The sequence below is a fragment of the Impatiens glandulifera genome, chromosome 7 (assembly GCF_907164915.1).
Source record: "Impatiens glandulifera chromosome 7, dImpGla2.1, whole genome shotgun sequence".
NCBI classification, from domain to species: Eukaryota; Viridiplantae; Streptophyta; class Magnoliopsida; order Ericales; family Balsaminaceae; genus Impatiens; species Impatiens glandulifera.
The window spans coordinates 32,779,872-32,851,960 of NC_061868.1; the positions used below are offsets into that span (position 1 = coordinate 32,779,872).

General features: G+C 33.1%; 2 protein-coding genes, 1 non-coding gene and 1 pseudogene across 3 annotated transcripts; all 4 read left to right on the forward strand.

The window, feature by feature from the left end:
* Positions 1-19,663: 19,663 nt before the first annotated feature.
* Positions 19,664-22,130, forward strand: LOC124909757 (annotated as a pseudogene).
* A 3,398-nt stretch (positions 22,131-25,528) lies between these two features.
* Positions 25,529-26,500, forward strand: LOC124909759 (uncharacterized mitochondrial protein AtMg00810-like). Its single transcript, XM_047450402.1, has 2 exons — positions 25,529-26,279; positions 26,364-26,500. Exons 1-2 carry the CDS (start codon positions 25,529-25,531, stop codon positions 26,498-26,500), a joined length of 888 nt encoding a protein of 295 aa, XP_047306358.1.
* A 19,098-nt stretch (positions 26,501-45,598) lies between these two features.
* TRNAF-AAA lies at positions 45,599-45,671 on the forward strand. Its single transcript has one exon. It is a non-coding gene; the product is annotated as a tRNA-Phe (tRNA).
* Positions 45,672-50,118: 4,447 nt separating this feature from the next.
* LOC124909760 (protein FAR-RED IMPAIRED RESPONSE 1-like) lies at positions 50,119-51,870 on the forward strand. The gene has a single exon (XM_047450403.1). The coding sequence runs from the start codon at positions 50,119-50,121 to the stop codon at positions 51,868-51,870; it is 1,752 nt and encodes a 583-aa protein (XP_047306359.1).
* The last annotated feature ends 20,219 nt before the right edge of the window (positions 51,871-72,089 follow it).

The window sequence follows — 72,089 nt, forward strand, 5'->3', positions numbered from 1 at the left end:
GCATATTTAAATGTTAAAGTGAATTTCAATTGTTTTTGAATAAACTAGTATATCATCAATATAGAAATTATAACTGTGCTATAAGGATTGAAAATATTATTCATAATATTTTGGATTCGGATGGAGCATTTTTTTAATCCGAATGACATCACATTCCATTCCTAATGTCCTATAGGGACATTGAATGTTGTCTTATACCTATCAGATTTTTCAATCTGAATTTGCCAATATCCCGATTTTAAATCGAACATTGAAAATACTAAACTATCATATAGTCTATCTAGTAGATCTTTTTTTATTAGGAATTGGATGCCTAATCCATTTTAATACCTTGTTGAGGGGTTATAGTTGATTACTAACCTTGGTACGCCTCTTTCAATTTTTGAATGTTTTTCACATAGAAAGTTGTACATGACCAAGGGGATTGTGATGGATTTATCAATCCTTTTTGTAATAGAGTATCTATCTTTTTTTTTACATAATTCTAGATATTCTGAATTCATTTGGCAAGGTCTTGCCTTTGTAGGAATATTCTTTTCATTAAAAGATTCCTCATAGGGTAGTGAAACTATATGTTTCTTTCTATCCCAGAATGCATTAGGATGTTCATTACAAATATCTATTGAAATTTGGTCTCTTAGTAGAACCATTTTTTCTTGTAATTTGGGATTTTCTAATTGTTTATCTATTGTTATTAGACTTAATTCTAGTTTTAGAACATATATTTGGTCTTGTTTTGCTTTGATATTATCATATATACTATGTAACATTTTAGTAAGTGGCTCAACAATAAATTCTAGAAAAGTATCATGTTTCTGAAAAGTTCCTGTAATACCTTTATTATTGATCATTTTAATTGGGTAAATATTGTTTAAAAATGGGGTACCAAGTATGACCTGATTCGATATATCTTTAGCAAGTATAAAACTTTGAGGAATGCACTTATTATTAGTACATATGTAGGTTTTTGGAAGCTTATATTAGATTTGGAGTTTATCTCCACTTGCATGCCATAGGGTATGACTCGTTTTATGAAAATACTTAGTGGGTATTAATCATTCTTGAATAACATTTAAATCTGCACCGCTATCAACAAGGGCAGTAAACGACCTTGTATAATGATTATCTATTAGAAGAGATATTTTTATGTGCCATTTTTGGGATTTAACCATTTCTATTATGGATAAGAAATTTTTTATGAAGATGTTTTCTTCAATTTCTATTTTATCTTTTCTATTGTCATGAGATTGATTATTTTCTTGTGGTTTATCCTCAAGCTTAGTTATTCTTGATTCTTGTATAATATTCTTCCTTTTTAATATCTTAATTTCTTCTTTCAGATTATTAATTTATTTGTAAAGAATTTTGAGAGATATATTATCTTCTTTGTTTTGAACTTTGTGTCTAAGTTGGTTCATCACTTCACTCGTAGTATAAGATTTATTATAATTTAAATTCTTATTTTCTGCCTCTTCTTCTCTAGAGGATGAAGTTCCTTCTTCAGTATTGAACTAATCTATGATCTGCATTCTTAATTATGGGTCTCTAACGACTTTTAGTAATTCAAAAGCATGATTAGAGGTTAAAACATTAACTTTCATATCTGAGAATTGAGATATGATTCTATAAAATTATGATTTCTCAATATTTTGTTTTTGATCTAGGTTATTGGTTTCTTTCTTAGGACATTTTAATCCTGATTGACATGGCTCACATTCAGAGTCTTCTAAGCTTAGTTCAGAAATGTTTTCATTATTTAGATCATCTAGGTCAGAATTACTACTTGCTGGATCTGAATCAGATTCTTCAGATTCTGAGTTTTGTAGAGTTTGGATAATTAATCTTTTTGTATCTTCTAGGATTTCAAGATTATTAATTTTTTCTTTTCCCAACAGTATTTTGATGTGTGTCCGAATTTTCCACAGTTGTGGCACTTCCTATTATTTTTGAATTTTTTTGACTTGATTTTAGATTTATCTTCTCTCCTTTCATTTTTGTTAATAAATATTTTTTGGGATGGTTTCTATTTTTATGAAATTTATTATATTTTATCCTTCTATTTTTGCTAGATGTTGGGTTATTTATACCAAATTGTTGGCAAAATTGGCCTAATTGTTGTCTTTCGCTTAGACTTTGTCTTTTAATTTGTTGGTTTAGCCTTATTTCATTAAATAAAGCTAACCCTTATTGGATACAAGTATCTATTAATACACCATATGTATAGGTTTCATATGGTATCATTGAATGACTCTTTTTGAGATTTCTTCTAACTCTTTCAACAAACAGGCTTGAGAGGTCATCAATAAATTTTGATTTTTAATGTACATTATTATAGTTTAGGAGTTCTATAACTCTACTTAGAAAGGTATCTTTATACCATCTAAAATCTGAAAGTCTTTTACACCTTAGATTTTGTAATAATGTTCTAATTGTATCACTATTATCACTGAACCTTCTTGTTAAGTGTTCAATAATATTTATTGCTAATGTATAAACCGCATGTTCAATCAAAGTATTGTTTTCTTGTTTTACAGTGTTAAGAATTGAATCTCTATCATTTTGTGAAAAATAATTGTCCCACCAACTCTTTAATTGAGCAGTAAACCTAGCAACAATCATTGTTTCTATTGTTTTATCAGTATTTTTACTATTTTTACAAACTGTTGAGTACATTAACATTTTATGTACTATATTGTAAATTTGTTTGTTTGAATATCCATCAATATTCCATTCATATATCTTGTTACCTGAATAACTAATATCAATTGTATCTGTGTATCAATTGTATGTAAATTTACTTTCACCCATTCTGTGAGTTAGAGGAGGTAACACATTTATGCTTTGCTGACGATTTGTTCATTCTAGCGCACGCAGACGTTGATTCCATTAAAACTATTAGGGCTGCACTAACATTCTTTTCTGAGGTAACAGGTTTAACTATTAATGAAAGCAAAAGTGTGGCATTTTATGGAGGCGTGAAGGACGAAACAAAGTAGGACATCTTCAACATCATGGGCATCAAGGAAGGCAGCTTTCCCATAAGGTACTTAGGAATTCCGTTAACTGCGAAGAAGATCGAGATCTCACACTGCAAGCCACTGATTGAAAAGGTAAAAAACACGATATCTGGCTGGGCAACAAAAAACTTTCTTATGCAAGGAGGATCGAACTTATCAAAACCGTGGTTATGGGCATAGTTGGCTATTGGGCGCAGCAAATGGTCATTCCGAAGAAGGTAATGAAGGAACTCGACACGCTGATGAGAAACTTTATCTGGGGTAGTAGTGGAAGAGGAGGAAAGAAAGTCAAATGGACCGCTCTCTGCAAACCGAAGGACGAGGGAGGCATCGACTTGAAGAACTGTATCGATTGGAACAAGGCTCTAACCTTCAAGCATCTGTGGGCTTTGGAGCGCAATCAGGAGTCACTATGGATCAAATGGGTGCATACGAGTTTTATGAAACACGAAACCAGCATCTGGACCTGCAAAATTCACGAAGGTATGAGCTGGTCTCTAAAAAAGATTCTTAAACTAAGAAGCGATATTGCAGATCTTTATGACATCCGACTAGGGGACGGGAAAGGCACTCTATTCTGGCATGACCCTTGGTTTGAAACCAGCCTATCATCGATACAGAGGAGTTTAAAAATACTCGTATCAGAAGGGACTGTGCAAAAGCGAAAATTAGAGACATCAAAGACGGGAATTGGAACTTGCTCTTGAGAAGAATTTTAGAAGGAAAGAGGATACTTGATCATATAAGTAACATACAACTACACGACAGACCGGATATTCATGAATGGAAAGCTGAGGACAATGGGAAGCTGGTATTGAAGAAAATATGGGAGGTAATTCGGGAAAAAGCGCAGAAAGTATAATGGGCTCCTCTTGTATGGTCAACGAAGATTATCCCTCGACACCAGTTCATTCTATGGCTCGCCTTCTAGGAAAGACTCAGCACTCGTGATCGTATCAGTAAGTATATGAGCATCCTGGATGCGAGCTGTCTTCTATGCATAGGAAATGAAGAAACCATAAATCACATATTCGGGAGCTGCTGTATTGCTTCGGAGCTTTGGGACAGATTCTATAAAAGCCTGGAGCTGACCAGTTTCCCGAGCGAATGGAATGAAATCAAAGAAGCAACACTACTCAAAGCCAAGGGAAATAGATTTGCAACAAGCGTGTTCAAGTGTGGCTTTGGAGCAGTGGTGTATAACATTTGGCAAGAACGGAATGCAAGGGTATATGACAGAACCCGCAAGAGCATTGACGAGTTATGGAAAGATATTGTATCGGATTGCAGCGCCCTCGCGGGAACGTGGAGAAGAATTCCAAGCACGGAGCAGAACTGGAATATCTGCAGGAACTGGAATTTACCGTTTTTTAAACTCACTAGAATTGAAAACATTGTAAACAAATAATTCATTTACGTTTTTAGCTTTTTAGCTTTTATTCAGAATGTTACGACTTCAAAATCATTCTAGGCCTGTCTGGAATGATCTCTTAAACTCGTGGTTTTTTTTTCCCGTTTTTGGGAATTTTTAATGAAATGACGCTAAATCGTTTTTCCCAAAAAAAAAATTACTTTGTATGGGTTTATTAGCCCATTTATTAATTTTATTAATCCGGTCTTTGTTTTCATTCCATTGTAATTCTTTGTCTAATATTTTGATACTTAGTTTGCTAAATTTTTCTTCAATTTTTTTTTTCAAATTCTTGCATTGGCCTTAGTTTGAAATCAAATATTATTGGAGGAGGTTGGAAGCTTGGGGAAGCTTCTTTTTCTTTAGGAGTTATTTTTAACGCACCTAGTTTAATTTCATTTTATTGATTTTATTAATTTTTCAATCTTGTTTTCGATGGATTGTAATTGTTCTCCTAGAATATTTAGGAACAAATTTGTGTAATTTTGTTGTTCAAACATATTATTAATATGCTTACAGGTTATTGGAAGTGTATCATTTTCAATTAATGTTCTGTATGGTGTATTCATTATTTTTCCTCCTTTTTCAACATGAAAAGGTTGTTGAGGCGGATATGTTCCTAAATATGTTTTCCCTATTTCTAACATAAAATTTCTTTCAATAACAACTATGTAATTTTTGACATAAGTGCCTATGAACCATGAGGTGAAAAGAATTAAAGCGTTTTTTTCTTTACATAATTCATAAAATTCTTTCTCAAATTGTTATTTTTTCTGAAATGCGAAAACTTTCAAAAAACCATTTTATGAATTGGGTATAACCCGATTTTATTAATTCATTAGAAATTATTTTTCTGACCGGAGAACCAGTACTGAAATCTATTATGGGTGTACTATTCATTTAAATAGAAAAGGCCATTTCCGACATTATCGGTTCTATTCCGTTTAGGATTTGTGTGTTGTTTTCTCTGACAATATTTTGTCTATTAATATATAAATTTTCTGTTATTGGAGTTGAATATTCTGAAAACATTGTTTCTCTTATTTGAGAGGTTGATGCCCTAGAAGGATATTAAACTTCTAGGATATATATATATATAATGATATATATATATAATGATATATATATATATATTTAATGATATATATATATATCATTAAATATAATAATATAAATAATAATCGTTTAATCATAATGTTAAAAAAATAATATAAAAATAAGAGTGTCCATTTTAGAAACAAAATAAAAACATAAATCAAAATATTTACCAACACGACATAAAAAATAGTGTTAACAAGCTCGAAAATCTTCAAAAAGATGAATCAGTTCATCAATAGCCTTCATTGGTTTTTCGATGAGACCTTCTATCATCATAATAATTGTGGTGTGGAATAAACAAATTTATCAACCGCAATCACAAAACGACTTGCAATTCATTTTGAATCAAATTGTTTATCAAACGATAACTGGGATAGAGGTTGATAGGATCAGTGAAATCAATAAAGACGGGGTCTAACTATTGATGACAGCTTCTGGAAGACGGTTTGATAGAAATATTTTTAGGGATTAATATCACTTTCCATTCTTCACAAACCCTTGCAAACTCTTGAAGCGATTCAAGTGCGGAAACGTTTTCTCAGGTTTGAAGCTAAGAACTAGTTCAAAAAGAGAAGACATAATGTAAATCACACATCAGTTTGTTTATGGATGTTCGGAGCAAACTCTCTTACGTCACCCCTTCTTCCAACCACCGGAAGGATTCACTATACTTCTTTGAATCAAATACAGTTTACTAACTAGCTAAATGTTGAAAAGAATATACTCTGTTCAACTTACAATTTGTTTAAGAATATCACTTAGCTAAGAAATGTTTTGATTCTATCTCTCTCTTGAAAATGATGTACAAGATCAGTAAGCAAGCGAGCAAGCAATTCGTAAGATAGTGTGTTAAACCAGCAGCTTGTCCGTTGTCCTTGAGGATCTTAAATAGAAGATAGGTAATAACGGTCAAATCTTCTGCATTGAAACGTGGCGAGCACCCATTGGAAAGCCGCCCATAGTACAAGAGTACATCAGGCTTTGTGCACAAAGATCGTGGCCATACCAATCTGGTAGAGCGCCAAACATTCTTCTAGGATTGTTCTGCAAGGAACATGTAATGGAAAGAATATTTACTTATATGAAATTCATTTATTGGATGCAAATAGCTGTCGTACTGAGCTGCATAGATCGGTGGAGCAGGAGTAGCGTACAACTAGTTGATTGTGGGTATACGGATGCTAGCTTCAAGCGGCTGGTGAAGCGAGGCATTAGACGTGCTTCATTAGACTGCCAAGTCTAAGGAAGTTTGACGTCTACGTCTAATAGCAGGATCCATTAGACTACCAAGTCTAATAGTGTTAGACGGCATATCTAACTTCGGGTCACTTCAGACTAGTCTGAAGGAGTTAAACATCATCATCTAATTACGTATTTGTTAGACTGCATGTCTAACTACGTATTTGTGAGACTGCACGTCTAACTACGTATCTGTGAGACTACACGTCTAACTACGTATCTGTTAGACTGCACGTCTAGCTACGTATCTGTTAGACTGCACGTATAACTACGTATCTGTTAGACTGCACGTCTAACTACGTATCTGTTAGACTGCACGTCTAACTACGTATATGTTAGACTGCACGTCTAACTACGTATCTATTAGACTGCACGTCTAACTACGTATCTGTTAGACTGCACGTCTAACTACGTATCTATTAGATTGCACGTCTAACTACCAACACGTCTAATAGACCTGTTTTAAACCAAGTCTAATATAACATATTTTTAATGCACCTGCATAAAAACAATTAGACGTCTTAGCTTTATTCTCTTTTAAGTTTTACACAAGTTCATCATCAAAATATCGTTAGTCAAGATAATTTTACCCAATAATTTCCCCCTTTTTGATGATGTTAAAACTTAAATAAAAGATTAGAAATGTATATTCTGATTTGATAATTATCAACACAATATGTAGCAAAAGACTATTCATATTTCAAGATAATCATAACATTATCAATAACATCATAAGATTCTTTCAAAAATATTCTAAAACATCAAAAGATTTTTAACATTCCCCTTAAAACTAAGGCCAATCTTTTCCTTAACCCCTTTTTAACATTATTAGGGGACGAAATCCTAATATGCCCTTTCAGCCAGATATGCTGCCCGGTTTCGTCTCTTCAACCTAAGCATAACAACCCGTAGAACATAGTCGAGAACCTTTTGGTTGTTTAATACTTTAGAAGGATTAAGTGAAAGCCGTGGCCGGTTTCAGAAAGGAGACATCAGAGGAACGTGCTGAGAGGGGCTTCATATCCATATATTTTCTTTCGAGAAGAAATCATCTTTACCAGATTATAGAAAAGAATTTTCGACCAATTGATGGCTACACCCCTTGTGATGGCCACCATTATTTCAAAGACTTTGTTATAGTAGATGTAGGAGGAATCCTTAGCAAGAATGGATTTTGAGATGATATCGTTGAGTAGGGAAAACTTAACTTTCAGACAGGAACTCTTTCCATGAGAGGCGACCGGAAAGAGATTCCCTTCAAATGATTGATCCGAGAAAACGAGTTTCATCTTGGACAAGATTTCATCGGAGGAAAGAGGGAACTCATAGATCCCTTCAGTTGGAAGCCTGAAGAACATGGAGAATGTTTCCTCCAAGAAACATACATATTTTACAAGAATAGTCGCACGAATATACTTGTTATGATAAAATCCGGTAGTTTCAAAGAATTCACGAACCGCCTATTCATGAAAGATGTAGTGGGAACACAGTAACTTCTTTAGCCCATAAGTTTATAGAGATTCGAACATTGAAATCATTTCTAGAATCACCAAGGTGGAGACAAATTTAAAATATATTTGAAGAGATTTTACAGAGAGAAAATATTTCAACACGATGAAAGAAAAAACCTTAGAGATTCAAAAGCTACAAGAAGGATTTCTTAGAAAGAGAGTTGAGGATTCAAGAAGGAGATATTCAATCCTTTGAGTATGACCGTTTCTTAAATACAGAAGAGCTAACATGTGACCATTAACTTGATGATTATATGAATCGTCAAAAACTTAAGAAACCTATTCCAAGTGATGCAACTATCATTTAAGATTAATCATGAAAGAGTGCTATTAATGTTAGACGTGTAGTGAAAAGTCATCAGAAATTTTAGTCACTCTTTAAACATTGAAAGACACCTGTCTTCAATCTATTTGAGAGGTGACTATTTTAATTTTGGCGGGAAAAGTACATGGACAGATACAGTGGCAGTAGACAGTTGTCCCAATAGCCAGAAGATGAGCAGTCTAATTACATAAGTAGTTAGACGTCTAATTTACATTCAACATTCTTACCCTCTAAGTTGGATATGCGTCTATTAGACATCAACGTCTAATCATGCTTGTCTTTTAGATGGTCAAAAGTCTATTAGACTTTAATCGTCTAATTACGCATAAACAACACGTGCTAGACGTGTGTTTCGTTAGACGTGAGCTTCCAATTGCTCTTGTCTTATAAATGTATAAACGTCTATTAGACATTGACATCTAACCGCACAGGTTATTAACCAAGACATGTTTCCAAATGAAGATAAAAAATGCTTGAGCAAACTCACGTCTAAGTAGTTGCGCTTCTTAGACTACTGATCTATTGGACGTATTGAGACCTCTGTCTACTTGTCTGTCCAGTAACATTTGAACAACATGTTCCCCCTCAGTTTATGCATATAAGACAATTAGTCAAGATCAACAAGTCTTAAAATATTTCTAAAGTGAGAAAACTTAGTCTTGGGTAGAGGCCTCATAAAGATGTCTACTATTTGTTGATCTGTTGGGATGTATTCAAGGTGAATCTACTTCTAACTGACTCAGATGAAATAATGTCTGATTTCGATGTGCTTTGTCCGAGAATGAAGAGCTGGATTGTAGGTGATGGCTATAACATTTGTGTTGTCGCATAAAATTGGAGATTCTTCTGCCTCAATCCCATAGCCCCTTAGCTGTTGTTGAACCTACAAGAGCTGAGAGCAGCAACTTCCTGCAGCAAGGTACTCTGTCAGTTGTAGACGTAGCAACGGATGTCTACTTCTTGTTGAACCATGAGATTAGACGATCTCCAAGGAATTGACAAGTTCCACTAGTGCTTTTCCTATCTAATTTGCACCCTGCATAGTCTACATCTAAGAAACTAGTTAAATTGAAACTGGAATCCTTCGAATAACACAGTCCCACATTTTGAGTTCCCTTCAGATAATTAAGAATACGTTTAGAAGCAATAAAGTGAGAGAGTTTCGGATTAGCCTGGAATCTTCCACAGACACCAACAGCAATTTGAATATTTGGCCTACTGACAGTGAGATAAAACATGGATTCGATAAGACCTCTATAGGCAGTGATGTCTACACTCTGTCCACCATCATCTTTGTCAAGCTTGCTGGAGGAGCTCATTGGAGAAGCTGCAGCAGAGCAGTTCTTCATCCCGAACTTTTTCAACAGCTCTTTGGTGTATTTAGCTTGATTGATGAATGTTCCTTTTTCCAGCTGACGAACTTGAAGGCGGATGAAGAAAGTTAATTCTCCTATCATGTTCATTTAAAACCTGTCCTGCATCAGTTTGGAAAATTTCTCACACAATTTGGGGTTAGTTGATCCAAATATAATGTCATCAACATATACTTGAACAAGTAGAATGTGAGAATCTTTAGTAAATCTAAACAGTGTTTTATCAATAGTTCCAATAACGAAATCATGATCAAACATAAATTTAGTCAAAGTATCATATCAAGCTCTTTGAGATTGTTTCAAACCATATAACGCTTTGTCAAGTTTAAAAATATGATTTGGTAAAGTATGATCTAGAAAACAAGGGTTTACTAAACATAAACATCTTCATTTAGTTTACCATTTAAAAATGCACTTTTCCCATCCATTTGAAAAACTTTAAAATTCTTAAATGATGCATAAGCTAGGAAGATTCTAATTGCCTCAAGTCTAGCTACATGTGCAAATGACTCATCAAAGTTAATGCGTTCTTCATGTCTGTATCCTTAGGCAACCAACCTGTCTTTGTTCCTTATAACTAAGCCATCTTCACTAAGCTTGTTTTTAAATATCCATCTAGTTCCAATGACCGATTGATCAGTCGGTCTTAGAGTTAGATGTCACACTTTATTTCTCACAAATTGGTTTAACTCCTCCTACATAACATTGATTCAATCTGGATCAAGCACTGATTCACCAATTTTCTTGGGTTCAAATTGAGAAATAAAGGTAGAGTTGGCTATTTCATCCATTAATCGACATCTTGTCCTACGAGAAGAGTTAGGATTACCGATTATCAATTCTGGTGGATGATTCTTGTTCCTTATGAAATTGGGTCCTAAAGGATTAGTTGTCTAACTAGATGGCTCTGCAACGTCAGAACTTTCAACATCTTGTTGAACATGAGTTTGAACGTCTAGTTGATTCTCAACCGGATCAGACAATAGAATCCGTTTAGCCAGAGCTTTATCCTTACACACAGATTCAAGACTTGTTGTTTCCAATCTACTAGAAAGGTTTATGGGATCAATGAGATTACTTTCAACAGACTCATCACAAACAACATGTAGGGATTCCTCAATAGTTTGTGTTCTGTTGTTATATACTCTGTAAGCCTTGCTTACTGAGGAATAACTCAACATGATTCCAACATCTACTTTAGCATAAAAAGCAGTCAAATAATCCTTCCCATTATTATGGATAAAACATTTATACCCAAATACTTTAAAGTACGACACTGTAGGAATTCTCCTATAAAATAGTTCATAGGGTGTTTTGTCAAAACTTTTATTGATTATCGACCAATTTTGTGTGTAGCATGCTTTGTTTATGGCTTCTGCCTAGAACCTCTAAGGAACACCTAATTCGGCAAGCATAGATCTCGCTGCTTCTTTAAGTGTCCTTACTCTTCTCTCAGCAATACTATTCTACTGTGGAGTTCTAGCACTAGACCACTCGTGCCTAATACCAGACTCCTCGAGATAAGAGGATAGGCGTCTGTGGGTGAACTCAGTTCCCTGATCACTTCTAATACAAGTAATGCTCAAAGATTTTTGGTTTTGAATTCTTCTAAAGATTTTAATCAAATTTTCTACAATTTTATCCTTAGATTTCAAAAATACTACCCATGTAAATCGTGAGAAATCATCAATAACTACTAGGGTAAATCTCATCCCTCCCAAGCTCTTTACAGGAATTGGACCAAATAGATCAATGTGTAACAGTTCTAAGCAACAATTGGATTGAGATTTCCCTTTACTCTTGAACGATGATCTGCCATGTTTTCCTAACTGGAAAGCAACACAAACCTTGTCCTTAGAAAGCTGTAATTTAGGTAAACTAAACACTAAATTATGTGAGAAAATGTTGTTGATGGTTTTAAAATTTAGATGGTTTAACCTTTTATGCCATAGCCATTTCTGGTCATTCTTGACAATAATGCACGTAGGATCAGATGTCTTATTTTTCCAGTTCATTTTATAAGAGTTTTCTACCCTTCTTCCGGTCAATAGAGTATTACCCTGCCCATCCTTAACCAGGCATGCATGAGTTTGAAAATCAACAGATAAACCATTGTCACATAATTGACTAATACTAATCAGGTTGTAACACAGATTGTCAACAAGTAACACATCATTAATGGTTAAATAACATGGATAATCATACCCTTACCCATGGTCTTACGTTTTTTATTGTCGCCAAAAGTGATTTTAGGACCTGAGCAATCTGCTATATCAGTAAGAAGCTGTATGTTTCCTGTCATGTGTCTGGAACAGCCGCTATCCAGATACCAAATAGAATCCTCCAGGCAATCATTCACATGTACCTACACAAAACAGCATTTACAATTGTTTGGTACCCACATTCACTTGGGTCCTCGATCAATTAGTCCCTTAGGAATCCATATTTGAGTTATTTTAATGGATTCCCATTTTGTTTTGTGATTAATGTGTATGTTTTTGACTTAGCAGACGTCTTTCAGCTAGCCACTAATCCTTTAGCTTTAGAGGATGATTTTCTTTTATAAATCCTTGACTTCTTGTCAAGTTTTAGATTTCCTAACTTTCTAGCTGCATTTAACTTAATTTTCATTCAGCTAACAGTTGGCGGAACATAAGTTATTTCATCTTTTAAAGCTAATTCCTCATGGATTGGATCAGTTTCAGTGTCAGTTAGACTCCCTTTCACAAAACCTATTGGCTTAAGTTTGTTAGTTATTGAGCTTAACTTCTTACATGACTGGTTTGGGTCATTGCTATCAAATCATAACCCGGATCTAAATCCAGCGGGTTTCAACAGACTAATCTAATATTTGAAAGTTTCTCCAGACCTTGTCCAAGTACTAACCATATAGTTTAACCTTTTGTTTTCAGAAGAAATAGTTTGAATCTGTTCTTTGAGCATCTATTCTCAAATGAGTGCTCAACCATTTTATTTCATAAAAGTTTGGTTCAGATAATTGAGATAAAGAGAAGATATTGGTCTCATATTTTGCTTTCAATTATTTAAAAGAATCTAATAACTTCTTGTACTCAATGTCCATGTCATTAAGTGCAACAGTTAACACATCGTTGGTAAATTCTTGTTGGGGAAGAACATTTACATTGGGTTGATCATCTTCCATCAAGCATGTGACAACTTCTGTATCATTTTCATCGGGTGAGTCCTCTGAGTCTCTATCGGTCCATTTCGACTTGTTTTCAGCACACATAAAAACTTCCTGATCTTTCTAGTTCTTATTAGTTTGAACGTTATGACCATAGATCTGAATCAGCTTCTCCCAAATATCTTTAGTAGAGGAGCATGATTTGATTTTGCAGAATATATTCATGTTGATCGATTAATATAGGAAATCTTTGGCAATGTTGTCCAAGTTGTTTCTCATCTTATCTTCCATTGTCCAATCACATCTTGGCTTTGCAATCTTTATAGGAGCATCAGTAATGACACTCCACATATCAAAATCAAGAGCAGCCAAGTGAGCTTGCATTCTCATCATCCAATAGTCATTGTTTTCTTTCGAAAGCAGAGAGATCTCATTGATGATAAACATGATTCAGGTTCTTGATGCTTGAGAATAAAAAACTGGGCTCTGATACCAGTGGATAGGATCGGTGTAATCAATAGAGACGGGGTCTAACTATTGATGAAAGCTTCTGGAAGACGGTTTGATAGAAATCTTTTTAGGGATTAATATCACTTTCTATTCTTCACAAACCCTTGCAAACTCTTGAAGCGATTCAAGTGTAGAAACGTTTGCTCAGGTTTGAACTAAGAACTAGTTCGAAAATAGAAGACAATATGTAAATAACACATCAGTTTGTTTATGGATGTTCGGAGCGAACTCTCCTATGTCACCCCTTCTTTTAACCACCGAAAGGATTCACTATACTTCTTTGAATCAAATACAGTTTACTGGCTAGCTAACTGTTGAACAGAACAAACTCTGTTCAACTTATAATATGTTTAAGAATATCACTCAGCTAGGTAATGTTTTGATTCTCTCTCTCTCTCTTGAAGATGATGTACAAGATTAGTAAGCAAGCAAGCAATTCGTAAGATAATGTGTTAGACCAGCAGCTCGTCCGTTGTCCTTGAGAATCTTTAAAGAGAAGACAGATACCAACGGTCGAATCTTATGCATTGAAACGTGGCGAGAACCCATTGGAAAGTCGCCCATAGTACAAAAGTACAACAGACTCTGTGCACAAAGATCGTGGCCATACCAATCTAGTAGAGCGCCAAACATTCTTCTAGGATTGTCTTGCAAGGAACAAGTAGTGGAAAGAATTTACTTACATGGAATTCATTCATTGGATGCAACTGACTGTCATATTGAGCTGCACGGATCGATGGAGCAGGAGTAGCATACAACTAGTTGATTGTGGGTACACGGATGCTAGCTTCAAGCGGCTGCTGAAACGAGGCATTAGACTTGCTTCATTAGACTGCCAAGTCTAAGGAAGTTTGACGTCTACGTCTAATAGCGGGATCCATTAGACTATCAATTCTAATGGAGTTAGACGGCACGTCTAACTTCGTGTCACTTCAGACTAGTCTGAAGGAGTTAGACGCCAACGTCTAACTACGTATCTGTTAGACTACACATCTAACTACATATTTGTTAGATTGCACGTCTAACTACATATTTGTTAGACTGCACGTCTAACTACGTATTTGTTAGACTGCACATCTAACTACGTATCTGTTAGAATGCACGTCTAACTACGTATCTGTTAGACTGTCTTCTAACTACATATCTGTTAGACTGCACGTCTAACTACGTATCTGTTAGGTGAGGAGTGGAAACACATTGCATAATTCAATCATTGAAAATGATTGGAAAACCTACAGCAAGGAGGAATTTGTGGATTGATTCTCATCTAATCGAGTCAAAAGCTTTTCTAATGTCAATTTTGAAAGTCATACGTGGCGATATATTTTTCTTACCATATTCATTCAATAAGCTCTGCATGAGTAGGATGTTATAGGAAATAGAGTGTTTAGGAATATATGTTGATTGTCATAATCCTACAAGCTTATCAATAACTATTTTCAAACGTTGTGAAATAGTTTTGGAAATAATTTTGTAAATAACATTATAGCATAAAATAGGACGAAAGTCTTAAATTTTTTCCGGAATTGAATTCTTAGGAATTAAATTCAACACTATGACGTTCCATTGCTTCAACATTTCCTTGTTCTGAAAGAATTCCAAAACCTATTCTCTTACATATTTACCCACTATTTCCCAATTTTCTTTGAAGAAGTTCGCGTTAAAACTATGTGGCCTTGGGCTTTTATCCCCTTTAATCGAAAACATTGCTTTTTTGATTTCTTCCATACTGACTCTTGTAATCAATTAGTTACCACTTTCCTCTTTGATTTTCCTTTGCACAATCTGTTAAAGTAATCTTCGATTGTCCTCTGTTATCGTGCTCATTTCTGTTCCAATCAACCCTTTGTAGAAATTTATTGCTTCCTCATGAACTGCCTTTTGTCCCTGTAAAACATCTCCATTTGAGTTTGTGAGCCTTAGGACCTGATTTATGAAAATCCTTGATGAGCATTTTTTATAGAAGAAAGAAGTATTCTTGTCTCCTAATGAAAGCCAATTTTCTCTAGATTTTTTCTTAGCAAAGCTTTCCTCTTTAGAATAGAAGTCTCTAAATCGCGTAAGAGCCTCTTTTTCCTCTTCCCTTTTATAAGGTAGATTCGGAGTTCTTAGTACCTTGCTTTGTTTTTTCTCCAGTTTCGTTTTGGCTTCCTCTACTCTTTTATAAATTCCACTATAACTTTAAAGTGGGTTATTAATGATTTTCCAGCCTATGGTAATATGACTGGATGGAATACTTATGGATCTTTTGCATGTCCTTGTTTTAACAAAGATACTTGTTCGAAATATTTCTTAGATAGCAAAAAAATTTGTTATATGGGTCATCGACGTTTTTTAGATCAATGTCACTATTATCGATTTGACTTAAAATCTTTTGACGGTGAAGAAGAATTAAGGCCCTCCCCTTCTATGCTGTGTTTATCAATAGTCTTAAATCAATTGTAAAATATTAAGTTTGATTATGTAAAACTTAATAAGAAAGTTATGGGCGTTATTCAAAAGACAAGGGAAAATAAAAGCATTTTCTTTGAACTTTCATATTAGAAGCACAAGCTATTACGTCACAATCTTGATGTTATGCATAACGAAAATAAAGTTTTTGACAATATTGTAAATACTTTATTAAAAGTTGACAAGATGACAAAAGATAATGCAAATGCCCACCTTGATTTGCAGAAGATGGATATCAGAAAAGATTTGTTGCTCAAAAAACAAGGTCAAAATATATATTATGTCCCTCCATTATGCTTTACTATGTCTTTGGATGCGATGAACAAGTGTTTAGAAGTATTAGAGAATATCAAACTTCCAAACGATTATGCATCAAATATTTTACGTTGTATTCGTAGTCAACGCAAGATTTATGAACTTAAAATCTATAATTATAATGTTTTAATGTAAGAGTTCCTCCCTATTTCATTACGAAATACTTTTCCATTGAAAGTGTCTTCAATATTTATAGAGTTGTGCAACTACTTTAAAGCTATATGTGCAAAATTTCTATAAAGTTCAGAGGTAAAATCACTTCAAGACAAGGCACCAATTATACTATGTAAATCATCATCTCAAGGTATCAATTAACATGGATGGTGATCAAATTTCTTAAAAAAAATTGTGACAAAACATCGGGTTTTTGGTTTCAAGGTTTTTTTGAGGTGAAATGAGTTATCTAATAACTTTCTTATACCTCATACACTTGATTGATAACAAAAAAGAATATTAGTTGTTCGTTTAGACCAATTTAATAACTCAAACTTTCAATTAATTTGAAAATTTTGATTTTGAGCAAACATGATCGGGATTAATCAAACATGATTCATATAGTTTCCCAGCATCATTAGAATCATGTTGGGATGCTTATAGTAAACTCAAATTTTGAATTTTTTTACAAAATTCAAATTTTGGTTTTTCTATTTAAGGTTGATTGATTGTTTTAACATAAACATAAAGCTTGGAATGATCTTATGATCGATTTCCAATCATAAAATTCAATAACCATACAACATACAAACTTATGCAATTTGAAATATAAAAATTTCAAATTCAAACAGGAATATGAATTTGAGGATGATTGGAATCTTACCAAGCATTCAAGAACACTCGTAAGACCTTAAAGAAGCTTAATGTGATGCTCGGATCCAAACTTTAAGGTCTTACGTGGATTTTTGAAAAAATCTTAATGGAGGAATTTCTTAAATTGTGATTTAAGGCTCGAGACTTGATCTCTAGGATTTAGAATTTTTTGGGGAGGCTATTTATAGCCTCCCAAAGTTGGTTAAACTATCCAAGTGAATTGAATTAGTAAAAAGTACTCAAAGGTGTTTTGGCTATTCTTGAATCAACTAGTTAGAATGGGCAGTGATTGTGCCTATGATTATATGGGAAATGATCACCATGGTAAGGTGATCATTCCACAGTTCGAATTAGCTAAAAACCATTAACTATGGAGAAAGTTTCATCTTTGAAAATTCAAAGATGGATCTTTTCTTATCTCTTCGGCGATCACGTTGGAGAAGAAGATCGGGGTGTGAAACGACGTTGTTTCGAGAGAGAACGCAGACGTGGAGCGGCCCGTTAGCGTTTTTTCCGCGTTTAGGTTGTTCCGTTGCGTTCTGGCTGAAGGATTTAACGCTCGGTTAGCTAGTTCCCTACTTCGCGGGTGCACGGTCTTTTGGCTGTAGCGGGCTACGCGGACGCGTCTAGAGCATTAGATGAAAATCCAATGCTAGTCCAATGGACACGGTCGCGGTTGTAGCTTTATCTTCGGATTTCGGCTATACCCGATTGCGATTTTATATTTTCATTAAAACTTTAAGGGTTTGTTTGAAATTGATTTTTCTTTCACCCTTTTGGCTTAAATTTTAATCTTTTTAAATACATAAAATATTAAAATAAATATGACAAATATTTTTTCTATTTTTTGTTTAATTTTGTTTGTTTTCATATATTTTATGGTTAAATAAATAATTTTTGAGATGAAATTACTATTACCTTTTATCTTAAATTATTTATTTTTGATTCCTTAATTTTTTAAAATTATTTAATGATATAATGAGTATAACATTTATCCCTAATAATTCTATTTGTTTGTTTTGGTCTTTACCCTTAATTAATTATATTTAATTATCACAATAATTAATTTTAATTAATTATTTAATTGAGTTTTTGATAATAAGGTTAATTATTTTGATTTTATTTATTTGAAAATAAATTAAAATAATTATTTTAATATTATAAATTGGGTAGTGTTTACGGTATAATTTTACTATTTTAAATTAACTTAACTATTTTAGTTTTAAATACATCTTAAACTAGCTAAAATTTTAAAATTTATGTTCTTCAAGTTTTAAGATTTTATGAGTAATATACGATTTTACATAGAAAAAAATGAATTTATTGTATACATATTTACAATAAATTATTATATTCTTTTAAAATTAATTTTTTATTTAATTATATATAAATAATAATAATATTATAACTTATATATTTTTTAAAATAATTTTTTTTAATTTAAAATAAACTCTCAATTTTATAAATTTATATATATTAAGAATCATGCATCTTAACCCTTTGTTATTTTCCCATTACACTAGCAAATTATTGATACTATAATCATTAATATTGAGAGTTGACCCAAATTAAAATTATAATAATAATCTTGAAATATATTATTTTTTTTAGGAACTGTAATTAAATTATAACTATCATTTTTTCTATATAACCCAACTGACCATAAGATTGAACTAAAACCTTAATTACAATGTAATGTCAACATTTTTTTATAATGGTATAATTAATCTTTCAGTCATAATTTTTTTTTTTAAATTACAACTGTATTAATAATAAATGAACTTGAAAATTTTAGTTTATTAAGTAAAATTTTTGCTAACATTTCTTTCCGTTAGATTCTCTATTACGAGATTCTCTATCGGTGAAGATTAAAAAATAATATTTTATTTTTATTTTTTAATTTTATTTATTACCATTTCCCGTAAGAGAGCACATGGTAACAAAGGATCTAAGTTGCATTTATTTTTGTTGATTGGTCAATTTAAAGTATAATAAAACTAGCTTCATAAAGAAAACAATGGAATTGAAATTGAACCCAATTTTCAATTCTAACTAAAACATACTTGATTTCATGCTAATCCTAACAAAGCTTGATAAGAAAAGGGCACTAAATCTAAATCTAAAATTAATAATTGTATCTTTGTTTTCTTCTATGACAGCATAAGATAAGATGATAAATGGAAGCCTTAATTTGACTATATTTCAGCAGTTGAATTTAAAATAGCACCAATCAAGAAAGTCTGCTAAAAAGATTCCATCTTGAAGTGTTTACAGCACTTTTAGCCAATATAGAAAACTAGCTCGGACCCCTCGTGCCAATTGGCCAACTTGATGATTTTAAAATTTGATATAAAAAACTCATGGAAGATAAATTATTCTCATCAAATTGTCATTATTATAATTGCCTCTCTTTCCTTCCTTCTTCTCTTCCACTCAAAACTTAATTACAAGAAGTCTACATCGGCAGACTGTGCATAGGAAATGCTTTAATATGACATTACACAATTGGCACCATTCACCATTCAAAACATGAAATCACTCTTGTTTCTCTTTCTCTTCATCTTCCCATTCGCATCTTCAAAGAATCAAACATTTTTCAACAAGGGTTCATCTCTCTCAGTCGAAGATGAATCCGTTTTTCTCACCTCCCCTGACAACACATTCACCTGTGGTTTCTATTCCATGGGGGATAATGCTTTCTGGTTCTCCATCTGGTTCACGGATTCTAAAGAGAAAACGGTTGTTTGGACAGCAAACAGAGATAAACCTGTTAACGGGATGGGATCCAAAGTCACCCTCAGGTCCGTTGGAGCCCTAGCTTTACTCGACATCGATGGCTCAATCGTATGGGAAACAAACACAAGCTCCACTAATGCGGAAAGAGTTGAACTTTTAAACTCAGGTAATCTCGTTCTTAAAAACCCAGATGGTAAAATCCTCTGGCAAAGCTTTGATTTCCCAACTGATACTCTCTTACCTTCACAATCAATCAGAAAGGGCAAACCCTTGGTTTCTTCGTTAGCAAAAGGAAGTTTTGCTTCTGGGTTTTATAAATTTTACTTTGATAATGACAATACATTGAAACTAATGTACGAAGGACCGGAGGTTGCGAGTATATATTGGCCAAATATAGAAGTGACTCCAGCTCAGAATGGGAGATCAAACTTCAATAATACCAGAATTGCTGTTCTTGATAATATGGGTAGGTTTTCATCGAGTGATGCTTTCCGTTTCAATAGTTCCGACATGGGTTTTGGAGTTATAAGAAGACTGACCATGGATTACGATGGGAATTTGAGACTCTACAGTTTAGATAAGTTAACAGGATTGTGGGAAGCGGTTTGGCACGCTGTTCAACAGCCGTGCAATGTGAACGGTTTATGCGGTCGTTATGCCATTTGCGTTTATGCCCCTCAGCCGATTTGCGCCTGCCCGCTTGGTTATGAGATAGCTGATCGAACCAATTGGAACCATGGCTGCCGGCCTAAGTTTAACCTGACTTGCTCTAGCTCAGGATCGCAAAACTATAAGTTCGTACAGATCTCTGGTGCAGATTATTATGGATTTGATTCCTCTTCTTGGACGCAACAAACATTGGAAAGCTGCCGGAATAAGTGCCGGAATGATTGCTCATGTAAAGGGTTTAGTTACAGGATTGATGGAGGTGGGCCATGTTACATCAAGTATGATCTTTTCAATGGAAGAAGAACTCCGAACTTCCCTGGCAGCATATACATAAAACTACCTGCAGATTACAATGACGTTCGAGAAACCGAATCAACGATTCTCAATTCTTCGATTGCTGTTTGTGGACCGTCCGATCAGCCTCTTGCTACTGTGGATTTTGTTTCCTTATACGCGAACGATCGTGTGAAGGAACCGAGATGAGGATATTTATACGGTTTTGCTTCGGCCGTGGGAATTATGGAGATTCTGTTTTTCGGGGCATGGTGGATTATTTTCAAGAGAATGGAATTGCCCGCGACTGTTCGGAGCGGATATCAATTGATGTCGAGGCAATTCAGGAGGTTCGGTTATTCGGAGCTGAAGAAATCGACAAAGAACTTCAGGGAGGAGCTCGGGAGAGGCGGATCGGGTATCGTCTATAAGGGCGAATTGGAAGACGGGAGGACCGTGGCTGTTAAGAGATTGGGCGGCGCGTTTCAAGGGGAGGAGGTATTTTGGGCGGAAGTAACCACAATAGGAAAGATTTATCATATGAACTTGTTAAGGATGTGGGGATTTTGCGCTGAAGCCAACCATAGGCTAGTGGTTTACGAATTCGTCGAAAATGGTTCTTTGGAGAAGCGCTTGTTCTTCGGGGATCCGCTCGGATGGAAAGAGAGATTTCAAATAGCAATAGGGATGGCAAAAGGGTTGGCTTATCTTCATCATGAATGTCTAGAATGGGTTATCCATTGCGATGTTAAGCCCGAAAACATCCTTCTCGACTTCAATTTAGAGCCAAAGATTGCGGATTTTGGGCTAGCCAAGTTGTCGCAAAGAGGCAAAGAGGTGGACCGGGGTCTGAGTTTACACGAATTCGTGGGACGAAAGAATATATGGCACCGGAGTGGGCATCGAACCTTCCTATTACGGCTAAGGTTGATGTTTATAGTTATGGAGTTGTGATATTGGAATTGGTGAGGGGAGTTAGATTATCTGGATGGGTTGTTGATGGTGTGGAGGAACAAGAGTCGGAGCTTACGAGATTCCTTAGGACAGCGAGAACGAAACTTGCATTGGAAGAGGATGAGTTATGGGTGGAGGAGGTGGTGGATACGAAGTTGAAAGGGGTGTTTAGCCGAAGGCAAGCGATGAAACTTATAGAAACGGGACTTTCTTGTGTGGAAGAGGATAGGACTAAGAGGCCGACGATGGCGAGTGTGCTCCAAGTTCTTGTGGAATGTGAAGATGAAACTTGTTAGAAATTAAAGTAATAATAATAATAATTAAGGAGTTTTTGGTTGTTAAAGAGCCTCTTGGATTGTCCAAGACTCTTGATCTTATCTAGTAAATGAGACTCTTCATGTCTCTTAGTTTAATGTCTTAGTTATGCTTTACTTTATTTAAAGATTGTAATCGTGTTCTTATTCTATCAATTTCAATAAATAGATTTTCATTCAAGGTTATTTTCATTCTCTAAATTTTCTATTCATTTTTTAATATATTTCTTCACGGTTCGATCATCGAAGTCCTGATTGTGACTTCGTTATATGGTATCAGAGCTTTGGTAATATTGTTGAAGAAGGTATCATTGTTATTCGATATGGAAAGTGGTGGCCGTGTAGCTGAACTCGGTTTGGAGTTGTTAAACCAGTCAAACTACTGGATATGGAAAATCTGTATGGGATCGTACCTGGTTGGAGAAGATTTGTAGGACATCGTCGTAGACGATGATGATGCAGCTTCTGAGGATGTTGCTGAAAATGCGGAAGCATAGAAGAAGCGGAAGAGACTCAACGCGAAGGCAACATTTGTGTTGAAGAGGTCAATCTCCCACAATCTGTTTGAGCACATCATCGGTTGTGAATCTGCTCGTGAGATCTGGGAAACGCTTGATCGTCTTTTCAATAAGAAGAACGAGGCTCGTCTCCAGATGCTTGAAAACGAGTTGGCAACTGCAAAACAAATCGGATCTGTCTCGGAGTTCTTTCTTAAGGTAAAGAATATATGCTCAGAAATTTCTTTATTGAACCCAGATGAGAAAATCTCAGAGGCTTGAACAAAGAGACATATTGTTCGAGGACTTCGACCCGAATATACACCATTCATCACCTCGATTCAAGGTTGGTCTCAACAACCTTCACTCGAGGAGTTTGAAAATCTCTTGTCATCTCAAGAGTCGTTGGCCGCACAAATGGCTGGAACGAGTATAAAGGAGGAGTCGAACAATGCGTTGTTCGTGAAGAAATCGAGTTGGAAAAAGGGAAAGTCGAAGAAGGAGGAAATATGTCAGGATTCTTCAAATATCCCTAAAAATCCCCTTAAGTGTTTCAGGTGCGGCAAGACTGGACACTTCAAGAGAGATTGTCGAATAAATTTGAATGGAAATTTTGCTGGTTCAAATCTCGGAGAAAAGTCTGATCAACGTGTTGAGGAGGACTGGGATAAGGCTTTTCATGTCGATGTAACGACTTCGAAGGAAAAGATAACATAGGCTTCTCATGGTAAACAGGAGATCGGTCAAAGGTGGATCGTCGATTCAGAGTGCGGACATCATGTTACTGGAGATGATTCGGTGTTCTCGTCGAGTCGAGTTCATAATGGGGGCGGTGGCATTGTCACGTCAGATAACTCGGTTCACGAAGTTAAAAAGGAAGGATTGATTGTCATTGAAAGCGACAAAGGAGATTCTATTACTCTGAAGAATGTCTACCACGTCCCAGGAATTCAGAAGAATCTCTTCTCGGTTGCAAATGCTGTAGACGCTGGAAATCTAGTGTTGTTCGGTCCACATGATGTGAAGTTCTTAAGGAACGTGAAATAAATCAAGGCGGATGTGGTTCATACTAGAACTCGGGTAAATGATCTCTTTGTCCTTTCAGCTTCAAATTCATACATAGAAAAAGTGAACGACAAAAGTACCTCTTTTTTATGGCATGCAAGACTTGGGCATGTCAATATGACTAAGCTCAGTGTTATGTCTCGAAAGAAACTTGTCGAAGGTCTACCTGAAGATCTGAGAATTGAGGAGGGCAGTGTGTGAATGATGTCAATATGGGAAGACTCATCGACTTCCATTCGACAATCCTGTATCGAGAAGTAAGGGTCCTTTGGATCGAGTTCATAGTGACTTGATGGGACCAAATCGAACTGCCTCATACTCGTGAAGTAAATATATGTTGCTGTTTGTGGATGATTTCTCCAGGTTCACTTGGGTGTACTTTGTGAAAGAGAAGTCTGAAATGTTCTCTAAATTTCTCGAGTTCAAGGAGACGGTAGAAGGAGAACAAGAAAGGAAAATTCGAGTATTGTGGACAGATAATGGTGGGGAATTTTGTTCAAAAGAATTTGAATTGTTTTGTAGGCAAAATGACATAAAAAGAGAACTCTCCTGTCCTGAGACCCCACAACAGAATGGGATAGCCGAAAGGAAGATTCGACACCTTACAGAGACTTGTAAGTCTTGGTTGTATATGAAGAATATACCAAGGCAGTTATGGGCAGAAGACATGAGTTGTGTTGCTCATGTCATCAATCGAGTTCCGCTTAGCCCTAATGAGTTTAAATCTCCATTCGAGATGCTTTTTGGTTTAAGCTAAATGTTAAACATTTTCGAGTTTTTGGATCTACTTATTATGTCCATATTCCAGACTCGAGAAGGAGCAAATTGGATGCAAAGGCAGTCAAATGCGTGTTTGTCGGCTATGACTAGAGAAGGAAAGGGTGGCGGTGTATGGATCCATCAACCCACAAATGCACTGTGTCGAGAGATGTTGTTTTCGACGAAATTTCTTTGTACTATATGAAAGATGTTGAAGAAACTGTTCAGACCGATCTTCCCATTCCCACGTCTACGGGAAGCTCCTGTAGTAGTAATAATAGTGACAGGGGGAGCTCTAATTTAGTTCAAGATACTTCAGTTGATGAAGGAGCCAAAAGTGAAAGGTTACCGGGAAGTCCAAATCAGGAAGAATCAAGTCAACAACATAATGGGGAATCTCGGCCAAAAAGGAGCATTGTAAGGCCCTGTCGATTCAGGGATGATAATTTTGTAACAACCTTTTCTTGTTTCTTGGCAAACGCAATAGACGACGAGGAACCCACTTCTTATAATGAAGCAAAAAATGTCAAGGAATGAGTGGCAACAATGGAGGAGGAAATGCATGCTCTCAAGAAGAATGAGACATGGGACGTTGTTTCGAAACCTCCTAATACTCAAGCAATCACATGTAAGTGGGTGTATCGAATCAAGCGAAAGGCTGATGGAAGCATAGATCGATACAAAGCTAGATTGGTCGCTCGAGGATTCTCACAGAAGTATGGAGAAGATTACGAGGAGACATTCAACCTAGTTGCGAAGATGACGTCAATTCGCACTGTGTTGGCCTTAACAACAAGTTCTCGATGGAAGTTGTGGCAATTGGATGTCAAGAATGCATTTCTCTACGGAGAACTTGATCCTTCAATATATATGGAACAACCATCTGGATTTGAGAAGACTGATGATCCCTAGTTGGTCTGTAGACTTAAGAAGACACTATATGGATTAAAGCAAACCCCGCGTGCTTGGTATGGAAAGATTGCAGAATATCTTCAATTTTGTGGGTATAAGGCTTCAGAATCTGACTCAAGTCTATTTATAAAGAAGAATCGTGAACAGATGGTGGTGGTGCTTCTTTATGTGGATGACATAATCTTGACGGGCAGTAACTATGATGAGGTTGCTCGTCTACAAGATGAGCTCTCGCTTCGTTTTGAGATGAAGAAGCTTGGTGAACTTGGAACTTTCCTTGGTCTGCAAATCAAAAATTTCTATAAAGGGTTGTTTGTATCGCAGATTAACTACGAAAAAAAGTTGGTAGAAAAATTTGGTATGACTGATGGAAAAAAGAGATATACTCCTCTCGACGTAAATCCTAAACTTAGTCGAGACGAAGGAACATGTCTACCAGATCCTCGTCCTTATCGTGCTCTTGTGGGAAGTTTGATTTATCTGACTATAACAAGTTCTGACATTGCTTATGCAGTTGGAGTGGTGAGTCGATACATGCAGGAGCCAAGGAAACCACACCTCGAAAAAGTGAAGAAAATTCTGAAGTATATTAATACCTCACTAGATATTGGTCTACTCTACGAAAAAGATGCAAAATTCGTCTTGCAAGGATATGCAGATGTTGACTTTTCTAGAGATCGAGACGATCGAAGGTCCACATCTGAGTTTGTTTTTCTTTGTGGAAACACTAGTATATCTTGGAGTAGCAGAAAACAAGGATCGGTATCCTTATCTACAAATGAAGCAGAATACAAAGCATCAGCTCACGTAGCACATGAGTGCATATGGCTTCGTAGACTCTGGGAGGATTTTCATGTCAAGTTTGATCAGCCAGTTCCTATACATGGAGATAATTTGAGTGCTATTAAATTGACTTCAAATCATGTGTTTCATGCGAGGACAAAACACATTGAGTTGGAGCATCACTTTATTCGTGAAAAAGTATTAGAGGGAATCATTGAGATGGTTGCAGTAAGGAGTGAAGACAATGTTGCTAGTATTTTCACAAAAGCACTTCCTAAATGTCCTTTTGAAAATCTACTATCTATGTTGGGACTAGTTCATCGGGCATCACTTTAAGGGGGAGTGTTAGAAATTAAAGTAATAATAATAATAATTAAGGAGTTTTTGGTTGTTAAAGAGCCTCTTGGATTGTTCAAGACTCTTGATCTTATCTAGTAAATGAGACTCTTCATGTCTCTTAGTTTAATGTCTTAGTTATGCTTTACTTTATTTAAGGATTGTAATGTTCTTATTCTATCAATTTCAATAGACAGATTTTCATCCAAGGTTATTTTCATTCTCTAAATTTTCTATTCACTTTCTAATATATTTTTTACGGTTCGATCATCGAAGTCCTGATTTTGACTTCGTTACAAAACTAAGCCTAGAATCTTCAAAAATGTAATCCAAGACTAGGTTTGGAAAAGGAATTGGAATTAGATTTTTTTTTTTTGAAAGGTTTGTTCTAAAAAAAAAAAAAAAAAAAAAAAAAAAAGAACAAGAATCATCATTTGAGAGAATAATATAATTGAGGTAAAGAAAATTTATGAGAAGTTGCTGTCTATATGTCGGGAATGAAGAGATAAAAGCCAGGAAAAGGAACAGTTGTTTATGATTAAAAGTTTGGGAACAAAATCACATTCTTTTTCCAATGTATAAAAACATAAGGTATCTTATTCATTATATTGATTTTGAACTAAAAAAACAATATAAATTTATTAAATATATATAATTAAAATATATTTTACAATATTATTTTTATTCAATCAATATTAGAATAAGATATTTAAAAATATATTCTTCAAACCCTTTTATTTATTCAAACAAATTAAAAATTATAATCCAATGTTTCCATTTTTTAAATCACCATTAATATCTAAATATTTTACAATTTTTAAAATAATATATATATATATATATTTTATTAAAAAGTTTAAAAAGAACATATTATATTAATATTGTATTTTAAATTATTTATTTTATAAATTTAAATAAATTCACGAATTATTTAAAAGTTTATATTATAAATATATATATATATAAAGATATTGTATATTTTAAATAATTATTATTGTAATTAAGGATATTTGTTTACTAGTGACAACATTTTGTTCTTAATAAGTATATATGATAAATATGATACAATTTATAATTTTTTTAATATAAATAAAATATATTTTGATGGTGGATAAATTTAATTAAGAATCTGAAAAAATCAATATTTAATTCAATAGAATAGGGAAATAATTTTTGAATATTTTTAGTTGCTCAAAGTGATTAATAATTAAGTATTTCACCCAACAGAATGCAGAAATAATTTTTGGATATATTTTGGTTATGTTTGTGTAAAAAGAGTGTAGTTGGATAAGATATGAATATCTTTTTAGAAATAATTTTTAATTTAAATATATATGGAGAAATATTTTATGGATTCTTTTAGAATTGAAAAATATTTAATCTTAATTTGATTCTATTGACTATATTAAATTTTATGAAACTTTATCAGAAATAAATCACGTAAAATTAAAATAATTAAACGTAAAATAAATTATAATTATAATTCAAGATATTTAATTATTAAAATATATATAAAAATTGTGAAACATTTCAAAAAGTTTTAAAAGGATGTTAATAAAATTAAAATATTTTATAATTTTAATTATTAAATTACTTATTTTATTAATTAAAATACTAAAATATATTTACTTTATTTAAATAATTATTTTTAATAATTAAACCAATTAAAATTAAAAAAAAAATTAAGATTTAAAAAAGATTAAGATTGAGTACTTCTTAATTAATTAATTTATTTCTTACTCAATTTTCAAATAATTTTTCCAAAATACCCATATTTTTATTCACTCTCAAATTACTCACATCTCTAAATCATTAATTAACTTTTTAATTACATCTCTTCCCCATAAAATCCATTAATTACATTATTTTATAAATATATATAATTAAAATTAATGATATATATTTTATTTTTACTTAATTTTATAAATATAATATATATAATTAAAATTAAATATTATAAATTAATAATTTATTTAAATAGTTTAAACTAAACAAAAATATATTATATTATATAAATATTAAAATAACACATATATAACATAAATTTTAAATTATATATTTTATTTGTACTTAATTTTATAAATATAATATTATAATTAAAATTAAATAAATAATAAATTAAATAATTAAAATAAATATTATAAACTAAAATAAAATATATAACATAAATCTTAAATAAAATAAATTAAACTACACCTTAAATTAAATTTCATAAATCTTAAAATATTTATAAAAATATAAATTTAAAAAACTTTAAAATAAAATAAATTACATAAACTTTAAAATATTTATAATATTTTACGATTTTTACAGAAAATGTTGCTAGGTTAATATTTATGTAATATATGTTATTTTAATATTTATATAATATAATATATTTTATTTTAATATATAATATTAAAATTTTATGTAATATATTTTATTTTTACTTAATTTTATAAATATAATTAAAATTAAATAATTTATTTAAATATTATAAACTAAACAAAAATATATTGTATTATATAAATATTAAAATAATACATATATTACATAGATTTTATATTAATATATATATTTTGTATTTAATTTTATAAATATAATATATATAATTAAAACTAAAAAATAATAAATTAAATAATTAAAATAAATATTATAAACTAAAATAAAATGTATAACATAAACCTTAAATAAAATAATTTAAACTAAACCTTAAATTAAATTACATAAATATTAAAATATTTAAAAAAATAAAAATTTAAAAAACTTTAAAATAAAATAAATTATATAAACTTTAAAATATTTATAATATTAACGTTTTTACAGAAAATATTGTTAGGTTAATATTTATGTAATATATATATTATTTTAATATTTATATAATATTATATATTTTATTTTAATATATAATATTAAAATTTTATGTAATTTATTTTAGTTTAGTTTATAATATTTATTTAAATTATTTAGTTTAGAATGTTTAATTTTAATTATATATATTATATTTATAAAATTAAGTAAAAATAAAATATATGTGTTATTTTAATATATAATATTAAAAGTTTATATAATGTATTTTATTTTAGTGTATAATATTTATTTAAATTATTTAATTTATAATGTTTAATTTTAATTATATATATTATATATATTATATTTATAAAATTAAGTAAAAATAAAATATATGTGTTATTTTAATATTGATTTAATATATATTATTTATAAAATAAAGTAATTAGTGAAATTAGTGTGAAAGACGTGTAATTAAAAAGTTAATTAATGATTTAAAAAAAGGAATTAAGTCGTTTGAGAATATAAATAAAAAATAAGTATTTTGTTGTCAAATTTGTTCCTTCTTAAATGACACTAGGTCAACCTATCTCCTTTAATTACTAACCTACTTTTATTTATTTTATATTTTTACAAAATCCATACAAAAACAAAAACATAAGGATACAAAATCTTTTAAATAATGTGAATAATTATAGTAGTGACTCTTACATATTTAAATAATTTATAAAGTAAAAAATTAATAAGAACGGTGCAAAGGTCAAGACAGAAGTGACTAGTTGGAGAAAGGATTCTTTGTTCCTATTTTTGTATGTTCCCTCTCTATGTCTCTCACATATCACATAAGGAGTGGTAATATTTTAATATAATAAAAGATTTTTTCTTTTATTATAATATTACCCTCCCCATGTGAGAGCCCATCGGACTAGTTGGCTCCAACTATAGACTAACTTAGTTTTTGGGTTCAATACTTATCTAGTGGGATTTTGAAGTTTTCAAACAAAGCAATAAGTCAGATTCTTCATTATTACAATCTATTGTATACCAAGAAATGTGTGAGTATGTTGAGGTTTCATGGAGTCCCCTTTAGATTCGTCTAAACTTAGAGATAGTTTGGATTAAAATTTTATAAAAATTTAGAGAGAGAAAAAAATAAAGATTGGTGAAAGTTTGAGTAGATAATAATTATTTTTGATAAAAAAATTTAGAAGAGTATTGATATTTATAAATAAAATAAAATATAATAATTTAAAATAAAAAATATTTTAGTATTTTGATTAATGATGTGAGTAATGTAATTGATAAAAGGGATGAAATGATATTTTATTTTGTATGAAATTTTTTAAAAAGCTTACCCTTATCAAATAATGACACTTATGTCTTATTTGAATGTAAAGAAAATTGAGAAAAATAATAAATGATCCCCAATGTAGACTCATGTTCTTATATAAAATTATTTATTTTTGTTGAGTAAAAAATTAAACAATATTTCATGACATAAATTTTATCTTTAATTTTAATTTAAAATATTTTAAATAAAAATATTATTATTTGAGGAAACTAATTATAAATATATATAATAATAATAATAATAATAATAATGCTTAATAAAAAGTTTGAAAGTGTATAACATGCTACAATCATCCAATTTATTTTTCTTTACAATTATAATTTTTCTCTATCCTAATTAATTTTATTTCTCTCTCCTGTAATATTATATATATATATATATATCTTATTTTTATTCCATAATTTTTTATTTATTTATATTTTCTCATTAATAATATATAAATATATTTTCTCACCCATTAAATATACACATTAATGAGATAAAAAATTATATATTTTTTTATTTTTTATTTATATATAAGTGTAGACACTTTTATTTTAACATTATGATTATAATTAAAATCTTGGATTTTTTTAAATGAAACAAAAATAGCACAAATTAATGCGGTTAAAATGAGAATTTACATAAAATTATTAATCAATTCTAAACTAGTAGAATTTAGAGTTATTTGAAATAGTAAGAATTTAATTTGAAAAATATACTAGTTATATATTATTATTATTTATAAATAATTAAATATTTTATACTTAGTTAATTAAAAAAATTATATATTTAAATAAAAAATAATAATATAAAAAATTATATTTACAAAATTAATTATATTAATTTATTTGAATAAATAACAATTTTATTTTTTTAATTTTTAAATATAAATTTGTTTTTTAAATATAAAATCGTATAAAATAGTAAAATTGAATTATTTAAAAACTCGTAAAATCTTAAAATCTTATTAACGTAAATTTAATAAATTTAAAATTGTAAGAACTATTTATTTAAAAATTTACTTAAAATCAGTCTAACCTTCCTTAAAATTTACAAATAAATAAATAAATAAAATAAAATTAAATAAAATTAAATAAAATTAAATAAAATTAAATGGAATAAGATGAAGTTTATATATTTAATGCATGTCTTTGTTTTGCAGATTAATGAAGAAAAAGTACTATCAAGCAAAAAAAAAATGCATAATTAAACACTAAGAGCCAAACTCTAGGAAGGAAACATGGCCCTAGGTAAAATTAGGCAACTACTTATTACTCAAACTCCCTCCAACTCAAAGTGACTCTTATCTCAGAAGGGGATCAGACCTAGGAACGGTTAAATCGTCCTGATCTGATGAGAAGAGGTAGATGAGGGATATTCAAGGTGAAAAAGGTTAAGGGTTGAGGAAGGACTGTTAGGATCTAGGTCGCCGCTGGTGGACCGGGGGTTGGACCGGTTAGCGGTTCTCACTCGTAGGGTGGTGGTTAATCCGGTTAGAGATTAACACCGGGGTTTCAATACTACACAACCTGTCACAAACCTTTGAACTAGGTTCAAGCGCGGAAGAGGTTTGCTTTCAAGTTGAAGCGGTACACGTGTATGATAGGCGGAGTCGGTTTCGGATGATGGAGATTTGAAGGATGGTGGATCGGTTTCGGTTATCTGGATATTCGGTATGGTCAGTATGGAGTTGGTTTGGAGCGGTATGGTTAAGTTAGTCGGTTATGTAATGAAGCCAACGGAAAGTAAATAACACAACAGATTTTATGGATGTTCGGAGATAAAACTCCTACGTCACCCCTTCCTCTCGAAACCGCGAGAAGGATATTCACTAAGGAATACAAGTACAATTCGATCGAGACTTATTTCCTGCTCGATAACACTTTTACAATTCACACCGAAATTGTAGCACACACTTAGAATTTAGCACTTAGGCTTTCTTAGAATACCACACTGTTATCACTTGTAGTAAATGCTCTCAACGCTTCACTTGTCTCACTTAATGTCCCACATTTACTCTTCTGCAACTGCCTCCTTTTATAGGTGAAATATGCCAACGGTCATATTTCAAAGCCTTGAATCTGATTGGCTGATCAGAGGTGCAGTGATTCAGTGTCTCAGACCTGCCGGTCGTCTCAGACCTGGTATCCTGTTTCAGACCTGCCGGTCTGTAAGGCAAACCTGCTGGGTTTGTCTTTTACTCAATGTAGGCACTGTCTGCTTGGACAGTTGTCTGTACTTTGAAGATTTCCTTTCTGGCTTATCCCGAAGTAGAAGGATCCGGTAGTACTGTTTTCTGCAGCCTACAGTCTTTCCTCAGACTTGCATGGATATGGAAGTATTCAGTCTGTTCCTTTGGTATCATTCTCAACAGATACCCAAAGTGTCTTCTTGTACTGGTCGGCCTCTTGACTTGGCCGAATGTCTTTGGTAGTGAAGTAACCGGACTTCTTCCGGTTATTCTTGTCTTGTAGATGATCGGCTGTTTGATGGATCTGGTTTTAAGCTTTGACCGATCCTTCCTTTGTTTGGTCATGCTCCGAATACTCTTGATCGGTATGGTAACTTGACCGGTTCGGTTTCTTCAGTTGGTTTTCTTTTGTTCATCCGGTCCGGTTCCTTGTTCCTGCATGGGAAGTTTGTTTAAGTTAGGTTTATTCGAACCGGTATGAATTTATCTAACAAGGACCAACGGGAAATTCAATTTCTACGCCCCGTTGTCAAGAACTGAAGGGCCAAAAAAATTTTGTTTTTGAAAAAAACGCGGGTCATCCGCTCCTCAGACCACAACAACTTCCCCAGGCAGTCGCAAGAATATTAGGAACTAGGTCAAAGCCTTCGGAAGATTTTTGAGCCAATCCTCGGTTCACTACAAGAAAATATAGCATTTGTGACTCTGAAGAATATATGATTAGCGACTATTTTCCATTTGTAAAATAAACGTTGGTATTTTGGTCGTAAATTTACTGACGAATATAAAATCCGACAAAAATATTTGTGGCCTTTTTTCCGTAACCGAAATTTATGACAATATTTTCGACGTATTATTTCATTGAATTGTTTTAGGAATATCCGTCGAAAAATTGAATATATATGTCTCTTGATATTTTTACCCCCATAATTTCTGACAATATTTTCGACATATAATTTCATTGGAACTTTTCCATTGACGGATAATATCCGTCAGAAAATAATATATTTTTTTTAAATTTTATTTAATAATTAAATTTTTATTTTTTTAATTATTTCTCATAATATATTACATTAACAAAGCATGCATCTCACCAAACAATTGGTTTTAGACAATAGCATATTGACTAAGTAAGTGAAAAAAAATCCTTGTTTCTATTTTTTTTTCATCCAAAATATAATATCTTAGGATTAAATAAACTAATGCCTAAAGATGGGGAATGTCCCTAACATGAAAATCTTTTATACATCATAGATGGTTAGTTTTTCATATATGAAAACACAAGATTAATTATTTAGTAGTTAACATCATTCATGTATACTTGAGATCACATCTTACCATGTTGCAGTAATGATCAGTTAGTCCTAATACAGAAGTAGTCCCCTCTAGAAGTGATAAGTAAGCCTGTAAAATGGTACTCAAAATTTCCATGAACATTAAAAATTAATGTAGTTTATCAGTACATAAGACATTTAGTTACCAAGAACTCCTTCAAGTTCATATGTTTATTGACAATATTATAAAAAGAATGAATCAGATCTTTGACAGCTTGGAGACACCAAAAACTATTATTTTCTCTCATATTAACCTTGGATTGTGAAATGTTATGTCCTTACGAGTACCTAAAAACCCTCCACAAACTAGAAACAAGATGGTTATACTTCAAACTTGTGATCATACAACAGATTGTAATAACATCTAACAAATTCCCTTCACATTACAGAATGTGAAGTCTCAAAATAAAACAAAAGAAAGCAAAATGATATAACACTTATTTCACATCTGACAAGCAATCATAATAGTGTGCTGATATATGGGGATAAGAAGGTTGAGAGGGAAGAATACCTGACAAGCGAGATGATCTTGCATAATCAAGGAGAAAATCAATGTTACCAGCTGAGCTCAGATCTATCATTCATTACAAATGCATGAGTCTGGCAATTTCAACTCCGATATCAAACAACTGATCGAAAATGAGCTGGTATCAATTATTAGCGAGGCAAAGAAGCGATCAATTACCATTTGTTAGCGAGGCAAAGAAGCGATCAATGGCCAGGAAGAATTTTCTATCCCGACGAGGAAGAAGAAATACTTGATCACTCGATTTTATATCTGATTGGTTAGGTTAATGAAGTTTGTAACGAAACTTTAGACAGTCACTTTCGTCACAAATTTCGTTCAAATATGTTAAAAAATCAGCTAATAATAACAATTTCTGACCAAATTAAAATTTGTCGCCAAATATATCGAAATTACTGTAGGAATTGTGTCATGCGTTTCTTGTCTGTAAAACCGATGTAAAAGAAGGTAGTTAAATTTCTTTAATTGTTTTCTATGTTTTTTTTCGTTTTTTTATTACTTTTTCTGATGTTTATTAATTTTGTCTCAAATTACGTAGGTAAATCCGTCGGAAAATTCTGACTGCCTTCAAACGTCGGTAAATATTCATCACAAACCCCCTATTTTGTGTAGTGGTTGGCGTTCGACTTGAGGGGAAAAGAGGCTTCAACAGTTCTCAAGGTAGGGACATGAAAGATGGCTTACAAAAACGAAAAAAAGACAAAAGAAAAAAATAAGATAATGATCATGGTAGGTGTCACAAAGGCAATTATGCAGCGGAATTTTTACTAAGTTTTTCGCCCTTGTGCGGCCTGTTTTGCGCACCAAAACAGTCAGCCAAACTCCGAGGTTCACTTCTCTCAAAGAAATAAACAAATAACTCAACAAATCTGCCCAAACCCACAATAATAAATCAAACATTCAGCAAAGATAAACACACACCAGATTACGGGCTAATGCCCAACTTTGTATTATATTCACTCACAAATATCAATTACAAAGAGGCTATAAATTATCAAGGCTGCACACAAAATGACTCTCACTTGTGGGGGAAATTTTTCTATCCGAAAATCTAACTAGATCCTAACACCCAACAAAACGTCTTGTGCAGCTCATGACATATTTATAGCCCTAAGAATAACAATAAGAAACTTGGAGACGGAGAAAGCTCTTGGCTAGGTCTTGGCTGAAAAAGTCATCCAAGACTTGGCCTTCCGAAATTATAGGGACTTTGACCGGGCCTTCCCGAAATACTCGGTCTCGGCCAGGACTTTGACCGGGCCTTCCCGAAATACTCGGTCTCGGCCAAGACTTCTTCCATCTTTGACTTAACGCTGCGCCTTTCTTCGGTCGCCCAGAGGATCGGGACATTATCGGTCCAAAACTGGCCCAAGGCCCAATCTCTGGTCGAGGCCTGACCCATGCACAATGATCTGGCCCATACTGAAACGCTTCAGTCCTCGGTCATCGGTCCTCCTCGGTCGGATGCTTCCGCAAGGCTGACCTTTACTCGGTCTGATGCTTCCTTCTCCACACTTTTCCCACCTTCTGCGCGCACACTCAATGCGCCGGCTGTTGTTACTCTTTCGGCCCTAGGTCGCACGCACACGACCCCACTTCGGCCTCCACTCGGTCCTGGCCTTCCGCAATCCGGCTCCCGACCTACATTTTGCCAACACCTCTCTCGGTCCTGGCATTCCACACTCGTGCCACGACAAACGCATGCTAACATCAATCTCTCGGTCCTGGTACTCAACCCTTCGGTCCGGCAAACGCATGCTAACATCATTCTCTCGGTCCTGGTGCTCAACCCTTCGGTCCGACAACGCATGCTAACATCATTCTCTCGGTCCTGGTACTCAACCCTTCGGTCCGACATCAACTTTGATTACTTAGCATTCTGGGGCCAGTGCCGAACGCCCTCGACACTCTTCTCGGCCCCTCTCGGACCTGGCCAACACACAGCTAAGACAACTCGGCTGAAACCCTGTACCTAAGTCGCCCGCACACGACTTCTTCTCGGTCTTGGCGCTTCACACAAGCGCCAGAACATCGGCTTTAATTCCATAGCCTTCCTCATCTTCGGTACCCTGCCGCACACCCGCGACTCTTTTTGGGTACCTCTCGGTCCTGGCCATCCGCAATCAAGCCCGGACCGAGGCCAGCATGTTACGCTTGTAACAGTAGGGATACTGAGTTTTTCAACCTTCGACTGTTGAGTTGAACCCCTTTTGTTTTAGGACATATTCAAGCCTCCCTCAGAGATATGTAAGCCTTATAAGACCCTTCATTTGATTTAGTTCGTGTTGTAAAACTTTGAAATTATGAAAAGTTGATTGAATGAAGATGACATTTCTTATGTCTTCTTAACTGTCTTTGACCTTGATTTCTATGTGTAATATAATTTGTTTTTTACATTAAAAGAGAACTAGCATCCCACATTGTTTCCCGCTTAAACTCAAAACACTTCTAAATGGAATCGAACCCGTGATCTTTTAATATTTTAAGTCGACTCTTACCACTGTGATACCTTGGTGGGGTTCTATGTGTAATATAGTTGTATGTATATTGTTTTATAATCATGAATTTGATTTAGACGACTAAAGTGAACCAGGAAGGAAGGTTTATGATAAAATACATTAATCGTACGCCAATATAGTTCATAGATTAACTTTGTAGATAACTAGAGGATTGGTGCCCTTCCTCAGGTAGGCGACTACATCATATTAATCTCTCACGATCATAGTCCCATGTGTATATCTAATTAGTCCGAGTGCACGTGTCTAATTAGTTCAATTTACATGACATAATTCGTGAGATAGCTAGAAGTTTGTGTTAGCTTTGTAGATTGACGTCTGAACCATTTTACCGGTCTTGTGATTGCGTAGTTTAGAAAACTAGGCGCCTAATCACACAATGGTGGTTTGCGTTGCGTCATTTGCTCAATGAGCGACTTACTGCTTAATCTTTGCAACAACTTAATGCATAGGTGGGGCGCTTTTTTGCAAAGACAACTTTTGATGCTTGTTTGGTGTACAAATCTCACAAAGGCCTAAAAATAGGAAAACCGAAGGGGATAATCTTAAGGAGATTGTCTTAGATCATTTTGTTTTAGAATTTTTTAATTTTTGGGTCGTGACCACTTTGTTTGTTTTTAGAAAACATCTTTCATCATGATTTATAGTTTCTCTTTTTATTTGAAGAAAACTTCGATGCTTCATTTTTGTAAAAAATGCTCTTAGGGCTTGACTTTAGGGTTTTTTGTTTTTGTTTTTAAGACTTCAACCTTTTATTTATTTTGCAGAGTGTCTCTAGTGAATGTCTTGAGGGTTTCCTTTTTCATTTTAAAAAATTTCCTTAGTGCATGACTTGGGTTTTTGTTTTTTTGAAAACTTGATACTTCATTTATTTTTTATGAAATGCCTCTAGTGCATGACTTGAAGGGCTTCATTTTTGGAAAATTTCCCTAGTGCACATGAATTGTTTTTTTTTTTTTAAACTTTGATACTTCATTTATTTTTTGGGAAATGCCTCTGGGCATGACTTTTTTTTTTTTGAAAATTCTCCTAGAACTAGTCTAAATATTTTAAAATTTTTTTTAATTTATTTTTTTGGAAAATGTCACTAAGACTTTTATAGAATTTTTTTACGTTATCGTTTTTTTGAAAAATGACCATAGCACTTCGCTAGGATTTTTTATTTTTTATTGCGAGTTAAGGCGTGCACTGATCTCTCTCGTTTTAGAACGAATCTCGATCAAAACATGTTCAAAGTCTTATTTGAATGGTTGCTTTTGAACTGTCTCAAAAGGAGGTCAATTTAAATTTACTTTTTGTTAGACGCAAAGGTCGTCGATAAAGCACTCGAATCTGTGTTCTCGCGATTATTTTAAAACCTTTGTTTTGTGAAAGAGAATATTTTTACCCAAGCATTATTCCTGACGTCTCAATCAAGTTTTCATCTTTGCGCCACATGCTTTGAAATTTTGTCCCACTACTTTTATTAAATATTTTTTATTAGAGAGATTTTCGTCATTCTCGACTTGAGAGAGCTCTTATGGTACTCGGGGTACTATCTGATAGAATCTGTACACACATGTTACTTTTAATCAAATCAAGAGGAGAGTCTCAATAACATCGTGTGGTGATTTCAATGTCTCATCCACTTTGAGTATTATTATATTTTTTTTGTGTGTGTTTTGGCGACCCAATATATCTTATAGAACCCATAGATATATGCTCTTGACTTTAGCAATCAGGATGAGAGTCTAGGTGAGCACTATGTGATGATTTCAAAATCTCAACCATGGGAACATCTTTATTTTCTCTTTGTTTAGTAGCATTGGTATATATCTGACATAATCGACACACTCACGCATTCTTGCCTCTGGGCAATAAACACAAGAGTCTAGATGAACACGTAGTGGTGATTTCAAAATCTCAACCTTGATGACTACTTTAACTCATTTATTAACATTTTTTCTGAAGCTTTGAGTATCGAGTCAACTCCCATTTTTTGAAACATTTTTTCTTTTATTTTTAGAAAGCGAAACAATTTTCTTTATTCACGCGGTTTGAGCTTAGGGTTTTATTTCTTCCACGAGCTTCTTTTTTTAGAATTAGTCGCGAGTACAAGAAACAATGTAATCATATATCCCTTACTCGAATCGTATAGGAAATTATTGAGTTCCTTTTGAAACGATCGTCGAAGGTACACTCTCATATCGACTTGTACTTGTTTTCTAATATCCCTTTTTTTCTTGTCTTTTTTTTAGAGAGGGATCTTAGCGACCTTTCCTCACATTATTTTTTGAAAACGAATGGTTACAACCAGACCTCGAGGCAAGGCTGCCTACGTATTCTCTTAAGAAAGAAATCAAGTCGAAACATATGGAAAAGCTTCGATTTTATTTTAGAAATTCCCCTAGTGTGAACAAAGTTTTTATTCTCTTTTTTTTTGTTAGTTTTTTTATTTTTGGAATGCCCTAATGTGAACTAGGTTTCTTTATTTATTTATTTTTATTGGTTTAGAATGAATTACTTACGGTAAACGACTTACATTTCATGATAATTTTTATATATACTTTTTTTTAAAGATGACTTACAACGCGTTATCGATGCTATATGTCTTATATCACCTTTTCCCCTTTTTTCTTCTCTTTTTCGATAGTTTAGAATGTCTTATCAGTTATAGGCGTCTTATATCACATCTCTTTTTTATTTTTATTTTTTTATGATAATAATGATTATCGGGGATAAACATCTTATATCAAATTGTTTATTTATTTATTTTTAGTTTTTAAGGACTATATATTTTATCCGTGTTTCCGAAGAATGCCCCTAATTTTGACATAGGGATTTGTTTTTTTTTTTTTTAAATTAGGAATATCGTCTTATTTGTTTTTTTATAAAGAAAAATGACGATTATGACCGGGCCTAGTGAATAGGTTGCCTACGTATCACTTGGCAAAGAATCAGGTCATTGATATATTTCGTGTGCATTTGAATTTTTTTTCATTCTGCTTGTGTTTTCATTTTTTAATTTTTTCTCTTGAAGATCTCATAGTCTATAAACTAAGATTTTTATTTTATTGGAAGATTCCTTAGTATGAGAACTATTGTTTCATGATCTTTTATTTTTTTTTTGTTATTTTTACATTAATTTTATTTGTAAGTGCTTAGCATAAACAAACTAGGATTTTATTTTTGTTGACGTTATTATCATTATTTGATTTTAGTTTTACGTTTTTTTATGCAAATATTTTCAATGCAAATGATGTTAATGCATGCATATGCAAATGCAATCCTACGAAAGATCAATTATTTTCAAATTCTTCATTCAATGGAATTTTTAGACCTCCAAGTGTACCATCAATCAAGTATAGGAAGGAATCTTGTCCTTAGGTTATCCATGTGATCATTCATTATCTTTTGTGATTTACCTTGAATGTTTGACTCACTAGCTCAAGTAGACATTGAAATTGTTTTTCCATGAGCATCGTTCTTGAGTATGAGCTTAATCGCGTTCTTGGCCTAGATCCATTGGTTATGTTCAAGAGATCATGTCCTAATTTCATCTAACGGCGTTCCGTTGGCAATCATCGGCTTGCCTAACGGGGTTACTTAGTCCGGTTAGTTGATCCAATGCGGGCAGACGCGTGGCTCTGCTACATTCGGCTGCGTGGAAGCGTTTGGGCTTTTGAATGAGATCTGGGCACTCACCTAATGGTCCAAAATCTTTCTGCAAAGATTAAAAATAATTTCAGCTACACAAGATTATCAGATTTTATTTTTATTTAAAAGGTTATTAAAAATCGATTTATAATCCCTTTTAAATCAATTTCTTCACCAAAAAATTCATAAAAAAACATTTCTGAAATCATAATAACAATTATGATCATATTTTATTATTTGATATTTTTGGAGTATTTTTTAATTATTTTAATTAATGAATTAAACATAAATTATGAATAAATCACTATTAAATATTTTTAACCTCTTCTTTGGTCTAATTTGGGTAAAATAAATACAATAATTTTTCTCAAATTAATTTTGGAATTTTGAAAAATTTCTTTAATTATGGTTTAATTATCACAATAATTAACCTTTAATTATGTTTTAATTCCTTTTTAAGTTATTTTGAATATAAAAATTCAAAATATTATTTTAATATTATTAAAAATAATATTATTATTTTAAAATTGGGTAAGTCAAATTTTCATGGTTACACGACTCAAAGAGGTTGATGTATTGAAATCAACATTCATTGCTCAATTAGACTCTAGTCTTGATTGCTACGGAAATGGAAAAAATGTACTATTTCTACTAGATATACCTAGAGTCAACAAAAGGAAAAAAAAGAAAAAATGGCAAATGAAAACCCAAAGTAGAAAGTTAATAATCCCCTCTAAAGAAAATTTCAAGATAAGTGGACTTTCAAAGAAATTTGGTTCAAGGTCAAGCAATAAAAAATAGTTGCACCCCTTTCAAAACATCAAAGTTTTAACCATCTTCTTATAGAGTTATGATTCCGGATAATCGTTTATACACGAGATTAAATTTATAACCAATATCTCAAAATTGGGGGAAAATAAATATGATTCATTAATAAAGTAAAATCAGAAAGAACATTAGAAGATGTTAAGAGCTCAGTCCCGTACACGTTTTAAATCTAAAAGCGTCATGATTCGTTAGAAGGATCAATGTTCATACCAATCTCATAAAAAAATATAAGGATAAGAAATTGGAAAAATATCATTTTTATCCAAAAACATGAGTCACTTGCTTATAAATAAAGCTTGAAACCACCGACTAACGAATTTCAACTAGTTATAAAGGACACTTTGAAAAAGAAAGAAAAGAGAAAATGATTATGTTGAAATATTCCCTTGAAAGGCCAGTGAATCCAAGACCGATACTACAAAAGCTAAATAAGCAAATCGTGTAAACCAAAACCATATATTTCGATAGGTACAAGACATCGATTTTACACGATTCCGTCTAAAACCCTATGTGTCAATAGGTACAAGACATTGTTTTTACACGATTCCGTCTAAAATTCTATCTGTCGATAGATATGAGACATCGTTTTTACATGATTTCTTCTAAAACTCCATTTGTAAATAGGAACAAGACATCATTTTTCACGAATTCAACAAAAACCTATTTGTTGATAGCCATCAAACTTTGTCTGTTGACAAGTACCACGATCATTCATACATGATCCATTAAAATCCTATATATCGATAGGTATCAAACCTTGTATGTTAAAATAACGAGATCATTCATACATGATCCATCCAAACCCTATATGTCGATAGGTATCATACCTTATGTGTCGATAACTACCGCGATCAATCGTACATGATCCATTAAAAACCGAGGCGGAAGGATTTCTGAGCAGAATGGAGAGAACATAAATTAGGGTTATGAGGGAAATGAAGGGTCTCTTCCCCTTTTATCCAAATGGCGAGGTCCCTTAACTCCTTCTATTATTGCAAAAAGGTCTTTTGCGTTTTAATTTATTTTATTTTAATTAGGCCGACAATCTGGGCCTTTTATGGTATTGGGCCATACTGCTAATGGGTCTGGTCTGTTGGGATTTTAATATAGGGTCAGCCATTAGGCTTAAACCTTATTTGGTTTGGGGCAAATAGTTTATGCCTTATTTGATTTTTATTATTATTATTTTTTATTTTCAAAATATTTTAGAATTATTATTATTTTATTTATTATTTATATATATTTTTATTTAAATTGGAGTATACAAAATTTAGGTGTCTAAAGATGTAAAAACCTAAAAAATTATCATGTTATTAAGAAATCATAAATAATATATATACATTAAAATAAAATATATTGCGTACCTTTCAAATAGATACATCCATCCATAAGAAGCTAGAGATTCGGCAGGAGGGATAATGGATGAGGCGGAGTCGGTGGCGTTCATTCTTCATCATGAACATTAATATTGTTCAATAGAAACCATTATTTCACAAGTGTCAATCTAACCACAAATGTTTATTTATCAAGTGTTTGATTTCACCTATAAAATCTCTACCTTATACAAATGAAATACACAGGCCAATGATCACATATAATCCTAGACATACAGAAACTATGATCCGTGCAGTTTAATAACAACACTTTCTTTAAAAAATAGTTGATACTGAAAATCAGAATCACATCCATAAGATATTTGAAGACTTCTCCATTAGGATAAAACGAAAAGAGTAATAAGACAATCTAAATCTAAAGTTGAATTGTTAATGAAAACATGATTTATTCTAATATAAAAAACTCTCAAATTGAGAGAAAGAAACTCATTGATTATATTTGAAGATTTATCAAAAACTCAGATCTTAAACTATGATTCTTTGGTTTAGGAGTTATTGAATATCACAAATATGAAAGAAAAGTACCAAAACTCACCAGCAACAACTTCTATTGATAATCTATATCATTTCCCCCTCTCGTCCTCTTCTTTTCTTCTTCACTAATCAAAATGCCACAAAATAGAACACAAAGGGATAAATTAGCATAAGAGGGGTAGAATGGGAAAATTGTGTAAAAATGTCGGATTAACCAACAATAACAAATTTTTGGCATAGTGACGAAAATTATGATGAAAACAAACTTCGAAACTACAACAAATATTTTCTACGGTTTTTTTGAATAACTAAAAATATTTTGACGTTAAAATTTTTTTGTCGTAAATTTCATCCAAATTATAGTATGTAATCTACGGATTTTACTACACTAATTTACTTTTTAGTTTAGCAATGTTAATTGATCATAGATAAATATCTTTGTTTATTACAACAAAATTTTCTTCCTTCATTAATATTTGCGACAGTTTATGATTTTAGTGTATTATACTGTCGTAATATCCGTAGCATATTTTTGACGTTAATTATAAGTCGGTAAATATTTGTCGGTAATTGAACATTTTTTTTGTCATATTAAATTAAAAAATAATAATAATTGGTGACAAAATGAAACTATGTATTTGGTTTGATTTCTTTCAAATAATTTTGTATTTAATCTTCTTTAAATTCTTTTCAATTTTTGTGTTTTGTTTTTGCTGAGACATATTTTTAAGTTACTCAATAGTTAACCTGCCTATTCATCTCACATTCCCTTTTAACTATTTAAAATAATATTAAATTAATTTAATTATTACATGTATCAAAGTCTAATCTTATTTAAAAAATTAGAACGGTCTTACAACAAACTACTTTAACTTTAAATTATTCTGATATATAATTATAAATTAAAATTTAATGTCAAAATTCATAAATAATGATTAACTAAATTTGCTATAATAATGTAGTGTTATATAATGTGTTTTTGATCATGAGTTTGAGTATAGTTAAGGATGTATGTTGGGTCGTTAAAATTTTTGGAATGGAGGTAGCATGTTTCAGAAGACAGTCAAAACCTGATTCATGGAGGTTTAATATTTAGTTCAATTTATAAAGGATTTCCACAATAATAACAATGTTCTTATCTAGTATTGTTTGAATTTATATAATTTTACATTCTTTATTCTTCACAATTTTAATAATACCTAAATTATATTTTAAATATATATTTTTTTAAAATTGAAATTGTAAACTTTAATTTTTAACGAACACTCTTGTCACGGGAAACTAACCTCAAAACTTTCCGTTTTTATTTTTAACCTTTTTTTAAAAATTTGGACACTTTTACCCTTACTAACCTTTTTTTTCTTCTCTTCCTCTTCCTTTTCCTCCCATTTCCTTTCTGCCCGTTTTTCCTCCTCTCCTCTCCCCTTTCCCGCGACGGACGTCTCTTCCCCCGATCAACAGCCGGACATCCATCTTTCTTCTCCCCCACGATCAACAGCCGTTTCCAGCCCCGTCTGACTCCCCCACGATCGCCAGTCGGACGGTTCCAACCCCAGTCGACTCCCCCACGATCGCCGGACGCCTACCCTCGAGCCCTCCTAGCCGTTGATCGCCAAACGCTTCCAGGCCGACTACCGACGATCGTCAAGCATTACTGAGGTTAGTAATTCTTAGTTAGTTTTACTCCCCGATGATTTTTCCGTTTTTTGCATGTTGAATATGAAGTTTTAGGGTTTCAGTTTAGGATTTAGGCTTTAGTTAGGGTTTAGGGTTGAAATGCTTAGTTAGTTCTATTGTTTTGGCCATTTGAAATGCTTTTATCCGAGAAATGTAGTTTAATCTAAATGGGGCGTGGGGTTGGTGTGGAACGTGGAGGTGAGGCATGGGGGTTGTGCGTGGGGCGTGGGCTTGGGCGTGTGGTTGGCGTGAGGGTTGTGCATGGGGGTGGGTGAGTGCGTGGGCGTGGGTGTGGGCGTGGGCTTGGGCGTGGGGTTGGGCGTGGAGCGTGGGCTTGGGCGTGGGTGGGGCGTGGATTCAATTGCAATTCAATTGCGTATCACGCAATATGTAAAACTAATTTAATAAATTCATTAATAAGCGTGGATAGCTCAGTTGGTAGAGCGTTAGACTAAAGATTTGAAGGTCAGGTGTTCAATCCACTTTCATTGCAAAAGTATTTTTTTTTTCTATTGGAAATTTTAAACAAACCATGTGACATCTCTGATAAAACAGAGTGATGATATATATAAGCATTGAAATGATTTTGATATGTATGAATTATTCTTTCAAAAGGACAAGTGTGCAATTTGATTTAAATTGGATTTTGTCATTTATTCGTGAATTGATATATTTTGAAGCTGTAACATATATGGGTATGTAAGACTGATGTTATGTTGTTTTCTATGCTTATTTCATATGTGTACCTAATGCTACTTTGTTTCCTCTGTATTATTTGTTATTTCGTATGCTTAAGGTACGACTTTTGTGGTATTAATTTTCCACTTATATTTTTTGTTGGTTAGGATCCTAGCAAACTATCGGCACATCGAGATAGGAAATTTTCAGGAACTTAGGAAAAATTTGATGAGGCACTACAAACGTCTACTACTGTTTATGTTGGGAACATGTCATTTTACACCACCGAAGAGCAAGTTTATGAGTTGTTCTCCCGAGCTGTTCTCCTTGCGGCTTTTACTTTGTCCTGTAAGAATTGTTGACATTATATATGTTGGTATTAGATATGAACCCTTTAACCATCTTCTTTATTTATTCCCCATTTTCTTGACTAGATATTTTACATATTTGAATAGCATGTTTGGTATGATCCAAAATTGAAAGCACTCACATACATCAACATTCATAAATATGTTATGCGTATGATGGCTAACAAGAACCCTTAATTACTCATATATTCTGTGATTTGTTAAATGGTATTGAAAGTTGGCATTTGTTGATCAATGTGACCTGCATTAGTCATAGATGAGTAGGAGAATAATATATGAGATGATATCAAAACATAAATTGACAAAATTCAATTTAAATCAAATTGCACACACAACCCTTTTGAAAGAATAATTCATACATATCAAAATCATTTCAATGCTTATATATATCATCACTCTATTTAAAATTTCCAATAGAAAAAAAGACTTTTGCGATGAAGGTGGATCAAACACCTGACCTTCAAATCTTCAGTCTGACGCTCTACCAACTGAGCTATCCACACTTATTAATAAGTTTATTAAATTAGTTTTACATATTGTATGGTACACAATTGAGTTGTAATTGAATCCACGCCCCATGCCCCATCCACGCCCAAGCCCACACTCCACGCCCAAGCCCAAGCCCACGCCCCGCGCCCCACTCCCACGCCCCATCCACGCCCAAGCCCAAACCCACACACTACCCCACGCCCCACACATAATCCCAACGCCTCACCCCCACAATCTATGCCCCATTCACAAACCATTCAGATTAAACTATACCTGATAATCCTCCTTAATGTCTTCCTATGTCCTTATGACCCTAATACCAAGCTGCTGATAAACTAGTAATTTCTGAAATGAAGCAATCCCAAACTAGTAATTTCTGAAATGAAGCAATCCCAAGCCAGTTTCTGCATTCAGGTTTGTTCAGCATTCAGGCCTGTGAAAAAGGAAATAGAATGTAAACTAGTTTCCAACAATAGAAAGAGGAAGGAAATAGAATTTGAAAGAACCTGTAGGCAGAAGATGCATCGTGGCTCAGCGTAAGTAAATAGAAGGAGAAGAAAAAAGGTCGTAACGACGAATACTGGACGGATACTGGGAGAGCTATTTTCTTTGGGCTCGAGGGAGCAATGACGGCTGGGGCTGGAGCATCGTTTGCCAGGGAAGAGAGGGGGAGAAATCGTGAAGGAAGAAACTGTCGCCGGGGAAGAGAGGGGGAGAAAACGGGAAGGAAGAAATGGGGGAAAATGAAAAGGAAAAGGAAGAGGAAGAAGAAAAAGAAAAAGAAAAAAAAAGGGTAAAAGTGTTCAAAATGTAAAAAAAAAGGTTAAAAATAAAAATGAAAATTTCTGAAGTTAGTTGTGGGAATGACCCTCATTTGATCAAATTTCCCTTTGTCACTTAAACTCACTAATTCTGAAATTTTTTAAAATATTATAATAAGAAACTATAACTTGTAAAATTTATCAAATATAAATTAATCATTTTAATTTCTGAACTATCTTAGTATATTTTGAAATATTATATTATTTATGATTTAACCATTTAATTAGCTAACATGTCATATAATAATAATAATGTTTAACTTCAAATCATCGATCTTTGCACACAACAAACGATTTATTTTACAAGTCTAGTTTTTAATTCGTGGGTTGATTTGGACATGAACCGATTAAATTTAAAAATAATATATATAAATCTTGAACTTATGAACAATTCAACCAAATAATATAATGTATAACTAATAATTATGTACTAAATATTTTAATTACAAATAATTAAAAATTATTTATTGTTTGTATAACCTTATCTTTCTTCCATTTTGTTTAATTTTCCAGTTTTTTATTTTAATAAAATGTATACTTATTTAACAATAATATATATATATATATATATATAATCTTTACACTATATAAATAGACCAAAGTCAAAATATTAATGTTTTGACCTGGTGAATTCATCAACGGTGGTTACACGAATACTATTCATAACAAAGTCTTAACATTCAACTATATTATAGCTTATAAATAGAATTTGAAGAGGGACAATGAATTTTTACGTCATATAGAAATGTCTGTCAATTAATTATAATACTTAACTTTAATTTAATGTTTCACAATGTCCAAAACGCCAAAACCGTGGCTAAACATGACTTATCAGGAACACAAAATTAAAGTACCATTTTATAAAAGGGCCTGACACTTCATATCCAACCTTGATATCCATTCAAAATTCTATGATAGGCTATAATTATTTATTAATTAATTTTTTAGGTAGGGTAGTTTGATATAAAGTCTTTTTTCATTTCTTCAATGTATGCAGATATCATTTGTTCTATTGATTAGTTCTCTGGCCTCATTCTGAACTTTTTTGAGATATAATCAAAAGGGGACAGAGCTTCAGCTACTTGTCGTTTTTCTTCATAAAGACTTATTTGTTGGTGTAGGAGGTCCATTGTCTCCTTTCTGAATCGCACGTTCGTTTCCTGATCTATTCTCATCATATTATCCTAAAATTTATAATGGGATGATCTAAACAGACAGGGAATTCCTGTTTTGGTATAACCAAACTCGGGTATCTATTTCCAAATCTAGGGAATAGAAAATTATGTTAAAAAAGAAACATGAAGCTATTCTTTCAATATATAAATTTGCTTCTTGTTTATTCAGAAGATGGGGGGAGATATCGCTCCTTTTATCAAAGAGGACATTGATTTCTTCTGGTAAAACCTTTGGGCTAGGACCAAAACAGTAAAACCAGTTTATGAACTAGTGGGGAATATCTCCTCTATAAACATTCGCGCATACCAATTGATGAACCAGGAATGTTTATATTTATTATTCTCGTAATTTAGTGCCTTAGTGAAGGCATCACAGTAATCCCAATAATTGAATTTAATTGTCGTTGTTTTATTAAACGATAAATTCTCTTTCTTTCATTGGGGATATTCCCTAGTCTTCTAAGGATATTGTCTTTTTTTTATTATCATCTTACTGAAATTATAAATTTCTTTATTTGTGCCGGATAAGTGTGATATTTCACACGATCCGCTATGAATAAGAATTTGTTCGTAAAATATCATGGACTTATAAGTCCTTGATGGTGTGGATGTATTATCTAAGAGTAATGATAGGGGGAGCGAAAAATATGTAGCGAATGGGGCAGCGAACTACGTGGAGTGCTTAGACATGCTGACTCATTATTTATTTATTTCTTTTTTATATTTATTAATAGCATTCTCTCTCTTCTTATTAATTACATTTTCTCCCCCTCTCTCTTAAATAAGACGCATTCAATAAAAATATTAATTTTTTATTATTAAAAAATACTTAATAATTTATCTCTTTAATATTTATTATTATAAATATTCTTTTTTTTAAATTATTGTAAATGTCACTATAAACAAGCATTTTAATTATTTTTCTCTCTCAATAATTTGTTTTCTTTTATTTATTGAAAAATATAAATTTTATTTTCAATAATAAAAATGACTCAAATTAAAATAAATAATAATTAATTGTGTTAATTAAAATTTATATATAAGAGAATAAAAAAATATATATTTTAATGATTCAACAGATTGATTCTCTTTTTTAAACTCTTAAGTGTTATTTCTCTCTCTTTTCTCTCCTTAAAAATCTCTTTCTTTTCATGTCGGTTCATCTTCGGGATTTATTAGAAACTCAATCAACTATTGAAGCTCAATCAACTACATAAAGGTCAATCAACTACAAAAGCTCAATCAACAACATTCAACTTGCACACCATGTTAGTTATTAATGTTATTGTTCGAGATGATAAATTAATGTTATTGTTCGAGATGATAAAACTTTTGAGATCACTTCTGTACACCTTCAACACAATCATAATTTGAGCCCTGGAAAATCAAGACATTTTAGATGTAATAAAATGCTCGATTCAACTACAAAGAGAAAATTGGAGTTAAATGATCAAGCTGGAATAACTTTAAGTAAAAGTTTTCAATCCTTTGTAGTTGAGGCTGGAGGTTATGATAATCTACCATTTGATGAAAGAAGTTGTAGAAATTATATTTCAGAAGCTAGAAGATTGAGGTTAGGGGATGGAGATGCTGAAGCATTAAGTAATTATTTTTGTCGAATGCAAAGTAGGAACTCAAACTTCTTCTATGTGCTTGATTTAGATGGTGAATCTCGAATTAAAAATGTTTTTTGGGCGGATGCTAGATCAAGAGCTACATATGATTATTTTTCTGATGTCATTACATTTGATACAACTTATTTAACCAATAGTTATGACATGCCATTTGCTCCATTTGTTGGGGTGAATCACCATGGTCAATCTATTTTACTTGGATGTGGATTATTATCTAGTGAAAATACAGAATCATTCATATGGTTATTCAAATCTTGGTTGACGTGTATGCTTGGACGTGCTCCAAAAGCTATAATTACGGACCAATGTCGCGCAATGGAAATTGCAATTGCAATTGAAGAGGTATTTCCGAATTCTCAACATCGTTTATGTCTTTGGCATATAATGAAAAAATTTCCAGCTAAATTAGGTAGTCATTCTCAGTATAAAATGATAAAGAAACAATTGAAGACCATTGTGTATAACTCCCTTACAGTTGATGAATGTGATGAGAATTGGCAGAAAATGATTAAGGAGTTTAACTTGGACAATAATATTTGGTTGACATCTCTGCATGAAGAACGTAATAAATGGATGCCTGTATATGTCAAAGATAAATTTTGGGCAGGTATGTCCACATCTCAGAGAAGTGAAAGTATGAATGCATTTTTTGATGATTATGTGCATTCTAAGACATCATTAAAGCAATTTATTGAGCAGTATGATAATGCTTTGAAGAGTAAGATTGAAAATGAAAAAAAATTGGATTTCATTTCTTTCAATTCAATCATGCCCGTAATAACTGGTTATCCTATTGAGAGACAATTTCAAAGTGTGTACACTAACACAATATTGAAATTGTTTCAAGATGAATTAAGAGGATTAATGTTTTGCAATGTCTCACTAGTAAAAGAAGAAGAAACAACTTTGATATTTGAAGTAGTAGAGACTATGTTGGGGATAAAAGGAGAACCCCTACGAAAAGTTTGTTTTGTGGTACATTACACTGGATTAGACTGTCAAGTTAAGTGTTTGTGCCGACTATTTGAGTTTCGAGGAAATTTATGTAGACACGTGATCTCCGTATTGATAATGAATGGGGTGTTTGAGGTTCCTATGAACTATATTATGGAGAGATGGTGCAAAAATATAAAGCGTGGGTATCAAAGTATTACTAACCTATATGATGATCATAGTTGTGATGATATCAGTTATCGACGCAAAATTCTCACTCCATTGATATATGAGATTCAACACCTTGGGGAGAAAAATGACAAAGGTTGTTCTATTTTGGTGGATATTTTGAAAGATGCAAAAGACAAACTAATTGCAATTGATTTTGAGCATTCAAGTGCTCAAAATGATTGTGATTTGATACCAATTACTAACGATGGTAAAAAGCTTAAAGGAGTGACAATATCTAGTGTAAAAACAATACACTCTCCACTAAAAGTACGAGCGCGAGGTCGTCCACCCACAAAGAGAAAACAATCTGTTATTGAACAAATTGTGAAGAAATCGATTACAAAGGCTCGAAAAAAGGTTTGATTTATTATGTTTTAGACAATTATTTTTAGTATTAAATTATATTAATTTTATTTTAAATTATATATTGTTTCTCATTTGTCTTGTAGAAATGAAGTTTTCGATGTCAATATGTTGACGATAGAAGACTCGTGAAAACTACTATTGCGTGATGATTAAAGACAATTTATCGATTATATTATGTTGTTTGATTTTCTAAAAGGAGATGTTATGATATATTTTGGACCATGTTTTTTTGGTAAGTTTATTTTATTGATATTATTTAATTAGATTTGGTAATTTATTAATATAAAATAGTAAATTAACTCAAGTAAATATTTTTAATTAAATATAACACAATTAATTATTATTTATTTTAATTTGAGTCATTTTTATTATTGAAAATAAAATTTATATTTTTCAATAAATAAAAGAAAACAAATTATTGAGAGAGAAAAATAATTAAAATGCGTGTTTATAGTGACATTTACAATAATTTAAAAAAAAGAATATTTATAATAATAAATATTAAAGAGATAAATTATTAAGTGTTTTTTAATAATAAAAAATTAATATTTTTATTGAATGCGTCTTATTTAAGAGAGAGGGAGAGAAAATGTAATTAATAAGAAGAGAGAATATTATTAATAAATATAAAAGAGAAATAAATAAATAATGAGTCAGCATGTCTAATCAGCACTCCACGTAGTTCGCTGCCTCATTCGCTACATATTTTTCGCTCCCCCTATCATTACTCATTATCTAAATACCTTTGCATTATTGTCCATGGCTCAATTTTCCATCTGAGGTCTTTTTCTTCTAGGAGAAATATAATTTCTTTATATTCATTTCTCATAAATCCAATATTACTAGATTCTGTTTCATCATCTCCCAGTATTCTTCTAGCGTATGTGGGATTGTCTTTTTGGCTCTCAGGATTTTGAGAGAGATCCATTGCTATCAACTTTTGTTTTCCATATTGAGATATAATCTCTGGTGCTCTGCCTTAGCCTCTACCTCTAAGAAAGGCGGGTCCCCTTCCTCTATTAGAGAAATGTTCAAAACCTTTGGCGCTGATTCCTGTAAATTTAAAAATTCATGGGTTAAGTAATCAGGAAGATTACTATCTATCCTTTTTTTATATGCTATTTCAAAATTAAATGGGGTTAAATGAGCTTGCCATTTGGCGAACATTTGTTTTGATACATCATGTTTAAAATCTTTTTGGAACATAAATTTAGTTGCATTGCAGTCTGTTAGTATAATAATTTTTTGATTATATAGATCGTCTTTAAATTAAAACACATTTTACTATGGCGAGTATTTCTTTGGCGACTGTCGCATAATTTTTTGGGATTCATTCCATTTTCCTGAATGGAATATGACAAGATAGACTTGTTTTGTTTTTAGATCTATTTGAGTCAATATTCCTTCGAATCCTATATCAGATTCGTCAGTCTCAATTACCTTTTCCCAATTTGGATTACTTATCATTAAACAAGAAAGTACTTTTACTTTGTTTTAATTCTTTTAATGTCATCTGTATGGTGACTTGACCATGGTTTTGGGTTCTTCTTCAGCTTATCATATAAGAATGGTGTATCTTCGGTTAGATTTTTATAGTATGGAGCCACATAATTGAGGCTGCCTAAGAATTTTTGTAAATGTGTTTTTATCAGTAATTATAGTTGGGAATTTTTCTGCAAATTCTATGTTACTATCAATAGGAATAATGTTTTCCTTTTCAATGATATGACCTAAAAATCTTATTCTTATTTTGAAAAGATTCATTTTTGGGTTAGATTACTAATCTATTCTGAGTTATTATTGTTTTAAACATATTTAAATGTTTAAAGTGAGTTTCAATTGTTTTTGAATAAACTAGTATATCATCAATATAAAAATTATAAATGTGCTATAAGGATTAAAAATATTATTCATAATATTTTGGAATTCGGATGGAGCATTTTTTAATCCGAATGGCATCACATTCCATTCGTAATGTCCTATAGAGACATTGAATGTTGTCTTATACCTATAAGATTTTTCAATCTGAATTTGCCAATATCCTGATTTTAAATCGAACTTTGAAAATACTAAACTATCATATAGTCTATCTAATAGATCTTTTTTTATTAGGAATTGGATGCCTAATCCATTTTAATACCTTGTTGAGTGGTTTATAGTTGATTACTAACCTTGGTACGCCTCTTTCAATTTTTGAATGTTTTTCACATAGAAAGTTGTACATGACCAAGGGGATTGTGATGGATTTATCAATCCTTTTTGTAATAGAGTATCTATCTCTTTTTTACATAATTCTAGATATTCTGAATTCATTTGGCAAGGTCTTGTCTTTGTAGGAATATTCTTTTCATTAAAATATTCCTCATAGGGTAGTGAAACTATATGTTTCTTTCTATCCCAGAATACATTAGGATGTTCATTACAAATATCTATTGAAATTTGGTCTCTTAGTAGAACCATTTTTTCTTGTAATTTGTGATTTTCTAATTGTTCATCTATTGTTATTAGACTTATTTCTAGTTTTAGAATATATATTTGGTCTTATTTTGTTTTGATATTATCATATATACTATGTAACATTTTAGTAAGTGGATCAACAATAAATTCTAGAAAAGTATCATGTTTCTGAAAAGTTCCTGTAATACCTTTATTATCGATCGTCTTAATTGGGTAAATATTGTTTCAAATGGGGTTCCAAGTATGACCTGATTCGATATATCTTTAGCAAGTATAAAACTTTGAGGAATGCACTTATTATTAGTACATATGTAGGCTTTTGGAAGATTATATTGGATTTGGAGTTTATCTCCACCTACATGCCATAGGGTATGGCTCGTTTTATGAAAATACGTAGTGGGAATTAATCCTTCTTGAATAACATTTAAATCTGCACCGCTATCAACAAGGGCAGTAAACGACCTTGTATAATGATTATCTATTAGAAGAGATATTTTATGTGCCATTTTTGGGATTTAACCATTTCTATTATGGATAAGAAATTTTTTATGAAGATGTTTTCTTTAATTTCTATTTTATCTTTTTCTATTGTCATGAGATCGATTATTTTCTTGTGGTTTATCCTCAAGTTTAGTTATTCTTGATTCTTGTATAATATTCTTTCTTTTTAATATATTAATTTCTTTTTTTAGATTATTAATTTATTTGTAAAGAATTTTGAGAGATATATTATCTTCTTTGTTTTGAACTTTGTGTCTAAGTTGGTTCAACACTTCACTCATAATATAAGATTTATTATAATTTAAATTCTTATCTTCTGCCTCTTCTTCTCTAGAGGATGAAGTTCCTTCTTCAGTATTGAACTAATCTATGATCTGCATTCTTAATTCTGGGTCTCTAACGACTTTTAGTAATTCAAAAGCATGATTAGAGGTTAAAACATTAACTTTCATATCTGAGAATTGAGATATGATTCTATATAATTCTGATTTCTCAATATTTTGATTTTGATCTAGGTTATTGGTTTCTTTCTTAGGACATTTTAATCCTGATTGACATGGCTCACATTCAGAGTCTTCTAAGCTTAATTCAGAAATGTTTTCATTATTTAGATCATCTAGGTCAGAATTACTACTTGTTGGATCTGAATCAAATTATTTAGATTCTGAGTTTTGTAGAGTTTGGATAATTAGTCTTTTTGTATCTTCTAGGATTTCAAGATTATTAATTTTTTTCTTTTCCCAATAATATTTTGATGTGTGTCCGAATTTTCCACAGTTGTGGCACTTCCTATTATTTTTGAATTTTTTTGACTTGATTTTAGATTTATCTTCTCTCCTTTTATTTTTTGTTTCTGAATATTTTTGTGATGGTTTCTATATTTATGAAATTTATTATATTTTATCCTTCTATTTTTGCTAGATGTTGAGTTATCTATACCAAATTGTTGGCAAAATTGGCCTAATTGTTGTCTTTCGCTTAGACTTTGTCTTTTTATTTGTTGGTTTAGCCTTATTTCATTACATAAAGTTAACCCTTATTGTATACAAGTATCTATTACTACACCATATGTATAGGTTTCATATGGTATCATTGGATGACTCTTTTTGAGATTTCTTCTAACTCTTTCAGCAAACAGGCTTGGAAGGCCATCAATAAATTTTGATTTTTAATGTACATTATTATACTTTGGGAGTTCCATAACTCTACTTAGAAATGTATCTTTATACCATCTAAAATCTGAAAGTGTTTTACACCTTAGATTTTTTAATAATGTTCTAATTGTATCACTATTATCACTAAACCTTCTTGTTAAGTGTTCAATAATATTTATTGCTAGTGTATAAACCGCATGTTCATTCAAAGTATTGTTTTCTTGTTTTACAGTGTTAAGAATTGAATCTCTATCATTTTGTGAAAAATAATTATTCCACCAACCCTTTAATTGACCAGTAAACCTAGCAACAATCATTGTTGCTATTGTTTTATCAGTATTTTTACTATTTTTACAAACTATTGAGTACATTAACATTTTATGTACTGTATTGTAAATTTGTTTGTTTGAATATCCATCAATATTCAATTCATATATCTTGTTACCTGAATAACTAATATCAATTGTATCCGTGTATTCTTCATGTAAAACATCCATTGGTCTTGATCTGTTATAGTAAAATTTACTTTGTATGGGTTTATCGACCCATTTATTAATTTTATTAATCCGGTCTTTGTTTTCATTCCATTGCAATTCTTTGTCTAATGTTTTGATACTTAGTTTGCTAAAATTTTCTTCAATCTTTTTTTTTCAAATTCTTGCATTGGCCTTAGTTTGAAATCAGATATTATTAAAGGAGGTTGGAAGCTTGGAGAAACTTCTTTTTCTTTTAGGGTTATTTTTAACGCACCTAGTTTAATTTCATTCATTGATTTTATTAATTTTTCAATCTTGTTTTCGATGGATTGTAATTGTTCTCCTAGAATATTTAGGAAAAAATTTGTGTAATTTTGTTGTTCAAACATATTATTAATATGCTTACAAGTTATTGGGAGTGTATCATTTTCAATTAATGTTCTGTATGGTGTATTCATTATTTTTCCTCCTTTTTCAACATGAAAAGGTTGTTGAGGTGGATATGTTCCTAAATATGTTTTCCCTATTTCTAACCTAAAATTTCTTTCAATAACAGCTATATAATTTTTGACATAAGTGCTTATGAACCATGAGGTGAAAGGAATTAAAACAATTTTTTCTTTACATAATTCATAAAATTCTTTCTCAAATTGTTATTTTTCTGAAATGCGAAAACTTTCAAAAAACCATTTTCTGAATTGGGTATAACCCGAATTTTTTAATTCATTAGAAATTATTTTTCTATCCGGAGAACCAATACTGAAATCTATTATGGGTGTACTATTGATGGGGGTCTAACTATTGATGACAGCGTTTGGAAGACGGTTTGATAGAAAAAACTTTTTAGGGATTTATATCACTTTATATTCTTCACAAACACTTGCAAACTCTTGAAGATATTCAAGTGCGGAAACGTTTTCTGAGGTTTGAAGCTAAGAACTAGTTTGAAAAGAGAAGACATAATGTAAATAACACAACAGTTTGTATATTGATGTTCAGGCAAACTCTCATACGTCACACCTTCTTCCAACCACTGGAAGGATTCACTATACTTCTTTGAATCAAATAAAGTTACTAGCTAGCTAAATGTTGAACAGAACAGACTCTGTTCAACTTACAATTTATTTAAGAATATCACTCAACTAGGCAATGGTTTGATTCTCTCTCTCTTGAAGATGATGTACAAGATCAGTAAGCAAGCGAGCAAGCAATTCGTAAGATAATGTGTTAGACCAGCAGCTCATCTGTTTTCCTTGAGGATCTTTAAATAGAAGACAAGTACTAACGGTCTAATATTCTGCATTGAAACATGGCGAGCACCCATTGAAAAACCGCCCATAGTACAAGAGTACAACAGGCTCTGTGCACAAAGATAGTGGCCGTACCAATCTGGTAGAGCGCCAAACATTCTTCTAGGATTGTCCTACAAGGAACAAGTAGTGGAAAGAATATTTACTTACATGACATTCATTCATTGAATGCAACTGGCTGTCGTACTGAGCTGCACAGATCAATGGAGCAAGAGTAGCGTACAACTAGTTGATTGTGGGTATACGGATGCTAGCTTCAAGCGGCTGTTGAAGCGAGGCATTAGACGTGCTTCATTAGACTGCCAAGTCTAAGGAAGTTTGACGTCTACGTCTAATAGCGGGATCCATTAGACTACCAAGTCTAATGGAGTTAGACGGCACGTCTAACTTTGTGTCACTTCAGACTAGTCTGAAGGAGTTAGATGCCAGCGTCTAACTACGTATCTGTTAGACTACACGTCTAACTACGTATCTGTGAGACTGCACGTCTAACTACGTATCTATGAGACTACACGTCTAACTACGTATCTGTTAGACTGCACGTCTAACTACGTATCTGTTAGACTGCACGTCTAACTACGTATCTGTTAGACTGGACGTCTAACTACGTATCTGTTAGACTGCACGTCTAACTACGTATCTGTTAGACTGCACGTCTAACTACGTATTTGTTAGACAACACGTCTAACTACCAACACGTATAATAGACCTGTTTCAAACCAAGTCTAACATAGAATATTTTTGATGCACCTACACAAAAACAATTAGACGTCTTAGCTTTATTCTCTTTTAAGTTTTACACAAGTTCATCATCAAAATATCGTTAGTCAAGATAATATGACACAACAATTTCCCCCTTTTTGATGATGTTAAAACTTAAATAAAAGATTAGAAATGTATATGCTAATTTGATAATTATGACACAATAGGTAGCAAAAGACTATTCATATTTCAAGATAATCATAACATTATCGATAACATCGAAAGATTCTTTCAAAAACATTCCAAAAACATCAAAAGATTTTAAACATTCCCCCTAAAACTAAGGCCAATCTTTTACTTTCCTCCTTTTTAATATCATTAGGGGACGAAATCCTAATATGCCCTTTCAGCCAGATATGCTGACCGGTTTCGTCTCTTCAACCTAAGACTACCAACCCGTACAACATAGTCGAGAACCTTTTGGTTGTTTAAGACTTTAGAAGGATTGAAGTGAAATCCGTGACCGGCTTCAGAAAGGAGACATTAGAGGAACGTGCTGAGAGAAGCATCTTATCCATAGATTTTCTTTCGAGAAGAAATCATCTTTACTAGATTGTTGAAAAGAACTTTCGACCAATTGATGGCTACACCCCTTGTGATGGCCACCATTATTTCACAGACTTTGTTGCAGTAGATGTAGGAGGAATCCTTAACAAGAATGGATTTTGAGATGATGTCGTTGAGTAGGGCAAAATCAACTTTCAGACAGGAACTCTTTCCGTGAGAGACGACCGGAAAGAGACTCCCTTCAAACGATTGATCCGAGAAAACGAGTTTCATCTCGGACAAGATTTCATCGGAGGAAGGAGGGAACTCATAGATCCCTTCAGTTGGAAGCCTGAAGAACATGGAGAATATTTCCTCCAAAAAACAGACATTTTTGACAAGAATAGTCGTACGAATATACTTGTTATGATAAAATCCGGTAGTTTCAAAGAATTCACGAACCGCTTGTTCGTGAAAGATGCAGTGGGAACACAAAAACTTCTTTATCCCAGAAGTTTATAGAGATTCGAACATTGAAATCATTTCTGGAATCACCAAGGTGGAGACAGATTTAAAATCTCTTTGAAGAGATTTTGCAGAGAGAGAGAAGACATTTCAACACGATGAAAAAAAAATCTTAGAGATTCAAAAGCCACAAGAAGGATTTCTTAGAGAGAGAGTCGGGGATTCAGGAAGGAGATATTCAATCCATTGAGTATGATCGTTTCTTAAATACAGAATAGCTGACGTGTGACCATTAACTTAATGATTATATGAACCGTCAAAAACTTAAGAAACCTATTCCCAAGAGACGCATCTATCATTTAAGATTAATCATGAAAGAGTGCTATTAATGTTAGACGTGTAGTGAAAAGTCATCAGAAATTTTAGTCACTCTTTAAACATTGAAAGACAATTGTCTTCAATCTATTTGAGAGATGACTGTTTTAATTTTAGCAGGAAAAGTACATGGACAAATACGGTGGCAGTAGACAACTGTCCCAATAGCTAGAAGATGAGTAGTCTAATTACATAAGTAGTTAGACGTCTAATTTACTTTCCACATTCTTACCCTCTAAGTTGGATATGCATCTATTAGACATTAACGTGTAATCACGCTTGTCTTATAGATGGTCAAAAGTCTATTAGACTTTAAACGTCTAATTACGCATAAACAACACATGCTAGACGTGTGTTTGGTTAGACGTGAGCTTCCAATTTCTCTTCTCTTATAAACGTATAAACGTCTATTAGACGTTGGCGTCTAACCGAAAGGGTTATTAACCAATACATGTATCCAAATGAAGATAAAAAAATTCTTGATCAAATTCACGTCTAAGTAGTTGCGCTTCTTAGACTACTGATCCATTGGACGTATTGAGACCTTTGTCTACTTGTTTGTCCAGTAACATTTGAACAACATGTTCCCCCTAAGTATATGCATATAAGACAATTAGTCAATATCAACAAGTCCTAAAATATTTCTAAAGTGAAAAAACTTAGTCTCGGGTAGAGGCTTCGTGAAGATGTCTACTGTTTGTTGATCTGTTGGGATGTATTCAAGGTGAATCTACTTCTAACTGACATGCTCTCGGATGAAATGATGTCTGATTTCGATGTGCTTTGTCTGAGAATGCAGAACTGGATTGTAGGTGATGGCTATAACACTTGTGTTGTCGCATAAAATTGGAGATTCTTCTACCTCAATCCCATAGTCCCTTAGCTGCTGTTGAACCCACAAGAGTTAAGAGCAAAAACATCCTGCAGCAAGGTACTCTTCTTAAGCTGTAGACGTGGCAATGAATGTTTGCTTCTTGTTGAACCATGATATTAGACGATCTCCAAGGAACTGACAAGTTCCACTAGTGCTTTTCCTATCTAATTTGCACCCTGCATAGTCTGCATCTGAGAAACTAGTTAAATTGAAACTGGAATCCTTCGGATACCATAGTTCCACATTTTGAGTTCCCTTTAGATATTTAAGAATACGTTTAGAAACAGTAAAGTAAGAGAGTTTCGAATTAGCCTGGAATCTTTCACAAGCACCAACAACAAATTGAATATATGGCCTGTTGGTAGTGAGATAAAACAAGGATCCGATAAGACCTCTATAGGCAGTGATGTCTACACTATGTCCACCATCATCTTTGTCAAACTTGCTGGAGGAGCTCATTGGAGTAGCTGTAGTAGAGTAGTTCTCCATCCCGAACTTCTTCAGCAGCTCTTTGGTGTATTTAGCTTGATTGATGAATGTTCATTTCTCTAGCTGACGAACTTGAAGGCCGAGGAAGAAAGTTAATTCTCCCATCATGCTCATTTCAAACCTGTCCTGCATCAGTTTGGAAAATTTCTCACACAATTTGGGTTAGTTCATCCAAATATAATGTCATCAACATATACTTGAACAAGTAGAATGTGAGAATCTTTAGTAAATCTAAATAGTGTTTTATTAATAGTTTCAACAACGAAATTATGATCAAACAAAACTTTAGTCAAAGTATCATACCAAGCTCTTGAAGCTTGTTTCAAACCATATAACGCTTTGTCAAGTTTAAAAACATGATTTAGTGAAGTATGATCTAGAAAACCATGGGTTTGCGGAACATAAACATCTTCATTTAGTTTACTATTTAAAAATGCACTTTTCACATCCATTTGAAAAACTTTAAAATTCTTAAATGATGCATAAGCTAGGAAGATTCTAATTGTCTCAAGTCTAGCTACAGGTGCAAATGACTCATTAAAGTCAATGCTTTCTTCCTGTCTGTATCCTTCGGCAACCAACCTGACTTTGTTCCTTATAACTAAGCCATCTTCACTAAGCTTGTTTTTAAATACCCATCTAGTTCCAATGAACGATTGATCAGTCGATCTTGGAGTTAGATGCCACACTTTATTTCTCACAAATTGGTTTAACTCCTCCTACATAGCATTGATCCAATCTAGATCAAGCACTACTTCATCAATTTTTTTGGGTTCAATTTGAGAAATAAAGGCAGAGTTGACTATTTCATCCATTAATTGACGTCTTGTCCTTCGAGGAGAGTTAGGATTACCAATTATCAATTATGGTGGATGATTCTTGTTCCATCTGAAGTGGGGTCCTAAAGGATTAATTGTCTAACCAGATGGCTCCGTGACGTCAGAACTTTCAACATCTTGTTGAACAGGAGTTTGAATGTCTGGTTGATTCTCAACCGGATAAGCCACATGATCAGACAATGGAATCCGTTTAGCTAGAGCTTCATCCTCACACACAAATTCAAGACTTGTTGCTTCTAATCTGCTAGCAAGGTCGATGAGATCAATGAGATTACTTTCAACAGACTCATCACAAACAACATGTAGGGATTCCTGAACAGTTTGTGTTCTATTGTTATATACTCTGTAAGCCTTGCTTACTGACGAATAACCCAACATGATTCCAACATCTTCTTCAGCATCAAAAGCAGTAAGATAATCCTTCCCGTTGTTATGGATAAAACATTTACACCAAAGTACTTTAAAGTACGACACTGTAGGAATTCTCCCATAAAATAGTTCGTAGGGTGTTTTGTCAAAACGTTTGTTGATTATCGACCGATTTTGTGTGTAGCATGATGTGTTTATGGCTTCTGCCCAGAACCTCTAAGGAACACCTGATTCGGCAAGCATAGATCTCGCTACTTATTTAAGTGTCCTTACTATTCTCTCAGCAATGCCATTCTGCTGTGGAGTTCTAGTACTAGACAACTCGTGCCTAATATCAGACTTCTCGAGATAAGAGGATAGACGTCTGTTGGTGAACTCAGTTCCATGATCACTTCTAATACAAGTAATGCTCAAAGATTTCTGGTTCTGAATTCTTCTAAAGATTTTAATCAAATTTTCTGTAGTTTTATCCTTAGATTGCAAAAATGCTACCCATGCAAATCGTGAGAAATCATCAATACCTAATAGGATAAATCTCATCCCTCCCAAGCTCTTTACAGAAATTGGATCAAACAGATCCATGTGTAACAGTTCTAAGCAACGGCTGGATTGAGATTTCCCTTTACTCTTGAACGATGATCTGCCCTGTTTGCCTAACTGTAAAGCATCACAAACTTTGTCCTTAGAAAACTGTAATTTAGGTAAACCAAACACTAAATTATGTGAGCAAATGTTGTTGATGGTTTTGAAATTTAGATGGTTCAACCTTTTATACCATATCCATTTCTGGTCATTCTTGGCAATCATGCACATAGGGTCATATGTCTTATTTTTCCAGTTCATTTTATAAGAGTTTCCTACCTTGCTGATCCTTAACCAGGCATGAATGAGTTTGAAAATCAACAGATAAACCATTGTCACATAATTGACTAATACTAATCAGGTTGTAACACAGATTATCAACAAGTAACACATCATTAATGGTTAAATTACCATGGATAATCTTACCCTTACCCATGGTCTTACGCTTCATGTTATCGCCAAAAGTGATTTAGGACCTGAGCAATCTGCTATATTAGTAAGAAGCTGTCTGTTTCCTATCATGTGTCTGAAACAACCAATGTCCAGATACCAAACAAAATCCTCCAAGCAATCATTCACATGTACCTACACAAAACAATATTTACAATTGTTTGGTACCCACATTCACTTGGGTCCTCGGTCAATTAGTCCATTAGGAATTAATATTTGAGTTATTTTGATGGATTTTCCATTTTGTTTTTGTGATTAATGTGTATGTTTTTGACTTAGCAGACATCTTTCTGCTAGCCACTAATCCTTTAGATTTAATGGATGATTTTCTTTAATAAGTCCTTAACTTCTTGTCAGGTTTTAGATTGCCTAACTTGCTAGATGCATCTAACTTAATATTTACCCAGCTAACAGTTGGCATAACATAAGTTATTTCATCTTTTAAATCTAACTCCTCATGAATTGGATCAGTTTCAGTGTCAGTTAGACTCCCTTTGACAAAACTTATTGGCTTAAGCTTGTCAGTTGTTGAGTTTAACTTCTTATAGAACTGATTTGGATCATTGCTATGAAATCCTAATCCAGATCTAGATCCAACGGGTTTCAACAGACTAATCTGATATTTGACAACATCTCTAGACCTTGTCCAAGCACTAACCATATAGTTTGAATCTGTTCTTTGAGCATCTCATTCTCAAATGAGAGCCCAACCATTTTATTTTCAGAAAAGTTTGGTTCAGATAATTGAGATGAAGAGAAGATATTGGTCTCATATTTTTGCTTTCAATTATTTAAAAGAATCTGATAACTTCTTGTACTTAATGTCCTTGTCATTGAGTGTAATAGTTAACTCATCGTTGGTAAATTCTTGTGGGGGAAGAACATTTATATTGGGTTGATCATCTGCCATCAAGCATGTGACAGCTTCTGTATCATTTTCCCCGGGTGAATCCTCTGAGTCGCTATCGGCCCATTTGGACTTGTTTTTAGCACACATAAAAACCTTCTGATCTTTTTGGTTCTTATTAGTTTGAACGTTACGACCATAGATCTGAATCATCTTTTCCCAAATATCTTTAGTAGAGGAGCAGGATTTGATCTCACATAATATATTCATGTTGATCGATTGATATAGGAAATCTTTGGCAATGTTGTCCAACTTGTTTGTCATCTTATCTTCCATTGTCCAATCACATCTTGGCTTTGCAATCTTTATGGGATCATCAGTAATGACACTCCATATATCACAATCAAGAGAAGCCAAGTGAGCTTGCATTCTCATCATCCAATAGTCATAGTTTTCTTTTGAAAATAGAGGGATCTCATTGATGATATACATGATTTAGGTTCTTGATGCTTGAGAATAAAAAACGGGGCTCTGATACCAATTGATAGGATCGGTGTAATCAATAGAGACGGGGGTCTAACTATTGATGACAGCTTCTGGAAGACGGTTTAAAAGAAATTTTTTTAGGGATTAATATCACTTTCTATTCTTCACAAACTCTTGAAGCGATTCAAGTGCGGAAACGTTTGCTTAGGTTTGAAGCTAAGAACTAGTTCGAAAAGAGAAGACAAAATATAAATAACACATCTGTTTGTGTATGGATATTCGGAGCAAACTCTCATACGTCACCCCTTCTTCTAACCACCAAAAGGATTCACTATACTTATTTATTTGAATCAAATAAAGATTACTGGCTAGCTAACTGTTGAACTGAACAGACTCTGTTCAACTTACAATATGTTTAAAAATATCACTTAGCTAGGTATAGTTTTGATTCTCTCTCTCTCTTGAAGATATGTACAAGATCAGAGAGCAAGCGAGCAAGCAAATCGTAAGATAATGTGTTAAACCAACAGCTCATACGTTGTCCTTGAGGATCTTTAAATAGAAGTCAGGTACCAACGGTCGAATCTTCTGCATTGAAACGTGGCGAGAACCCATTTGAAAGCCGCCCATAGTACAAGAGTACAACAGGCTCTATGCACAAAGATCGTGGCCGTACCAATGTAGTAGAGCGCCAAACTTCCTTCTAGGATTGTTCTGCAAGGAACAAGTAGTGGAAAGAATATTTACTTATGTGGCATTCATTCATTGGATGCAATTGGCTGCCGTACTGAGCTGCACGTATCGGTGGAGCATGAGTAGCGTACAACTAGTTAATTGTGGGTACACGGATGCTAGCTTCAAGCGGCTGCTGAAGCAAGGCATTATACGTGCTTCATTAGACTGCCAAGTCTAAGGAAGTTTGACGTCTACGTCTAATAGAGTTATCCATTAGACTACCAATTCTAATGGAGTTAGACGACACGTCTAACTTCGTGTCACTTCAGACTAGTCTGAAGGAGTTAGACGCCAGCATCTAACTACGTATCTGTTAGATTGTACGTCTAACTACGTATCTGTTAGACTACAAGTCTAAATACATATTTGTTAGACTTCACGTCTAACTATGTATCTGTTAGACTACACGTCTAACTACGTATCTATTATACTGCACGTCTAACTACGTATTTGTTGGACTACACGTCTAACTACGTATCTGTTAGACTGTGTTGGGTCAAATTATTTTGACTAACGATATTTTAATGATGTATTAGTAAAACTATGATTAAGAATGAAGCTAAGCCGTCTAATTGCTTTTATGCAGGTGCATCGAAAATATGCTAAGTTAGACTTCGTTTGAAATAGGTCTATTAGATACATAGTTAGACGTACAATCTAATAGATACATAGTTAAACGTGCAGTCTAACAGATACGTAGTTAGACGTGCAGTCTATCAGATACGTAGTTAGACGTGCAGTCTAACAGATACATAGTTAGACGTGCAGTCTAACAGATACTTAGTTAGACGTGCAATCTAACAGATACGTAGTTAGACGTACAGTCTAACAGATACGTAGTTAGACGTGTAGTCTAACAGATACGTAGTTAGACGTGCAGTCTAACAGATACTTAGTTAGACGTGCTATTTAATAGATACGTAGTTAGACGTGTAGTCTAACAGATATGTGGTTATACGTGCAGTCTAACAGATACGTAGTTAGACGTGCAGTAACATATACGTAGTTAGACGTGCTATCTAATAGATACGTAGTTAGACGTGCAGTCTAACAGATGAAAGTTAGACGTGCAGTCTAACAGATGAAAGTTAGACGCTGGCGTCTAACTCCTTCAGACTAGTCTTAAGTGACACGAAGTTAGACGTGTTGTCTAACTTCATTAGACTTAGTGGTCTAATGGATCTCGCTATTAGACGTGGGCGTCTAACTTCCTTAGACTTGGCAGTCTAACGAAGCACGCCTAATGCCTCACTTCAGTAGTTTCTTGAAGTTAGCATCCGTTTACCCACGATCAACTAGTTGTACGCTACTTCTTCTCCACTCATCCTAGTAGTCTAGTACGACAGCCAGTTGCACCCAATGAAAGAATGCCACGTACGTGAATATTCCTTCCAGTACTTGTTCAGTAAAGGACAGTTTCAGAAGAATATCCGGCGCACTAGCAGTTCTGTACGGCCACGATCCTTGTGCTCAGAGCCTGCTGTTCTCGTATACTATGGAGGCTCTCCAATGGGCGCTTGCCAAGTGTCTATCTAGAAGATTCGATCGTTGGTGTTTGTTTTCTATATATAGATCTTCAAGGAAAACAGTTGAAGTGCTAGTTTTTACAAGAGTTATCACTAGAGCAACAAGTTTTACATGTGTTTTGATTTTCAAAATTCTTACATGCTATCAATCTCACTCTTGCACTTTCTGATCTGTACATCTTCAAGTTCAAGAGAGAATCAAAATTTGTCTAGTTGAGTGAAATTCTTAAACATATTGTAAGTTGAACAGAGTCTGTTTTGTTGAACAGTTAGCTAGACAGTAAACTGTATTTGATTCAAAGAAATACTGTGAATCCTTCCGGTGGTTGGAAGAAGAGGTGACGTTTGTGAGTTTGCCCGAATATCCATAAACAAACTGCTGTGTTATTTACATTTTGTCTTCTCTTTTCGAACTGGTTCTTAGCTTCAAACCTGAGCAATCATTTCCGCACTTGAATCGCTTCAAGAGTTTGCAAGGGTTTGTGAAGAATAGAAAGTGATATTAATCTCTAAAAATATTTCTATCAAACCGTTTTCCAGAAGCTGTCATCCATAGTTAGACCCCTGTCTCTATTGGTTACATTTATCCTAACAACTGGTATTAGAGCCCTATTTCTATTCTAAAGCTATCACTAAGAATGTCGATCATATCCAAAGATGCTAGTGCTACTGCAATCCCTACGTTCTCAAAAGAAAACTATATTGTGTGGAAGAAGAGAGTCCATGCTCACCTTTCCTCTCTTTATGATGACATATGGAGTGTTATCACAGATGGTCCCATAAAAATTAAAAAGGAGAAATCCGAATGGACCAGCGAAGTTAAGAGGAGAAACAACCTCAACAACATGGCACTAGATGTTCTGTACAGATGATCTCTTGATGACAACATGTTCAACTACATCATCGAGTGTGAGACTACCAAGGAGATCTGGGACAGACTCACCCAACTGTGTGAGGGCACTAAGCAAACAAAAGAGAACAATATCATGGTTGCCACTTAGCAGTTCGATAGTTTCAAAATGCGTCCTGGAGAAATAATGATTGAGTTTGACGCAAGGTTCAACAAAGTTATATCCACTCTATCTATTCTTGGCAAGACCTATAGAAATAGGGAGATTGCTATCAAGGTCATGCAAGCTTTACCAAAGGAGTGTGACATAAGGACGATGGCAATAAGGAAATCCAAAGACCTCAACAAGATCGGGATCTTCGATTTGTTTGCTGATCTCAAGGCCTATAAGTTCGAGTTGAACTCAAGGATTGAAGAAGATCAACCCTCATCCACCATCATTACCATAGCCTTGGTGACTGCAGAAGAGCCACCAGTTTCCCCTGATGTGAAGACAGTTGCCCAGCAGCTCAGCAACGATGCTATGTCTCTCTTCATGAAGAAGTTTGGCGACTTCATGAAGAAGAGCAACTCTAACTCAAACTCTTAAAATTCAAATGATAATAAGAAATCCAAAGCTAATGTTAAGTGTTTTAACTGTGGTATCTTAGGTCATTACCAATCGGAATGTCGGAAGCCGAAGCGTGATGAAAAGAAGAAGGACGAAGAAAAGGAGTTGAAGGCTCTCTTGGCAGGCGACTAGAAGAACAAACGGAACTATAGTGATTATGACTCTTCATCCAACAATAGTGATGATGACGAGGTTACTTGCTTCATGGAAAGAGAAGAAGAAGAAGCTAAGGAATCTGAGGTATTTGACTTCTCTTCTGAAAAATTTTCAAGGGAACAACTGGTAACTGCATCAAAATGACATGGTCATAGAGTACAGAAAGCTATCAAAGTCCCTGAGTGAAATAAAATCTTCCTCTGAAGTGTCTCAACCTATTTTATCTCAAACTCTAGAATCAAAAACTCTTGAAAATGACAAGGTCCAGATCTCATCAGAGAATGAGATGCTCAAAAACAGATTCAAACTCTCTCTCTCTTCTGAAAACAAAAGGTTAAACTATATTGTTAGTGCTTGGATAAGGTCTGGAGAAGCTGTCAAATATTAGATTAGTTTAGTTTGTTGAAACATTTTGGATCCAAATCTGATATAGGATTTGATAGCAATGACCCAAGCCAGTCCTGTAAGAAATTAAGCTCAGCAACTGACAAGCTTAAGCCAATAAGTTTTGTCAAAGGGAGCCTAACTGACACTGAAACTGATCCAATCCATGAGGAGTTAGCTTTGAAGGATGAAATAACTTATGTTTCGCCGACTGTTAGATGGTTGAAAAACATGTTAGACGCAGCTAGCAAGTCTGGCTATCTAAAACCTGACTCAAAGTCAAGGAGTTTTAAAAGAAAATCATCCTCAAAATTTAAGGGATCAATGACTAATAGGAAGGCGTATGCTAAGTCAAAATAATTCGCATTAATTACAACACAAAATGGGAAATCCATAAAAATAACTAAAATATGGATTCCTAAGGGACTGATTGATCGAGGACCCAAGTGAATGTGGGTACCAAAGTTTGTAAATATTCTCTTATGTAGGTGATATAGGGAAGCTGCAGGAAGGAAGCTTGGAGTATACTCTTCTGAGTATATGTTCTAGAAGATCAATAGTGGCACATGCCACTTCTAAGGACTAAGTGTTTTCTAACTTAAAAATATTTTTGGTCCTAAGGATCTCAAAACATTTATTTATTCATTTTGTACATGCATAAATTGAGAGGGAAATTTATTATATAAATAAAGGTGCAAGCAGACTAAAACCTTAATCGGTCTATTAGACGAGGTCGTCTAAACGAAAAAGCATGCACTTAGACGTATTTTTACTTACACACTATATGACTCTAAGTAAAAGTGTCTTGGTTAATAACATGCGCGGTTAGACGTTGAAGTCTAATAGACGCTTAGACGTTTATAAGAGAAGAGAAATTGGATGCTCACGTCTAACCAAACACACGTCTAGTACATGTTGTTCATGCATAATTAGACGCCGACGTCTAATAGACGTTAGACATCTATAAGACATGTGATTAGACGCTTGCGTCTAATAGACTCATGCGTCTAATAGACGCTTAGATCACATAGACTGTAGAAGTAAGAAAAACGTCTAACTATGTGTGTTATTAGACTAATCAAGGATAACTATCCTATATGCCGTGTCATCTAACTTTCCCGCTCAAACATAAAAACAGTCACTTTCAAATAACATGAAGACACGTGTCTTTCAAGTTAAAAGAGAATGACTAATATACCCCTAAAGTATCATGAAGGTTATGTATTTTCGAATTATGTCTTTTATTGTCAACATTTTCATGTATACCAGCTAGAGAATAAATTGGTAACGAGGAATAATCTTTGAAGTCCATACAACATTATGCCAATCTACCTTATGTCCACTTTTTCTAACCATTTCTCATGCCTTTCATGCAATGAACTTCTCATTGTTATTTGTTTTCTAGTATATTATATCATTTCTTTCATTGAGTTACTTCTGCCTCATTAGGTTTAAGATTCTATCACCTTCTAGAATATGCTTCAGAAGTGAATCACATTTACCTTCATAGACGTCTCTATTTGAGTACTTCATGCATTATCTTCTAACTCTGCTTCCTTTCCCTTCTTCTTTGAACATAATGGAAATATTATCTAGCCAAGGATCATGCCAAAATGGTACCCTCTTCCATTTCTAATTGTGATTTGTGCCATTTGCAAGACATCTTTTCTTGTTTTTAGGATCTTCTTCAATGACCATGTCATTCTTTCATTGAAGCTTCGTGTCTAGATACTTTTCTCTTCTTTCATGAATCTTGTATGCACCCATTTGACTCATGGAGAGTCTTTTTTTACTCCAACGCCCATAGGTTCCTGATGGTGAGGACTTTGTTCCATTAAACACAACTTTTTATTCCTAGTTCGCCTTCTTCTATGGGAGTGCAAACATCCTCCAGTTTGACCTTTTTTCCTCCTCTTCCTAGGTTTTTCCAGACGTAATCTCTCATGAGTCTATCTAGTTCAGCCATTATTTTCTTTGGGATGACTATCTGTTGTGCCCAGTAGCTAATAATTCCAAAGATAACTCTTTTAATGAGCTCGATTTTACCTGCATAAGATAGTTATTTCGCAGCCCAACCCAAGGAAAATTTCTATCATTTTCTACTAGTTGTCTAAAGTGATTATATCGGAGTTGTTTTTATGACAGGGGTACTCCAAGGTATTTCACTGGTAGTTCACTTTCCTTGATTCTTATAATATTGAATATATTTTCCTTCCTTTCTTCATTAACCCCTCTATAAAAAACCTGACTTTTGTCCTCGTTGATGTATAAACCTGTAATACTCAAAAAGATTGTTAGATATTGTTTGATTATACTAACAGATTCACTATCCGCATAATCCACAAAAATAGATCATCTGCAAAACATATATGGGTTATTGCTTCTTCTTTGCAGTACATGTAAAATTTGAAATGATGACTTCTCATAAGCATTTTAAAATTACAGTCAATAATTTCCATTGTTAATACGAATAGGTAAGGAGATAAAGGGTCTCATTGCCTTACTCCCTTTCATCCTTGAAGAAGCCTCCATGAATACCATTTACGCTCACAAAAAAGTGAGGAGTGAAAACACATTGCATAATTCAATCATTGAAAATGATTGGAACCTGCAGCAAGGAGGAATTCGTGAATTGATCCCCATCTAATCGAGACAAAAGCTTTTCTAATGTCAATTTTGAAAGTCATGCGTGGCGATATATTTTTCTTACCATATTCATTCAATAAGCTCTGCATGAGTAGGATGTTATAGGAAATAGAGCGTTTATGAATATATATGTTGATTGTCATAATCCTACAAGCTTATCAATAACTGTTTTCAAACGTTGCGAAATAGTTTTAGAAATAATTTTGTAAATAACATTATAGCATAAAATAGGACGAAAGTCTTAAACTTTTTCCGTAATTGAATTCTTAGGAATCAAATTCAATACTATGACGTTCCATTACTTCAACATTTCCTTGTTCTGAAAGAATTCCAAAACCCCTTCTCTTACATCTTTACCGACTATTTCCCAATTTTCTTTGAAGAAGT

Excerpts from the sequence above, each read along its gene's own strand:
- LOC124909760 (XM_047450403.1), top strand. The coding sequence starts at position 50,119 with ATGCTCGATTCAACTACAAAGAGAAAATTGGAGTTAAATGATCAAGCT.
- LOC124909759 (XM_047450402.1), top strand. The coding sequence starts at position 25,529 with ATGGTGGTGGTGCTTCTTTATGTGGATGACATAATCTTGACGGGCAGT. Across the intron at positions 26,280-26,363 it reads TATACATGGAGATAATTTGA|TATTAGAGGGAATCATTGAG; the intron begins GTGCTATTAAAT and ends TTCGTGAAAAAG.